This window comes from Salmo salar, chromosome 21, assembly GCF_965601325.2.
Source record: "Salmo salar chromosome 21, fSalSal1, whole genome shotgun sequence".
Taxonomy (NCBI): Eukaryota; Metazoa; Chordata; class Actinopteri; order Salmoniformes; family Salmonidae; genus Salmo; species Salmo salar.
Window position 1 is genome coordinate 30,294,714 of NC_138311.1, and position 72,089 is coordinate 30,366,802.

At 43.9% G+C, this 72,089-nt stretch overlaps 3 protein-coding genes across 3 annotated transcripts; 1 reads left to right on the forward strand and 2 right to left on the reverse strand.

The window, feature by feature from the left end:
- Nucleotides 1–2,698: 2,698 nt before the first annotated feature.
- On the reverse strand, nucleotides 2,699–9,667 carry LOC106582039 (immunoglobulin superfamily member 2-like). Its single transcript, XM_082967294.1, has 13 exons — nucleotides 9,651–9,667; nucleotides 9,118–9,151; nucleotides 8,859–8,901; nucleotides 7,745–8,110; nucleotides 7,159–7,569; nucleotides 6,827–6,884; nucleotides 6,501–6,622; nucleotides 4,686–5,075; nucleotides 4,034–4,269; nucleotides 3,411–3,759; nucleotides 3,100–3,260; nucleotides 2,869–2,985; nucleotides 2,699–2,746 (listed from the first exon to the last, which is right to left on the reverse strand). The coding sequence occupies exons 1-13, from the start codon at nucleotides 9,665–9,667 to the stop codon at nucleotides 2,699–2,701; spliced, it is 2,352 nt and encodes a 783-aa protein (XP_082823420.1).
- A 423-nt stretch (nucleotides 9,668–10,090) lies between these two features.
- On the forward strand, nucleotides 10,091–16,922 carry klhl6 (kelch-like family member 6). Its single transcript, NM_001139979.1, is given in 8 exon segments — nucleotides 10,091–10,519; nucleotides 10,625–10,790; nucleotides 11,794–12,045; nucleotides 12,168–12,365; nucleotides 12,466–12,703; nucleotides 14,015–14,217; nucleotides 15,969–16,182; nucleotides 16,296–16,922. Coding segments are annotated over 8 exon segments (1,839 nt in total). The 5' UTR covers nucleotides 10,091–10,250; the 3' UTR covers nucleotides 16,595–16,922.
- A 6,428-nt stretch (nucleotides 16,923–23,350) lies between these two features.
- Nucleotides 23,351–27,171, reverse strand: LOC106582048 (T-cell surface antigen CD2). The gene is made up of 5 exons (XM_014164740.3): nucleotides 27,070–27,171; nucleotides 24,561–24,839; nucleotides 24,194–24,439; nucleotides 23,951–24,103; nucleotides 23,351–23,815 (listed from the first exon to the last, which is right to left on the reverse strand). The coding sequence occupies exons 1-5, from the start codon at nucleotides 27,119–27,121 to the stop codon at nucleotides 23,586–23,588; spliced, it is 960 nt and encodes a 319-aa protein (XP_014020215.1). The 5' UTR covers nucleotides 27,122–27,171; the 3' UTR covers nucleotides 23,351–23,585.
- Between the last annotated feature and the right edge of the window lie 44,918 nt (nucleotides 27,172–72,089).

Sequence of the window (72,089 nt, forward strand, 5' to 3'; positions counted from 1 at the left end):
CCATCAAAACCACAACCATCATTATCATATTTCCCAGCATGCTCTACTGCAGATAGTTTTTTGGGGGATTGTTTTTAATATCTCTGTTTTGCATGTACCCTGATTGATTGATTCATATTATGCTGTACAAAGATAAAAAACATACGTTTTTCAAAACTAATCCAATCAGTTAGTTCAATTTACTGAAATGGTTGTTCCAGTCAAAATGGTTTAGGTTGTCTTCTTTATCAATATTCCTAACCCTCATTCTGAATGCAGGTTGCGGGTGAATAAAAATTCAAACTCATGGATGTCCTAACAGTGGTTGGATTCCAATAAGAATTTATTAATTAAGAATTGATTTATTTCCAATAAGAAGACATCACTTTGCAAGTCATTATAATGTGACTTCCAGGCTTGATGTGGCCAGTAAACCAGGAGGATCCTAACACCAATGTGTTAGAGTAAAAATTGGCCATCAAAGTAAGGCCTTATAATACATGTAATGTATTGTCATACACTGTTCCATTTTTATGATAACATTTGCCTACAGTAACAACTGAATTGGTGAAGCCAACAAGGCTAACAACAAATTCAACAATGATGTCTCTGTCACTAACAAATACAGTCATGGGTGGTAACTCTACAATTGACCCGAAAAGGCAAGGTACTCTGGGAAAAATGCAAATAAGGCTTTACACTAAGCAGTGTGTTAATTTAACTCTGAAAAGTGTGGACCCGTAATGTCAATTATATTTCTGTTATTTAGTGAAATTTGTTATTTAGTAAAATTATTTGACGTATGAATATGAATTTATTCCACTTTTGGTTATTAAAACGGAGTCACATAGTAAATTTGAATCATTATCATGTGCTCCCTTTTTACACTGCATTTCAGGGTACTGTGAACACAACTGTGTTGTCACAACTGAGATGGAGAGAGGTAACGAAACCCACCACCACGTTCGCAGTCGCACCCACACCGACTGACTGACAGACAGACGGCAGACGCATGCATGCTCAGTCACCAATAACCCCATGCTGAGGGTACTAGAATAGAAGAGGAGTTCAACCAAATTGTTTTTTATGACAAATAACAGTGAGCTACGAACAAGTTTATTCAAACTATATTTATTACAATTCAGATAAAACACCAGCAACTTTACAAATAGTACATGTCTGACAGCAATGGTATATAAATTACTTTTGGTCTGAAATGTTTGTGATATCATAAACACTTTCTCAGAGTTCTTTTAGAAGTGCTTCAAAAGTTTATTTAGCATTCCCAACTCAAACAAGTTAGGAAATAAAACCGATCCATTCTTGAGGCAAAATGTTGATGAGTACAGTACATGGCGGAATACCTTTCAACAATTCATAAATATAATATTTGTGAACAACTCGTTCATACAAAGTTAATGATCAGATTTATGATCAAAGGTTTCAGCGCATCTGCTAGTCAGCGAGTCTGGAGCTTTGAGTCATCAGAGAACACTAACTCAATATTTTACAGGAGAAGTAAAACTACATAAAAGAATTGCATCCAAAAGTCAATTTTTGTCACATCTGCTCCTGCAACACCCTCTACTGCTCATCCTGTGTCTCCTTGACCTGCAGCCGCTCCCCCAGTTCCCTCTCCCTCTCCCTCTCCCTCTTTCTCTCTCTCTCTCTCTCTCTCTCTCTCTCTCTCTCTCTCTCTCTCTCTCTCTCTCTCTGTGTGTGATTGTGTGAGCGGAGACAGGTGTGCTGGAGTCAGAGCAGACCCCCACCAGCTGCAACCTGTTCCATAATCAAGACCTCTACAAATACTCAGTCCTGCAACTTCCACACTGCCAGATCGTAATCTCTGCTCATTCCGCCCACTCTGAATCTGGTCCCTGGCTCCAGTGCCACGTCTCGTCATCCTACTACTCTGTCCTGGATTCCCCACTCTACTACTTCCTTGGATGCCCTCCGGACCTGTTTACCCTGTCCCAACCCCTCTCACTCCAGCCTCCGCACCTGGTGTCCTGCAACTCACCTGAGCTTCCCCTGGCCTGCAGTCCATCTTCCCCGTGTTTAAATAAAGACCTTGGTTACTTCATCCCAGTCCCCTCATCTGAGTCTGCTCTTGGGTTCCCCTGTTCCACTCCGCGTAAAAATGTCCATTACCCCCTAAAACCAGCTCTGGATGGTTCACATCAAAATCAAATGTTGTTTCTGCCTTGTTCTTCTTGAATCTATCAAAACTCATTAAGTTCTCTCAAAGGAGTGCCAATGTACATTTCAAGTTCTAATTCTGCGTAAAGGAAGTAAATGTAAATCCTTTTGTGTTAACAAGTAATAAGGTGCTTGGAATTAAAAATCAATCACATAAAAATGAAAAAAAGCTCTAATGTTGCTCAGCTCTCCCTTATCTCCTTTCCTATTCTCTCACTTATCCCCCCTTCCCCATCTTATCATCCCTCCCCATCTCACATCATCTCCTTTTCTCCCCTCATTTCTACTCCTCTCTTATGTACTCCTCCTATTTCCTTAGCTCTTCTCATTCTCTCTCTATCTCCCTCCTCACCTCTCCTCTGTTCTCATTCTTCCGGGCATGGCTTCAGTGGGTTTTCCTCCGCCCACAGAGAGTTGGCTTGTTTCTTGTTTCCAGCTGAACCCTGCCCCTTCAGCTTGATTGACAGCATCATGATGACAATTGCCAGGATACAGACAAGAGGGATGAAGATGAGTATAACTAATCCAGTGGGGCATCCTGGTTCAGACAGCAACTCAGACTAAAGTTCTAGAGAGGGAGAGAACAGAGGAAGGTAAGATAAAAACCAACACATTGTGATTCAGTTGTATTTGTATAGTCCGACATCATGGACTCATAAATTATGACGTCATACCTATTGGTCGTCGTACAGTGAGGTTGGTTCTGCCTGATTGGTCAGAGGCACTACATTCCCAGTTGCCGTCATGACTGTACTTGTACTGGTCCACATGGCACTGGTAAACTCCACTGTCATCCTGACGAGCTCCCTGTAGACCCAGCAGAAAGGTACCATGAGTGTTCCCGGAGAAGATCCCCTTCTGGTCCTAGAGCCCTTGGTTGTCATCTGGGTATTTCAGGGTGCAATCATGGCCTAGAATCACCAGGGGAACCCTGTGAGAGGAGCAGGAGCAGGAGCCACGCCCCATGTAGAGTGCGTAGAGAGAGGCAGGGTCACCTGAGGTCAAAGTGCAGGTCAGCTCCACCCGCTTCCCATCTCTGACCTCCATATCCAGATCTGTCTTGTTAACACTGAGGTCACTCACTGAGAGAGAGAAACATAGAGACAGAAAGAGAGAGACTCAAGTCAGAGAAACTGCAAATTAGCACAACAAGATACTCTATAGATCTGATATACATTGCATGTTCTTCTACCGATGCAGTGTTTTGTTGCCTTGTCATCAGGATAATTCACCCGTCTCTTGTAGGCGGAGTTCCATAGCTGCAGAAGAGGACAGGAGCTTGTACCATACGCCGTGAGGATCCTGTAGACACTCCTCCACCACACAGTAGTACCTCCCCCTGTCCCAGCTACGGGCTTGTCGAATGGTCAGTTCGAAGCTCCACCTCTCACGTCTTCTCATACTGATTCGCTGTTCTGTGCCTAATTCCGCCCCTAGTGTTATCACTGCATCGCGGTCTGAGCTGAGGACGGTCTGGTTCCCCACCCCCTTCTTCTGGGCCAACCAGGTGACAGTGAAGCGGGATGAGTTAGAAGTTGCCTTGACAACAGAGCATTCCATCTGTATGACTGCATTGATGCTCTGATCCAGAGAGGAGGGGCTAGAGGACAGGGTGAGTACACCCTCTGGAAGAGAGAGAGAGAGAGAGATAAAGAAAGTGTGATGGAGGCTGAGACCCTAACCCCAGGTTGACCTGTAACCTTTGACCTTACCTACCTGGAGTCTGGACCAACACAGCCAGCAGGTTGGAGTTCTGCGGCTTCCTGTGTCTCCCTTGCAGGAACGCTGAGATCACACACTGGTAGCGCCCTGCCTCCCTGCGGCTTGCTCAGATGATGCGGAGGATGTGATGCACCTCCTCCTTGCTGGTGGTCACCCTCAACTGGTAGTTACTCTGGTCGCCACGCCACATGATGTCACCGGTGTGCAATAGTGTCAGGATATTGTCCGGGGCCGACCCCCCCTCACGCTGCTGGCTCCACGTCACAGTGACCGGGAGGGAGGGCCCTCGAACCTGACACACCAGCTCCACCTCACACCCCTCTGTCACCTCAATACCGCGACTCTTCAGGTCCACCCTCAGCAAAGACTCTGCAAGCCGAGGACAATGATGAGATATCACTGATGACAACTGTCAGGTTTTTTAGTGCCAACTCTACTAGTGGCTGTGAGGGCAAGGAGATTCAATCGAATCCATCTGACATGTGAGAGATCAGTGGCCATAAAGTTATTGATTTCTACATAGATAATGTGGGAGCTGAAAGCTTACCTCATGCTACATGTCTCAGTTAATATTTACCAACACTGTCTCCAATAACTTGAAGAATAAATCTGTGCCGAGTTAAATTAAATATTCATGTAAATCAATGAGGCAAACAAATGTTTAGTTTTCACTTTTCTGTTATGTTTGACCACCAGGGTGACATTCTCTCTCTCTCTCTCTCTCTCTCTCTCTCTCTCTCTCTCTCTCTCTCTCTCTCTCTCTCTCTCTCTCTCAGTGCTCTTACCCATGGGCTGGACCTCCACGATGCAGTCTTGTGATTGGCTGCTGGTTTTCTTGGCATTACCATTGGTTTCCGTGGTCCACTCGGAGACAGTGCACTGATAGGCTCCTGCGTCAGAGGGCTTAACCTCACTCAGCTCTAGGGTGAATGTGTCTGCTGTGGGACGCAGGGTACGAACGTTTCTCTGCCCCAACTCTGCCCCCGGTTCCATCACACCCACCCGGCTTAGGCTGATGACATAACTGAAGGGGCCCGTTGTCTTGGAGGCTGATCTGTATTTCCAGGTGACGGAGAGCTGACCCATGACCCCCCTCACTCTACAGGCGAGTTGTAGATCGTCCCCTTCGTCAACGCTCACCTTCTGGTTCTCCATGGCAACGGGCAAACTGCTCTCTGAGAACAGAAAAAAAGAAGGTGCTGAGTGTGAGAAGTGTTTGTGTGGTACATGTGTAATAACAGAGGTCAGAGTCAGGTCAACGCACAAACTAAAGTTATTAAGGATATTGAGGTTATGTTGTTGTTTGATGTAGCAGCCATTTGGGAAGCTGATGAAACACCTACCGCATTACATTGGGTGCATTTAAAAAAAAATAAAACTAAAAAAAAATATTTAACCTTTATTTAACCAGGTAGGCAAGTTGAGAACAAGTTCTCATTTACAACTGCGACCTGGCCAAGATAAAGCAAAGCAGTGCGACAAACAATACACATGGGATAGAGTTACACATGGGATAAACAAACGTACAGTCAATATAAATAAAGGTGAAATAAATAAAAATCCTGCAGCCATCGCTTGCACTGTGGGAGGCTCTATTGTCAACCAATTATTAGAGTGTTTTTGATGGACCCACACAAACGTTACCAAAGACGTGACTGAAACGGGAACTAACTTTGCAGCAATTTTATGCACACAGTGGATATATACAAATGAATGGATATTTGATACCTGTACAGTACAGTTGTCAGTGTGTGATATGGAGGCTGTAAACCGGTTATTTCGACATTGTAGAGAAAAACCTTTCTAAACAAAGACAGCTACGTATGTTCACACTGCCATATTGATCTGAGCCTTGCAGTTGGAAAACCACTACAGTGGATGCATCTCCCCCGTCGACGTCTGTCTGTACTCATCTTCAGTAGCCTTACAACTCCAACACACCCTCTAATTCTGACTCAGGGCCTGAGGACTCATCTGTAGTTCTGATTTGAATTGGCTTCTTACTAGATTACTCACCTGTAGCTTTGATTCTGATTGGCTTCTTACTAGATTACTCACCTGTAGCTTTGATTCTGATTGGCTTCTTACTAGATTACTCACCTGTAGCTTTGATTCTGCTCAATGTCAGGTGTAATGGAAATTATATGATTAAAGGTTTGACAAAATTATTTCACTCAGAAACCCTATAACCTGTTGAAATGTATTCGAAATAAGGTGACCTTGGGAAAGGAACAGAAGATGCCTCCGTAAGTTAGGGAGAGAAACAATGGCCTGGGAACAGCTAGGCTGGCAAAAGATAAGGAGACAGGTGGTCTGGGTACAGTGGAAAAATACAGCCGCCTAAAGCTGGGTGGAGTTCTCTACTGGTGTAAGTTAGTGTGTGTGTGTGTGTGTGTGTGTGTGTTTTAATATAAAAGGCTTTGTACATTGTAAGGATTTCAGAGCTCTCATAAATAAACGTTTTGACCCTTGTGGGCTGGCTATCCGTCTGCTTCATTCAACCAGAATCTTACACACTCTGGGGGGGCAGACTGAGTAGTTTAATTGAAGTTCGGTTTAAGAACATTGATAACTTAATTCACATAACACAGGTCACTCACCTATAGCTGTGATGGTGATAGGCTCGGTGGTTGACTCCTGGCTGGATCCCTGTGTGAAGACCCCGTTCCTATCCCTCTCCTGTGACCAGGCCCTGCAGTGGTACACTCCCTGGTCCTGGGTTCTGACGGGCCACAGGGTGAGCAGGTGTGTCTTCTACCCGTCCGCACAACTCTCAGCTCGCCCCCGTACTCCGGCTCCACAGACAGGACGCCAGTTGGCCCGGTCTGGGCCAGTTCCTGGTTGACTTTGACCCAGGCCACGCCCTGCAAGGCCCTGGGCATCCACAATACACTGCACGGCCAGCTCCTCCCCCTCCTGGAACTACGTTTTGAGCATGGACATACGTACCACCATAGAGCCAGAACCCTGGTCGGGAGCCACCTCTGACAGAGAGAGACAGAATTTCACTCACAACTACTTCTTAGACAGAAAGGAAACTCATCACTCATAATCACCTCTGAGACAAAGGAAGCCCTAAAACAGAATTTAGTTACAGGAAATCAGACAAAAGCAGGACTGGGCATACGTGTATAAGTCCTCTTAACCCATAATTCCTCTTAGCCAAGCACAAACACAAAAACATTGCATGGATGTGTAAACATAATCGGGTCCAAGGCTAAGGCTGGGAAGCAAAAAACACACTGAGGTGTTTCTCACCTATGGCTTTGACCTCCAATGTGGTTGCCTGTGCGTCTTTATGGGAGATTGGATACCAGCTCCGGTCTGGGTCTTGGATCCACTCCTGGGCATGGCAGTAGATCCTCCCTGTGTCGGACAGCTCAATCCTGGCCATCTTCAGCCTGTATGTGGCCTCCTCCAGCTTGTCCAGACCAATGAGCCCTGCCTGGTACAGTCCCTCAAACCCCTGACCCAGACTCACCGTCAAATCACGGTCCAGAGAGATGATGGAGCGGGGCGAGGCCTCCCCGTCTCCATAGAGATACCAGGTGACGGACAGGTGGGTGTGCTGGAAGGTGTTGCTGGAAGCGAGGCATTGCAGGGTTAGGGCATCACCCTCTGATAGGCTGAAGGAGGCGGAGCCAGTGGAGGAGGTGGTCAGGGTGTCCTCTCACTATGGAAACAGGATTTGAGGGATGGATATCAACACTACAGTAGGCAGGGTTTAATGTGATTGTCAGATTAAGTTCAAGTAACCAGAGTTAGTTAAGTAACGGTTTGTGAATTATACAGATATGGCAGACACAGAAGGTATTGTCATTTAGGCAGTAAAAAATAACATTACCCTTCAATGTGGCTTTAGCATTGTATGTCCCGTTATATTCTAACTCTGAGTTTGGGGTGTGGCCCTCGTCCCCCTCCTCCAGACTCTTCACGTGGAAGAGGACCGAGGTCACTGACAGGCGCTCCAGAGTGATGCCACCGCCCGTGACGCGGACGCCGTACACTGCCATGGCATAGTTGTTGTTGTCGTCAGTGCTGATGATCTGGATTTCACGGGTGGGTCTGTTTGGCTTGTAGATGGAGAATCTGAAGTCCTGCCAGGCTTCCGGGTTAGAGAAACCACTCACGTTGCAGGACATGGAGAAAGGGTAGCCAATCACACGATACAGAGGGCCAGACTGCACCTCCACAAGCACCTTAGCCCCGCCTAGATGGAGAACATAAGAAAAAAGAGGAAGATGATATTCTCAGACAAACTTAAGTATTTCTGGCTTCAAATGTTTTTTATGGTTTCAGTCTGCACTGTCCTCCTATTGTCAATAAACGAAGAAACTGCATTCATATCGCCAAAGTTATGTCTGAACTGTAATAGTTTGAGAACAGACACAGCTCCAGCTCATAGACTAAAACCTGATGTAGAGGAGGTGTGAATGTGCTGCAAATCAAAATGTGTAATAACTGCTGCAACATTGCAATCTGACAGAAATCATCTTCCAGCGTCAGGGTTTGTGTTCAATTAATTGTTTTCATAGCGCCTGTTTAATGAAAGCTGAAACATCATGTGACTCATTCCCAGTAGACGTTGTCTGTTATGCCAAGGCTATTTCATAAGATTTCATCAGCAGACCAACCATGTAGAAAGCAGGTTTTAGAAACACTTATTTAAAACTGTGGCCATTTCAAGTCATCTGCCATCATCTGACAAAAGGACACTAAAATGCAACTCAACACTTTGCTAATAGTAAAAGAGAACTGACAATCTGCACAACCTTTTGTTGCTTTAATATGCAGATACTTTTTTTCACCCAGCAAATTGATACAGGGGACTGTATAAAATGTTACATATTACATTTCTATGTACTTTAATGTGCATAATGTTCTTCTTTATTTTGCAAACTAAAAGGTACCCCTGGGTAGGAGGGGAGGGGTGTGTGTAGACCTGATGGTACTCTTACCCCATTGGATGAGTCCACTCAAGAAGAACAGGAGACTGGTCCTCTACAGGTATTGCTTGATGCAACCCATCCTGCCCCAAATTGACCAACACGCCAGGCCAAACTACACACCAAGCACACGGCTGTATCAACTACACACCAGTATCAGTTATCTGAAGTCAGACACCTCCGCCTTACCTAATCTGTCTGTCAGTCTGTCTGTGTGTCTGTAATATGTGGGTTCTTCTAATATTGCTTTGTCTACTTCCTAAAGACAGACTGAGAGGAAGCGGAATATATGGTTAAAGGGACAACTGAAACGAACAGAACACACAGCCACTATGAGGACAGATACAATGGAAACACATGCATATTAAACGGGCATACTACTGTGAGTGTGTGTGTGTGTGTGTGTGCCTGTGTGTGTGTGTGTGTGTGTGTGTGTGTGTGTGTGTGTGTGTGTGTGTGTGTGTGTGTGTGTGGTGTGTGTGTGTGTGTGTGTGTGTGTCTGTGCCTGTGTGTGTGTGTGTATGCACCTGTGTTCTTTATGCCATCTGCCTCTGACTCTTAACACAAAGGCTCAGAATAACATTACAGAGAGAAGATGTCTATTTCAATCCATTACAGCCCCATTGTAAACCAATCTCAGTATTATTACTACACCTGTGTCTCAGCATGAAATGATCCAAAACTGTTATCACATGAACATTGATCTGACACTGCCATCTAGTGGAAAAAGGGAAAACACATTTAACTATTACTGCAGCTGCTACAATTCAGACTGCCTCAATGCTGAATGAGACAATAACTTACTTGTTCACAAGAGTCATGAAATGGAAGATAGGCCCTGCACAGATTATTACATCTATAATGAAACAATAAAACCACAGGGGGAATATGGCCAATATACCACAGCCAAGGGTACAACGCAAAGCAGAGTACGTGCATGTGTGTGTGTGTACATGTGTGTGTGTGCGTACATGTGTGTGTGTGCGTGCATGTGTGTGTGCGTGTATGTGTGTGTGTTTGTGTGTGCTAGGTAGAGTAAGAGAGTTTAGAGTTGTCCAACTGCCAGTTCTAGGGATTGACAGTTGAGGAAGGAATCTAGAACAGGAACGATGTTTCATCATGTACCACATAACATCCACCAATCACAAAGCACCAGCACCAGGAACGGGAAGTATTACAGAGGACCTGACAGGAAGAGCTGATAAACACACTCACACACACTTATGCACACACACTGTTAAGTTCTGTGCTGTGGTGAATGTGCGTTCAAGGGCTGGTGTGTATTGTCTCCATTCTCTGGGAAAAGTATGAAAAGTTGTGTGTTGAGTGTGTCCCGCAGTGTGTGTGTGTCTGCGGAGATAGGAGTTTGTGTTGTGTGTTGTTAATGGGGCTCTCATTGTGAGGATGAGTGACTCGTTGGAGAGGACCACCGACACCCCTCTGCCTGCGCCCTCAGAGAAAACCCCCAGAGAGGGCTCTGACCCTGGGGAAGAGGGTGAAGGGGGTGATGGAAGTGGGATGCGTTGGGAGGATGGAGGCCTGTCTGTGGAGCTCCAGAGGGGGATGGAGACGCTTCGTGTGAGTGGAGAGCTGACCGACGTGACTCTGCGAGTTCAGGAACAGGACTTCCCCTGCCACAGAGCTGTGCTCGCCGCCGCCAGCCACTACTATAGGTACATATACACACACTCTCTTCCATCACTGTAGAATGACCTCAGATGTTTCTTTCACAACTCTGTCAAGTTATAATGCTTAGAGTACATTATGTGTGTGTCCAGGGCGATGTTCTGCAGTGGTCTGAGAGAGAGTCATGAGAAGCAGGTGGAGATAAAAGGGGTGGACAGTGAGACAATGAAGACTCTACTGGACTACACCTATACCAGCCGAGCCACTATCACACACACCAACGTCCAGAGAACACTGGAGGCCGCCAGCCTGTTCCAGGTGAGTCTACTAATGCTACCGTAACGCTGTGTAAACTCTATATAAATGCTGTATAAACACTATTAAAAACTGGGTGGTTCGAGCCCTGAATGCTGATTGGCTGACAGCCGTGGTATATCATACCCGTATACCATGGGTATGACAAAACATTTATTTTTACTGCACTAATTACGTTGGTAACCAGTTTATAATAGCAATAAGGCACCTCGGGGGTTTGTGGTATATGGGCAATATTCCCCGGCTAAGGGCTGTATCCAGGCACTCCACATTGCGTCTAACTAAGAACAGCCCTTAGCTGTGGTATATTGGCCATATACCACACCCCCTCTGGCCTTATTGCTTAACTGAAACACCAGAGAAATGCAGTAGAAACAGAGAATCTTTCAGCCTTTTTCCTTCATCTTTGTCATTTTATCTCTCCTCCTCGTGTCTATCCTCTGTTTCTGTCAACTCATAACACAACCTTGGGGACTTTTAAATAGGTGAGTGTTGAATATGGAAATCCCCGTCTTCCTCCTTATGGAAATAGTGCATACAGTCACAAACTTCATCATATTTCCTACTTATTTGTCATCAGACAGAAGATGACTCTGAATCAGCTGACAGTTGAGACAGGGAAGTGAAAGTCATTCTTGTTGTTTACTCTCAGGATCTGTTTTCCACTCAGGCCTGAATTAGGCTCACAGCTGGATGACAGGGGGGGGTGTGTGGGGTGTGTGGGTGTAGGGGGGGGGGTGTGTGTGTGTGTGTGTGTGTGTGTGTGTGTGTGTGTGTGTGTGTGTGTGTGTGTGTGTGTGTGGTGTGTGTGTGTGTGTGTGTGCGTGTGTGCGTGTGTGCGTGTATGCATGACTGTATGCATGAGAGGGTCGACTGAAGTCAGATAAAAGTGAATTAGATTAAGTTAGATAAAACATATTGTCTGTCATCTTCATTTCATCTCTTGCCTCTCTCTGTCTCCGCTCTCTGTCTGTCTTCCCTCTCTGTCTCCATCTTCTCTCTCCAGTTTCCTCGTGTAGTGGAGGCCTGTGCAGGGTTCCTGGCTGACTCTCTCCAACCAGAGAGCTGTGTAGGTGTGCTGCGTCTGGCTGAGGCCCACTCATTGCCTGCACTGAGAGACAGGGTCCAGGACTACCTGGTTTCAGAGTTCTCCAGAGTGGTTCAGCATGAGGAGTACCTGGAGCTGCCAGCGGGGGCGCTGCAGAACGCTCTGAAGAGAGACGACCTGGGAGTGACACGGGAGGAGAGTGTGTTTGAGGTGTAGTATACATTTCATTACCTTAAAAAAGCCATCACTTTTTTGCCTTTCACAAGATTTTTCATTTACTTTATGAGGAATGCAAAAATCCATCCATCCATCCAATATTTACTCTACTATAGGCTCTGATGCACTGGGTGCGAGCGAAGGAGGAGGAGCGATGCCTCCTACTAGCTGGTCTTCTGTCACACGTGCGGCTGCCACTGCTGGAGCCGGCTTACTTCCTGGAAACGGTGGAGGCCGACCAGCTGATTCGCCGCTGTGACGAGGCCTTCACCCTGCTGCAGGAGGCCCGCACCTACCACCTGTCAGGCAACGAGGTGTGTGTATGATCATACTGGTATCATGTTTGTGTTTATAAATGTTAGTTTTGGGTTGGTGTGTATGTGATTTTTGACGCGTCTCTGAGTGTGTGTGTAGGTGGTCACGGAGCGTACCAAGCCCCGTTTACAGCACTACCTATCTGAGGTGTTCATGATCATCGGTGGCTGCACCAAAGAGGAGCGCTTCGTTGCCACGGTGACCTGCCTTGACCCTCTGCGCCGCAGCCGGCTGGAAGTCGCCAAGCTGCCAATCACAGAGATGGAGGAGGAGTCCCACAACAGGAAGTGGGTGGAGTTTGCTTGTGTCACCTTCCGGAATGAGGTGTTCATATCCGGTGAGTGGTGCTGCTAGTTTTGTTACATTCACATCTGAGCATTTGTCCCTGAGAGCATCTTTACTAAGATGGAGGGGCGAAATTGCTGGAGGCCATTGTGTGGGATGTTTGCACAATCAGCTGTGGTTTCCTGTGTGAGAGTGCTGTATTTATTGGCTTTCTGTTCATAGGAGAGGTTAGTACCATAGAGAATGATAGAGGACTCTTCTTTCTATCTGTCCCATTACGGCATCTTTGACCGTGTAGGAAGTGCCATTGAGGCCATCTCCGTTTTGAAGTTGTCAATTTTCTTCTACTACTTCTATGAGTTGGTAAACAAACTGTAAGGGTGCATACTGCCACCAGGAGTATGTTGTTTGAACAGGATTAAAGCCACTTTGGTGATTTACTGACACCAGCAGTTATGGAATGTTCGCTCACAAGTATAATTCATTGGCTGATCCCTCCTGATGACCTGAATGGAATTATGTGATTATTCCTTAACCCATGATTATTTCAAAATGGTGAAGTCCTCAATGGTGCTGCCCATGCTTAAACTGGCTTTTGGGATCTAGAGTCATCTATCATTCTCTATGGTTAGCACTCATTGGCTATGTTTCATTCCAAAAAGTTGACTCCCCCAATCTTGCATCCTATCTTCTCTCACTTTGTCCTTCTTGTGGATCTGAGGTAAAGGGGTAAATGTAAGCAATAGCTCCACTTAGTTTCTGATTCGTTACTTATTATATCCATCCAGTCCTATCAGATCTATGAAGGAGACAGAGCAAGCACAAAGCGGGATGCTAACTTTTTGAAATAAATCCAGAACAGCTGTGGCATTCCTCATTTACACACCATTGGGATTGTACACAACCCCATATCGAGACAATGCATGAATCATTTTAGAATACCAAGGTGCCTTCCTAAGGCAAGTGCCGCTCTATTTTGTTCCCTCAACTAAGTGAAATGTCACAGACACCTAGATTGTACTATAAGTCCTAACATTAGGGCCGTGCACAAACCTTCCACGCGGCAGTTGCTTAAACTGAAAAAAGGGCATATGTGTGAACATTTTAGTATATAGTGGTTAGCTAGAGTCTAGACTACCTGTGTTGCTGGTGCCGACTGAGGAAGGGATGGAGTTGGGTCGGAGCGAGGGTCATTGATGCAGCCGCTCCTCTCTGTCTTTCTGCCTCTTTCTGCTGCTTGTATCAACTGCCTAACAAGACTTTTCCCTGTCAAATTTCCCTCCCTTACTTCAACAAGCAATGGTTGTTCTTATAGGTCAACTGTTGTTTCTTTTTCACTCTCACTATCATCTTGTTGCTGCAGGAGGAAAAGAGACACAGCACGAGGCGTGGAAGTACAACGGTGCACTGGACAGGTGGATCCCCATTGAGCCCCTGGTGACTGGGCGCTGGAGACACAAGATGGCGGTTCACGGGGGGAAGGTGTATGCCCTGGGGGGGTTCGATGGGACTCAGAGACTCACCAGCGTGGAAGCCTATGACACATTTCACAACCGCTGGACACAGGTCCGTCTGTCCGTCTGTCTGTATGTATTATATGGTGTGATCACTCCAGTCATTCTGCATTGGAACTACTGTCTGATGAGACATGTTGTTACACAAGATATCTGACAAATAGAGTTTCATAAGACACATACAGTGGGGGAAAAAGATATTGATCCCCTGCTGATTTTGTACGTTTGCACACTGACAAAGAAATGATCAGTCTATAATTTTAATGGTAGGTTTATTTGAACAGTGAGAGACAGAATATCAACAAAAAAATCCAGAAAAACGCATGTCAAAAATGTTATAAATTGATTTGCATCTTAATGAGGGAAATAAGTATTTGACCGCTCTGCAAAACATGACTTAGTACTTGGTGGCAAAACCCTTGTTGGCAATCACAGAGGTCAGACATTTCTTGTAGTTGGCCACCAGGTTTGCACACATCTCAGGAGGGATTTTGTCCCACTCCTCTTTGCAGATCTTCTCCAAGTCATTAAGGTTTTGAGGCTGACGTGTGACAACTCGAACCTTCAGCTCCCTCCACAGATTTTCTATGGGATTAAGGTCTGGAGACTGGCTAGGCCACTCCAGGACCTTAATGTGCTTCTTCTTGAGCCACTCCTTTGTTGCCTTGGCCGTGTGTTTTGGGTCATTGTCATGCTGGAATACCCATCCACAACCCATTTTCAATACCCTGGCTGAGGGAAGGAGGTTCTCACCCAAGATTTGACGGTACATGGCCCCGTCCATCGTCCCTTTGATGCGGTGAAGTTGTCCTGTCCCCTTAGCTGAAAAACACCCCCACAGCATAATGTTTCCACCTCCATGTTTGATGGTGGGGATGGTGTTCTTGGGGTCATAGGCAGCATTGCTCCTCCTCCAAACACGGCAAGTTGAGTTGATGCCAAAGAGCTCCATTTTGGTCTCATCTGACTACAACACTTTCACCCAGTTGTCCTCTGAATCATTCAGATGTTCATTGGCAAACTTCAGACGGGCATGTATATGTGCTTTCTTGAGCAGGGGGACCTTGCGTGCGCTGCAGGATTTCAGTCCTTCACGGCGTAGTGTGTTACCAATTGTTTTCTTGGTGACTATGGTCCCAGCTGCCTTGAGATCATTGACAAGATCCTCCCGTGTAGTTCTGGGCTGATTCCTCACTGTTCTCATGCATGAGGTGAGATCTTGCATGGAGCCCCAGGCCGAGGGAGATTGACAGTTCTTTTGTGTTTCTTCCATTTGCGAATAATCGCACCAACTGTTGTCACCTTCTCACCACGCTGCTTGGCGATGGTCTTGTAGCCCATTCCAGCCTTGTGTGGGTCTACAATCTTGTCGCTGACATCCTTGCAGAGCTCTTTGGTCTTAGCCATGGTGGAGAGTTTGGAATCTGATTGATTGATTGCTTCTGTGGACAGGTGTCTTTTATACAGGTAACAAACTGAGATTAGGAGCACTCCCTTTAAGAGTGTGCTCCTAATCTCAGCTCGTTACCTGTATAAAAGACACCTGGGAGCCAGAAATCTTTCTGATTGAGAGGGGGTCAAATACTTATTTCCCTCATTAAAATGCAAATCAATTTATAACATTTTTGACATGCGTTTTTCTGGATTTTTTTGTTGTTTTTCTGACTCTCACTGTTCAAATAAACCTACCATTAACATTATAGACTGATCATTTCTTTGTCAGTGGGCAAACGTACAAAATCAGCAGGGGATCAAATACTTTTTTCCCTCACTGTACATAAACTGCTCTGATTCATGTTCCAGGCCCCGCCCCTCCTGTTGGGCGTCAGCTCATTCGCTGCGGCAAGCTTCAATAAGTGGATCTTTGCGATCGGGGGAGGGCCCAACGGGAAGCTGGCCACTGATAAGCTGCAGTGCTGGGAGCCAGGGACTGAGAGCTGGGGCCTGCGGTCGCCCATGCCCATCGAGGCCAAATGTACTAACGCTGTCACCTTCAGGGAACGCATCTATGTAGTTGGTCAGTGGATTAAACCTGTTCTACTCTCAGTTCACCTGTGCAATCATATTGAGTGTGTTTGTGTGTGTGTCCATTTGTGTGTATGTGTTGTAACAATCCTCCCCTCTCCCCAGGCGGTGCTATGCATGCTCTGTACTGCTACTCCCCCCAGTCAGACAGCTGGTCTATGGTGACCCGGCTGGGCGAGAGGGCGAGCTGCGCCCTCGCAGCCTGTAACAACAAACTATTCATCACTGGTGGCCGTGACGACAAGAACCAGGTTATCTCCACGGTGATGTGCTGGGACCCAGTCACAACCACAATGACAGAGGAATGTGTGTTACCGCTTGGTGTCTCTCACCACGGAAGCGTCACACTCCACAAGTCCTACACGCACATACACAGGATAGCACCTGCGACCGCGTCGGTGTGACAAAGAGCTGGGACTATGTGTGTGAGAATGAATGTGTGGAGAAAAACATAGGTGGATGAGGAGCATGGACTGTGTGTGTGAGAATGAATGTGTGGAGAAAAACATAGGTGGATGAGGAGCATGGACTGTGTGTGTGAGAATGAATGAGTGGAGAAAAACATAGGTGGATGAGGAGCATGGACTGTGTGTGTGTGTGTGTGTCAGCTTTTTTACTTATTGTAAGTTGTCTGTGAAATAACTAAATGTAATGCTGAGTTTAGTCTCATAAAATTTTTTGAAAGTGTAATGTCACATTCAAACCGGTACCACTAAATACATCTAAAAATGACATTTGCATGAGTTGACTTTCTATCCGTATTGTGGGAGTGTTCTGTCAGAACACAAAGGCATCTATTCATGTGCTGAATTCACTCCCAACCCACGGTTTTCACACCCACATTACCCAGTTATACCCTCTCTGTCTTTCACAGCAGATGTACAGTTTGTGGTTATTATGGTTTCATAACTACCTTGAATCTACGCACTCTTTCTCTTCTCTCACTAACACTTCTCTTTTCCTACTAGCACTGACTTTGCTGATATTACTTAATTGAGGAAAAATGTGACCGTGATATGTGGTTTTCTCACATAGCTATCTTAAAATGAATGTAGGGATCATAACATTTATTTACCTAATGTAAAATTATACTTGAATTTTCATGCCAATTTTCATACCCGGGAGAAAAGTCATTATTCTCGGGATGGAACATTTGTAAAATCCAAGGAAAATATTCAACCCTAATATGAACCATGATGGGCAGGCATAAGTGACACTGGACTAGGACAGACACCACAGTCTTTAAGGTGTCTATAGCTAGTTTTCCATCCAATTGGCAATAGATTTTTATGCAAATATTCTCAAATCTGCATATAAACAAAATATGAGCATTTCAGGGTTTCCTTTATGAACATTTGGCGCCGGACAATGTGACAACGAAGATTTTAATTTACCAGACATTTGAGAAATTTACTGGACATCCATATGCATTCAGATCCGACTTCGCGCAGGCAGCACCATCTATAAATTAGGGATATTGGCCAAATGAGCCACATTTAGAACCTAAATGTCCTTAAAAACAGCCTATAAGAAATTACAAAAACACTGTGTCTTGTGTTTAGATGTGTAGCATATGCAAAACTTTACAGACTATTTTTGTTATTGTTTTTTATAATACTTTCCTAAAACAATTATTGTCTACCTCAGGTTCCGCTGTGGAGATTTGAGCACTAAATGCTTCAGGGCATTGCATGAATATACTGCAGACCTATAGACTTAGGTGTCCACTGTATGATATTAATATAAAAAATATAGCCTATATAAAGGAAGAGAAGATTAGGACTATCCCCAGAGCGATAGAGAGATAGGAAGAGAAGCTTAGGCCTATCCCCAGAGCAATAGAGAGATAGGAAGAGAAGCTTAGGACTATCCCCAGAGCGATAGAGATAGGAAGAGAAGCTTAGGCCTATCCCCAGAGCAATAGAGAGATAGGAAGAGAAGCTTAGGCCTATCCCCAGAGCAATAGAGAGATAGGAAGAGAAGCAGATGGCTACTGCATCTGCTATACAAATATAGACTTACAGAAGGAGGCTAATTCATACATTTTTTATCAGAATATTTTGTATAAAGATAAGCATTATATTGTCAGATTATAGGAGTAACTCTGGTAGGCCTGAAACATTCTTCCTCACCTCAAGTTCAACTGTAGGAGTCAGTTGAAGTGCCAGTGCTCACTGCCTTCACATCATAGGCTTGCAGTAGCTAAAGCTTAATAATAGCTACACCACACAAACGTTTCTAAACTTTATTAGGGTAATATCAAAAGTAAGTCAAGCCATTGTTGATAGGGAATATAGGAGCAGGCAGGCTATTATATTGCGGCAAACACAGCATGACACAACAATGGCTCAACAGAATGAAATAAAACAATTGCAAACTGGTTTAAACCATCACAAAAGTTTTGAACAGGCTATATTACAGCAATTACCAACAAAGGCAAATTCCTACCATACCCAACAAAAGACAGAAATAGTCTAATGTTATTTATTTTACAACAGACCTAATTATAACCTATCTTAAACTAATTATGGAGCACAAAATTAAAAAGACAGATTGAATTTAATTTAGCCAGCGAAAAAAAAGTTAAAAAATTTCTAATGATAAAACAAATGATTATAAGTATATTTAAGTTCCAAAATCACATCCTACCTGAATAGGGAGTTGCACAGTAGTCTGCATCTGGCCATGCCAACTTTCTTCTCATCTTCCACTACAATATTTGATATTAAATTCCCCTTGTTGGCTTTTCACTATAGGCATACCCGTTTCCTCTAACTTTTGTTTTATTTCAATGAAAAAAAGCCTTGATCTTCACAATCAACAGTGGCCTAGGCCAAGGCTCCTCTCTCGCTCTCTCTCTCCTCAGCAGCAGGCTCATGTGTGCGAAATGTGTGAGAGAATGGCATTGAACCTGAAATTCGGGGTGTAGCCTATGATAGACAGCCTCTCCTGGAAGATTTAGCCCACTACAATTTCATATATTGGCTTTCATTTTTTATAGGCCAAATGCCGCAATTACCGGCTAAGGGAAACCCTGTTGCATTTTCCCATCAGTTGTTTCCTTCAAATTGACTTGTTAAAGATAAAAATATGTGGGTAAATACGTAGTGCACATAAAAATAACTGTTGAGGTTAAATTCCCATTTACTGAATAACAGATACAAGTTAAATGGGTTTCCATAGCATTTTCAACTCTAGGCCTACTGATGGTTTTGTCTCAAATGTTTTTGCATACAGTAGGTATAGTAAATGTGCCCACTCTGGTATTGGCATGTGGCTCTAGCCAACGGCTTGAAGATACATTGCAGGCATAGCCTACTACATGATGAGATTATTATGGACAAAAGTGCAAGATTCTTTTTTTTGTCAAATGGCAGCCAAGCATCGATCGTCATATCACCAGAATAAGACCCTCCACATTTATTGAAAGGAGCCCCCATCACTGTGCACTTTCACCACCCTGTGAAGTTCATCATAACTTATTTCATCTGTAGTCTAATAAACTGCATGCTAATGTGGTGACATTTTTCATCTGACATATTGGGTACTTTACTCACATAAAAAGGTTGGATTGAAAACGGGTTAATGTCAAGACTTTTTGAGGATGCTGGAGGAATATCTCAGATGAACTTGTGCATGCCTACAGGATATTTTTGAAATAGCCTCTTCAGAATAAAACATTGTGACTGGTTATGTTATGCCACATATAAAAGGTACTACATTTAAAAAGTGAAATGATAAATATTTAGGTTATATTGAAGTGTTAGGTTCTAGGTGCGTGAGGAATAGCCACTCAGATTGGAGAGGAGGATGAGCGTGTGTTAAGATTTCCTGAATAACTGGGCCTGCCGTGAGCATTCTGCATGTGGACACATTATTATAGGACGACTTGGGAGAATGATGGTGTGAAACATACAGCACATTCAGTATCAGAAGTAAAAATACAACCAGACTGGTCTGCTATTGTGTCTTTAGACCTTATACTATAAACTGTCCAGAGTAGACCCAACTGATCCAAATCGAATGAAACATTCAAATCACAGGGTTTTTGAGCCATTATTCAAATGGAATTTTCACTGCAGCCTAGAGTAGAATTTTGTACTCACTTGAAAAAGATAATGCAATTATTCATTGCATTGTGGTGTTGCAGGCTACTATAATCTAGGTAGGGTAATTGTCCCTAACCAATATCAATAAAGGAGATTTTCGAGCTGTGTGTTTCATATCTTCACTGTTCTTTCATGCACAATGATGCTCCTGGCATCCGCTGCCTATCAGCTATACCTATTTGTGCTTGTCGATTCTTACTGAAAATTGATGCAGCTTTGAATGCTTTTATGTGTGGTATGATTGCCAGTTAGCCTATTGCAGATCAGGACAAACGATCCACCTACCACTATTGTCACTATGAAGGGTTGACAGAGTGCAGAATTGACGTTAGACTGGTAGACTATGGTGATCTGAGGTATAGTAAAAGTGATAAAAACCGTAATGCTTATTAACAAACTATAGTTTTGGCAAGTCGGTTAAGACATCTACTTTGTGCATGACACAAGTCATTTTTCCAACAATTGTTTACAGACAGATTATTTCACTTATAATTCACTGTATCACAATTCCAGTGGGTCAGAAGTTTACATACACTAAGTCGACTGTGCCTTTAAACAGCTTAGAAAATTACAGAAAATCATTTAGAAGCTTCTGATAGGCTAATTGACATACTTCTTGTCAATTGGAGGTGTACCTGTGGATGTATTTCAATGACTACCTTCAAACTCAGTGCCTCTTTGCTTGACATCATGGGAAAATCAAAAGAAATCAGCCAAGACCTCAGAAAAAAAAATTGTAGACCTCCACAGGTCTGGTTCATCCTTGGGAGCAATTTCCAAATGCCTGAAGGTACGACGTTCATCTGTACAAACAATAGTACGCAAGTATAAACACCATGGGACCACGCAGCCGTCATACCGCCTCAGGAAGGAGACACGTTCTGTCTCTTAGAGATGAACGTACTTTGGTGCAAAAAGTGCAAATCAATCCCAGAACAACAGCAAAGGACCTTGTGAAGATGCTGGAGGAAACAGGTACACATTTTGCAACGTTACAATCTAATTCTAAAATTATTTAAATCATTTTTTTGGAGCTCTGTCAGAGTGACCCGGCCACACTGAACAATCAGGGGAGAAGGGCCTTGGTCAGGGAGGTGACCAAGAACCGGATGGTCACTCTTGCAGAGCAACACAATTCCTCTGTGGAGATGGGAGAACCTTCCAGAAGAACAACTGCACTCCACAGCACTCCGCCAATCAGGCCTTTATGGTAGAGTGGCCAGACGGAAGCCACTCCTCAGTAAAAGGCACATGACAGCCCACTTGGAGTTTTCCAAAAGGCACCTAAAGGACTCTCAGACCATTAGAAACAAGAGTCTCTGTTCTGATGAAACCAAGATTGAACTCTTTGGCCTGAATGCCAAGCGTCACGTCTAAAGGAAACCTGGCACCATCTCAACAGTGAAGCATGGTGGTGGCAGTTCCCAATCAGAGGCAGCTGTTTATCGTTGTTTCTGATTGGGGATCATATTTAGGCAGCTATTTCCCCACTGTGTTTTGTGGGATCTTGTTTTTGTGTAGTTACCTGTGAGCACTGCATTTGCTTCACGTTTCATTTGCTGTTTATTGTTTTGTGCGTTTCACTAATAAAGATGTGGAACCCAGATCACGCTGCACGTTGGTCCGAGTATGCTTCCAGTTTGTACGACGAGCGTGACAGAAGATCCCACCACAACAGGACCAAGCAGCGTGCCCAGGAGGAGATGGCATCCTGGACTTACGAGGAGATCGAGGAGAAAATATCCTGGACTTGGGAGGAAATCTTGGCAGGACACGAAAGCCTGCCGTGGAAGCAGACGCAAGGAGAGAAGGGAGGACAGCGACGACGCCGGGGTTCGCGGCCATAAAGACAACCCAAAAGACAGCCCAAATTTTATTTTGGGGGCGGGGGCACACAGGGTGGTCGGCGGAGCCGAGGAATGAGCCAGAGACCGTCAGGGAGTCGAAGGAGGAACTTGATGAAAGATTCTGGAGAGAGGTGGTGGCGATGAGAGTGCTGCAGCGTGGGCGTGCTGAGCGTGACACCAGTCCGGTGTCATCTGCACCGGTTTCACGCATCTGGCCTCCAGTGCGCCTCCCCAGTCCGGTACGTCCTGTGTCTCCTCCACGCACTCGCCCTGAAATGTGTGTCACTGACATTCTATACTGGGTGGTGTTGAAAACGCAAACCATGATATTGAAGTGCCCGAAGTCGGTATGTTTTGTTTATTGGTTGTGTGATGCATTGACACAGAAACCTGTTGGTGGAAAATGTGTTGCATATCTTTTATATAATTATAAATATATCAAAATGTTGAAAATCTGAATTCCCCCAACTGATCATTGTCTGCAGCCGGCTCTGATCGTAGTGTAATGAGACAGGCAGGGAGAGTGAACCCTCAACCTTCTGGCCAGTAGCCCTGCGTGGCATCGACTGTCCCCCCAGTAAATTTCGATCTGTCCCTAACTGTACTGTAAGTCGCTCTGGATAAGAATGTCTGCTTTCTGACTAAAATGTGAAAGTGTCTCTCTCTCACACGCTCTCTCAGACACTTGCACACACATACTCATTTCTCTCTTTGCACTGCTCACTCCCACTCTTGTCCAAAGATGAGTGGCAGTAGTGTAACAGCAGAGCATGCTGTTTATTTGACTTGCAGCTGTGGTATAGATCTCTATATACATTCAGGGGAATCAGTCTGTTGAGTTCAGTGGAGGGACAGGATGTGGTATGAGTCTGAGGCTGAGCTATGGCCCCAGTTTACTGAACATTGAGAAACAACAGAAAGACCCCAGGAACACAAACCACACACACAATACTCGAGACTTACACATCTAGTATTCTATTACAAACAGCAAACACCAGATGAATTAACACTGAGTTTAATTTCTGAAGTATCAAAGTTAATACCTTTAATCTTTAAAAACAAACACCTAAAAGTACAGCTCACTGATTATGATGCTCTAGATGTTTTAAAACATGCAGTGATAGCTCGTTCTAATGCAATTCTAATAAAGTCAGGTTGGAGGAAGAGGAAGAAGAAGAGAGAGATCTGACACATACACATAAGGTGTGAAGCATTGCTCTTTATTTGTAGCTGCTGCAATCAAAGTGTGAACCATTGTGTGACTACAGGGGTTGTTATGGTTAACAAGAATGCAAGCATGCAGGCACGCAGGCAGGCAGGCACACACACACACACACACACACACACACACACACACACACACACACACACACACACACACACACACACACACACACACACACACACACACACACACACACACACACACACACACACACCTAGCTCCTGTGGTTCCTGGGCCCTGTCCGCCTGGGAATTGGTATGGGCGGAGCATCATCTGGTTCAGGCTGTGGAGACCTGGGTAGAGGCAGGGGTCTGGAGTTTTGGGTGGCCTGCGACGGAGTTCTGTTTTTCGGCCGGGTTCGGCTCTGGGACTTGTGTGGGTGATGGTGGAGGGATGCTTGACGCGTGGGCTGGGTGAGGGGCGCAAGTCTCATCTCCTCCTCCTCTACATGGGGAACATCAGGGATTAGGATTCATCGGTAAGGGAGTTAGATGTTGGTAACTACATGTAATGTGAGTGGCCTTCTGTTTTATCATCATGTACATAACTGCTGTGTTTTTATTCATGTGTGTTCAGTACCTTTTATGCGACTCGCGCGCCGCCTGCGGCTCTGGCAGACACACACCAAGGTGATGACGATGAGGATGAGAAGCAGACCACCTCCACCAGCCAGAATCGCCACCATCAGCCATAGCTTCATCCCAAACAAGAGCACTGTAGAGGAAGAATCCTCTGCAGAAGAATCATCATCAGCATCATCATCATCATCATCATCATCATCATCGTCAGAAATGTTTATTTCATTTAGTCTCTCCTACGCACCTGTACATTCAGGGTTAACATCATCACTCTTCTCTTCACTCGCTTTGTTACTCACTGTACACACGTAGCGGTCGACAGGTTTGAGCATTGCCTTGGTTATTGTCAGAGTTTTGTCAGTGGATCCTGGCAGTGTTTGTCTGTTATGGCTCCACACCACATTAACATCCACAGAGTTCGCCACATCACACCTCAGACTGACAGATGCATCAGTACAGGTGTGTGTCAGACGTGGCTTAAACACAGGCACTGAGAACACAAAACACACACTGTAATGAGGCCATATTTTCCCTAACACTGGCTGTGTGTGTACGTGCATGCTACGTGTGTGCATGCATATGTATGCTTTCTGTTTGTGTAGCCTACTTACAGAGCACACACAGGCGAGTTGTTTTGTCTAACACGAGTTTTCCCATGTTGTCGTAGATGGTGACCTGGTAAGACCCTGTGTTATTCAGCTGTAGGTTAGTTAGTAACAGAGAACCATTCGGTGTGGTCTGGGGTTTCGGCTCAGTATTCTTCCTGGTGTCGTAAACTATCTTAGAGTCATGGGTCCACCGTAAATGAAATGACTGTCCAAGCAACTCCAGGCCATGGTCAATCACCTTGTTCTTCCCAACAGCAGCGTACATAGTACACTCCTCAGCACCTAAACATACAGTGAAATGGACATTTTACCATCAGATACAGCTGGTGATGACTTTTACACTGTTAGAAAAAAAGATGCTAAGTAGAACCATACAGGGTTCTTCGGTTTGTCCCCATAGGGGAACCCTTTTTGGTGCTGAGTAGAATCCTTTGCAGAGGGTTCTATCTAGAACCCTCTATGTAGGATTCTTCAAAGAACCTTCTGTATATGGTTCTACCTTGAACACATTTAATCATCTAAAGGTTCTTTTTAGAACCGTCTATGAAGGGTTCTACCGAGAACCCTTTTATCTTTGGAGGGTTCATCCTAGAACCCTCTATGAACAGTTCCACCGGCCTTATTACCATTTAAAATTACATTACATATATGAGGCCTTTCTTTGAGGGCCTAGCTATACCCTATTACAGGGGTGTTAGGAATCTCCTGGTTTACAGACCACATCAGGCCTGCAAATCACACTATGCTGGCTTGCAAAGTGATGTGTAGTTCCTATTGGGATCCAGCCAGAGTTAGGATATCCAAGTGGAATTGTTAATCACCCACAACCTGCATTCAGAATGACTGACAGTCTCAATTCAATCTTCCCTCACCTATCTCAATCATTTAAACGTGAACAACCATCTCAGTAACGGGTGCAATAAATCTAATTACTATGTTGCATAAAATGAATCCACCAATCTATACAAAAACACAGATATTACAGTAAAACAAACAATTCTGAAAGTCTCCCTGCAATAGAGCATGCTGGGAAATATTATAATATTTCAAAGGACCCTTGTGACCAAAATAGCTTTTTCCACCTGAGGAACATTGCCAAAGTGTGGCCATTTCCCTCTCAGGCTGATACAGAGAGACTCATCCATGCTTTTGTTACAAGAAGGCTTGACTACTGTAATGCACTCCTGTCTGGTCTACCCAAGAAAGCCATTGGTCAACTGCAAAACATACAGAATGCTGCAGCATGGGTACTGACCAAGAACAGACAGAGAGCACACATTACATTGGTTTTACGGTCTCTGCAATGGCTGCCTGTGAGTTTTAGAAATCATTTTAAGAGTATTCTATTGGTTTTTAAATCAATCCACGATTGTGCACCCCAATACATGTCAGACATGATTTTAAGTTATGTACCCAGTAGGTCCCTCAGGTCCTCTGCCACTGACCTTTTAACTATCCAATAACCTATGACCAAGAGACATGGAGAGGCAGCCTTTAGTTATTATGCCCCCAGCCTCTGGAATAGCCTGCCGGAGAACATGAGGAGGGCCGAAAAACATATTGTTAGATTTGCCTTTCCTTAGGGTGCTTTTGAGAAATGTTGTGTTTATTGTCATTATTAAAAGAAAATATTTGTTGTGTAGTAAATATTTCCGTTTTTATTGTTATTGTTTTTATTAGTTGTTTTTCCTCTAAAGCGCATTCCATGTCTGAAATGTGCTGTATAAATAAAGCTTTATTTTATTTTACTTGTCTTTCAAAAAGGATTCTTCTGATTAAAACAGTTCTTGGTAAAACCCTATCCCTCCGCAAAGAACCCTTTTGGAACAATTTTTTTTCTAAGAGTAGTGTCAGAAAACCTGTGAGCAGAAAAAGGGGAAGCTCCATTTGAATTACTAATGAGAAATTAATTACAACTTATACACAGAAAATACTGTAAGTCTACATACTAAAGAAGAGGTTAGTTAGCACAACCCAGAATATCTGATATGGCAAATTCAAGTTAAAAGGATTGAGAAGGGTGTCGGTAAGAATCATCTTACGAAGCACCATCCTTTCTATCGTCTTTCTAGGTCAAGCATAGAAGCAGAGATCAACAACAAAAACTGTAGTTATAATGGAAATATCACAATGACATCAAATAAGGGAAATGGTTATTATTTCATATTTTCTTTTTCATTTGATGTGGTCCTGAGAATTAGGCTAAACTGAATACAGTCAAATCAATTCTTACACACTTAGGTTGTGGTTTTCTCTCCAAGGGATAATGGATCACTGATTAAAAATAAGACCATATCCGTGTCTTGTTTTCTTTTTACACTTTTTGAAAAGATTTAGAAGTCAAATGAATGATTTCTTTGATTTCTAGTTTTACCCAAGGCATCACCCTAACCAAGCCAGACTAATAGCCTTAAATCCAAGCCAAAACGGGGGACAGAGTGACTTAAACTTGACCATGAACACAACAATATAGCAAAAGGAAAATATAGTCTGATTCTAATTCTTAACTCACCTGCAAACCCCAGAGAGAGGAGGATGAGAGATATCAGCGTCACCACTGACATTCTCAAGGAGTGATTGCACCTGCTCCAGACTGTGTCTGGGTGTCTGTGTGTCTGTGAGCACTCTGTTCAGCATATTTCTGAGCGAGAGGGCATCCTGTCTGTCTCTCTGTGTGTGTGTGTGTGTGTGTGTGTGTGTGTGTGTGTGTGTGTGTGTGTGTGTGTGTGTGTGTGTGTGTGTGTGTGTGTGTGTGTGTGTGTGTGTGTGTGTGTGTGTGTGTGTGTGTGTGTTAATGGGATTTATATGATTAAGGTTTTGACTAAATGATTCCACCCTGAAAATGTATAACTGAGTGATTATAAGACGAATTCTATAAATGTGTGTGCATAGGACAAGCTAAGACTTTACTATTTAGCAATGTAAGTGAGACATTCAAGGAAAAGAGTAACTGTTAACCTGTTAGGGCTAGGGGGCAGTATTGACACGGCTGGATAAAAAACGTACCCGATTTAATCTGGTTACCACTCCTACCCAGTAACTAGAATATGCATATACTTATTACATATGGATAGAAAACACCCTAACGTTTCTAAAACTGTTTGAATGGTGTCTGTGAGTATAACAGAACTCAAATGGCAGGTCAAAACCTGAGAGATTCCTTTACAGGAAGTGGCCTGTCTGACCATTTCTGGAACTTCTTTGCCATCTCTATCTTTTACTAAGGATCTCTGCTCTAACGTGACACTTCCTACGTCGTCCATAGGCGCTCAGAGCCCGGGAAAAACCTGAATGTCGTCATCCCAGCCCCAGGCTGAAACACATTATCGCCTTTCTCAAGTGGCCGATCAAGGGACTCTGGGCTTAGGCGCGTGACCTGACCGCCCCCGTCTTTGTGATTTTTTCCTCTGTTTGCCGAAAAGGAGATTCCCGGTCGGAATATTATCGCTTTTCTACGAGAAAAATGGCATAAAAATTTATTTTAAACAGCGGTTGACATGCTTCGAAGTACGGTAATGGAATATTTAGAATTTTTTTGTCACGAATTGCGCAATGCGCGAGACCCTTCTTTACCATTTGGGATAGTGTCTGGAACGCACTAACAAAACGCCGCTATTCGGATATAACGATGGATTATTTTGGACCAAACCAACATTTGTTATTGAAGTAGCAGTCCTGGGAGTGCATTCTGACGAAGACAACAAAAGGTAATCAAACTTTTATAATAGTAAATATGATTATGGTGAGTGCTAAACTTGCCGGGTGTCTAAATAGCTAGCCCGTGATGCCTGGGCTATGTACTTAGAATATTGCAAAATGTGCTTTCACCAAAAAGCTATTTTAAAATCGGACATATCGAGTGCATAGAGGAGGTCTGTATCTATAATTCTTAAAATAATTGTTATGCTTTTTGTGAACGTTTATCGTGAGTAATTTAGTAAAATGTTAGCGAATTCCCCGGAAGTTTGCGGGGGGTATGCTAGTTCTGAACGTCACATGCTAATGTAAAAAGCTGGTTTTTGATATAAATATGAACTTGATTGAACAAAACATGCATGTATTGTATAACATAATGTCCTAGGGTTGTCATCTGATGAAGATCATCAAAGGTTAGTGTTGCATTTAGCTGTCTTCTGGGTTTTTGTGACATTATATGCTAGCTTGAAAAATGGGTGTCTGATTATTTCTGGCTTGGTACTCTGCTGACATAATCTAATGTTTTGCTTTCGTTGTAAAGCCTTTTTGAAATCGGACAGTGTGGTTAGATTAACGAGAGTCTTGTCTTTAAATAGCTGTAAAATAGTCATATGTTTGAGAAATTGAAGTAATAGGATTTTTAAGGTTTTGAAAATCGCGCCACAGGCTTCAAGTGGCTGTTACGTAGGTGGGACGAATTCGTCCCGCCTAGCCCATAGAGGTTAACAGACAACAGACAACTTGTGACCACTGTGAAACTAATAACAGGGAAGAGGTCTCCCCACCCAGGGAGGGAAGAAACCATTGGGCTTGCAGTAGATTATGTAACATGGGGAAGGATATGATAAGCAATGTATGTGATGGAGAAGACTTGTAAATAAGCATTGACAGTGTTAAAGAAGAGGAGGGGCATTTGTAAGGGGTATGATATATGGTATGACCAAAGGTTAGGTATAAAAGGCTGTGCACATTGTATGATATTCAGAGCTCTCGTGAATAAACTTGGTTGACTATTGTAAGCTGGGCCTCCGTCTGTGTCATTTAACCAGAATCTTACAAAGTCTGGAGTGCAGACTGAGTAGTTTAATTGAAGTTCAGTTTATGAACATTGGGAACAGAATTCTCATAACAATTTGGTCCTTCGAGCCGGATTCCAAGATCTGTCCCTGTCTTCCTAAGGTAACACGCCGAAAACCATGCACGGGCGGTTCTTTGACCCGTAAATTAAAGACCTGTCCCCTGACATTGGGGTTCCATAGCAGGCTGGCATATATCTAAGGTCGACAGAGACGGTGACGGAATCCAAACAACATTGCTTTTCCCAGCCTACAAGACGAAGGTCAGTAAATCTTTATTCACGAATTTGGGGGAATAATTTAAGATATCTTGGATTTGATGTTCTAAATACTTGGAATTTATCAATAATAGGAGCTTAGTTATTCTAAACAGATTCACTAAGGTGTTTTTACTTTGTATTAACAAAATCGATAAGGGAGCAGGTCCGCGAAGACCTGAGGAACATGTGCACTACCATAAATAAAACTAGCTTAATAATTGAGGTCAGTGAGATAGGACGGTGATTTTGTGCAAATAGGATAACTTAAATGGTTAATTAACGAGTGGTAAATTAACCATAGATCCGAGTCAAGAGACATACCTAAATAAAGTCCTAAATTGAGGAGAGGATATAAAATAGGTTTTGTGAGATAGGACGGTAATTCTATGCGAACAAGATAACTCAAATGGTCAATTAACAAGAGTGAATTAACCATAGATCCGATTCAAAAGACAACACTGAAATCAAGTCCAAAAGGGAGGAGAGTCGAGAGAATTAAATTAAACAGAACAAGGTAAACTAAGTGTAGATCCAAATTAACAGATTTAAATTAAACAAGACGAGGTAAATTAATTATAGATCCAAATTAACAGATTGGAATTAAACAAAACAAGGTAAGATAATCATAGATCCAAATTAGTAGTCATAATAGAACAAAACCAGGTTAAAATGGGAAGTAAAGGGTCTAAGGGGTGTGGAGAACTCACAGGCGATGAGAGCTATATGGAGCTAAAAGATAAACGGAATGTAGATTATGGCCCAAAATGGAGGAAGAAATATGGGTTTGAGGGTCACCTGGACGTAAATAACCTGGAGTCTATGATTAAACTGATGCATAAAGAAAAAGGAAGTCCTATTGCCAGGACCGGCCGGGTGAGTGGGTGAGGTTCGTGACATGGGCCGAAATGGCGCAGAACTCTCTCCGCCACTCCTCTACTAACCTATCGCCTTTTCAGTGTGTGTTGGGTTACCAGCCGGTCCTGGTGCCCTGGCATCAGAGCCAGACTGAGGCTCCTGCGGTGGAGGACTGGGTCCAGCGCTCAAAGGAGACCTGGAACGCCGTTCAAGAATCCCTTGAACGGGCCAGGGGACATCAAAAGGAGAGTGCTGACCGCCGCTGCAGTGAGGCCCCCGTGTTCACCCCGGGGGACAGAGTCTGGCTCTCAACCCGGAACCTGACCCTCCGCCTGCCCTGCCGGAAGTTGGGTCCGCGGTTTCTGGGGCCATTTAAAGTCCTGAGGAGAATAAACGAGGTGTGTTACAGGTTACAGCTTCCTTCTTATTATCGTATTAACCCCTCGTTTCATGTGTCTCTCCTCAGGCCGGTGGTAGCTGGTCCACTACAGGACGCTGAGGTGCGGGAGGTCCCTCCGCCCCCCCCCTGGACATGGGGGGCCCCGGCGTACACATTCCGGTCCATCTTGGACTCCAGGCGCCGGGTAGGGGGCTTGCAGTACCTCGTGGACTGGGAGGGGTACGGTCCGGAGGAGAGGTGCTGGGTACCGGTGGAGGACATCTTGGACCCATCACTGTTGCGGGAGTTCCACAGCCTCCATCCGGATCGCCCTGCACCTCTCCCTCCGGGTCGACAGAAGGTGGCGCCTCTCCTCGTTCGGGCAGCGCTCGGTGGTCATCGTCACCGGCCTACTAGCTGCCACCGATCCTCTTTTCATTTTCTTTTGGTGAGGTCTGTTTATGTGTTCACCTGTATTGTGTTAGGTCATTAGTGGGGGGGTTATTTAGTCTGTCTGTTTAGGTCTGGGGATTGTGCGGGATTGTTTTTGTCTACATTGGTTGGGTTGGGGTTTAGGTTTTCCCTCTGCCATTTGTTTATTAAGGCATACGAGTTTTCCTGGGCTGCACCCCTACTCTGTTTACAGGCTCTTACTTTTTGTTGTATTTCACCCTGCCTTGCATTTTGTTGGCAGTCTTGGACTGATACCTATTAAAACGTGTTTTCACGGACCTTGGTCTCCTGCACCTGACTTCACCCTTCCTGCTTATTTGAAGGGGGTCTGGTGTTTCTCTTTGCTTATTTGAGCTGTTCTTACCATAATATGGACTTCTGTCTTCTGTATGCCACCCCTACCTTGTCATAACAAAACTGATTTGCTCAAACACATTAAGAAGGAAAGAAATTCCATAAATTAACCTAAGAAGGCACACCTGTTAATTTGAATGCATTCCAGGTGATTAACTCATGAAGCTGGTTGAGAGAATGCGAAGAGTGTGCAAAGCTGTCATCAAGGCAAAGGAATATTACATATTTAACCACTGTAAAAAAAAGTATTATTGGATGAATTGAAATTGACTCAAAACAAAATATACGTAATAAAAAAGAATGCAAGTTGTTTCAATGATTTGCAACACCATCATAGTGTTAAGGAGCTTTAGAGGGAGGAAATGTCTCCAAAAGAGAAGGTATCTAAATATGCACAAAACACAACTAGAAACACCAAACTAGTGTTTTCAACCTTTTCCAGTAGTGCTCCCAGACCCTGGCAAGGTGTTTCACAACAACTGATTAAATGGTGTTACAACACACTATGGAATGTTTCAATAATCCAGCAAATTTAAGGTTTTGTCTCTTTTACATAGGTGGCAGCTCAGTTGCCACTAGTTTTGGTGTTACACTACAAAGCATATATCACACTGCTTTGAGTGTACAGCAGATAGTATGGTATAGGCATAGGCCTACATTTAATAGGAAACATTTAATTTGTTTATTTTACTACAGTTTAAAGAATGTGTACTCTCTCCAAGTAGCGTGGACAGGGACAAGTTAATGACTTATCAAGGTATTAGGCCTACACTACAATCCCTGTGGCCAGTGACTGTTGACTTGAAAGCAGTGTGGGCTATTGAAGAGAACAGTATGGTGGGAAATTAATAATTGTAATTATTGGAATGTCTGACACTGTTGTCACCTGAACTGTCCTCAGATCAGCGGTCTCAAATTGGAAACACTAGCCTAGTTAGTACTGTAGATAATAGTCACATAAGTTAGTGTGTTTTCAAAGTGAGTGTTTTCACCTGATCCTCTTGTTTTTGTGCCCAGTGAAGGGGACAGGTTATCCGCAGTATGGTGGCCTGGGTGGAGAGATCAAGCTGACCCCCAAGATCTCAGAACAGCTGGATGAAATCCTGTGGAAACACAATGGAAACAAGGTGGGGAAGTTAAAGAAACCTTAAAGACTTGGAGAAGATCTGCAAAGAGGAGTGGGACAAAATCCCTCCTGAGGTGTGCAAACCTGGTGGCCAACTACAAGAGACATCTGACCTCTGTGATTGCCAACAAGGGTTTTGTTACCAAGTACTAAGTCATGTTTTGCAGAGGGGTCTAATGCTTATTTCCCTCATTAAAATGCATATCAAATTATAACATTTTTGACATGCGTTTCTCTGGATTTTTTTGTTGTTATTCTGTCTCTCACTGTTCAAATAAAACCTACCATTAAAATTATAGACTGATCATTTATTTGTCAGTGGGCAAACGTACAAAATCAGCAGGGGATCAAATACTTTTTTCCCTCACTGTATAAGCAGAAAATGAAAGCTCAGAAAATGAAATGTCAATGATGACATTTCTCTAAAACAGGTTATCAGCTACATGTGCACCACCAACAGCTAACAGCTTACTACCCAACATACACTTTGTTTTACTTTCTTAGCTACAGTATACATACTGTATCTCCCTGGCATGTTACATCATTTATGCAGCAGCATACAATACATTTTTGGACTCATCTTGTTTTGCTGTGCTCACTTGAACAGGAAGGTAGGCGGGCCTTCGTTGGAAACTTTTGTTATCAAACTTTGTCACCCAGTCCACCTGGTCATGCTGCTGCTCCAGTTTCAACTGTTCTTCCTGCAGCTGTTCACCAAACGTGCTACCTGTCCCAGACCTGTTGTTTTCAACTCTCGAGAGAGCGCGCAGGAGTGGTAGAGATACTATGAATGATCGGCTATGAAAAACCAACTGACATTTACTCCTGAGGTGCTGACCTGTTGCACCCTCTACAACCACTGTGATAATTATTAATTGACCCTGCTGGTCATCTATGAACATAAGAACATCTTGGCCATGTTCTGTTATAATCTCCACCCGGTACAGCAAGAAATGGACTGCCCACCCCTCATAGCCTGGTTCTTCTCTAGGTTTCTTCCTAGGTTCTGGCCTTTCTAGGGAGTTTTTCCTAGCCACCGTGCTTCTACACCTGTATTGCTTGCTGTTTGTGGTTTTAGGCTGGGTTTCTGTACAGCACTTTGTGACATCAGCTGATGAAAGAAGGGCTTTATAAATACATTTGATTGATTGATTGATCATAGTCTGGCATTCTTTGGATTTAACAAGGAACTCAGAAAAAAAATCAAGGTCGATTCATGACGTCAGTGATCTTCAGGTAGGAGTTCTGGAAAGAGGTCCGAGTTGCTGATATGGAATTCCGAGTAGGATGACCGTTCAAAGCGTATTTTCATGGTCAGAGCTTGTTTTTTTCCGAGATCCCATTTGTCTTGAACTCACTGAAGTCTGAGATTTCCCAATTCCGAGTTTCCAGTTGTTTTGAACACGGTAGAAGTCATGCTGGATTGACAACATGGCCAATGTTGAATGTTTGCAATTTTAAGCTTGGAAAAGAGACCCTTAAACCCAGGCATTTTATCTATAATTTCTCTTCATAATTTTTCTTCATATGACAAGGATTGAAAAGGATTTGCCAGTAGATTGTCAACTTGATTCATGATGATGACTGCTAGCTTGCTAGCTAAGATTTTCAGAGTATGATGTTGACATGATCAGTCCAATCAAAGCTACAATAGACATAACGATATCATTTTATCTGTGGCCAATGACCTTGAGCCTTCTTGGATGGGCACTTCTACTGTAACTCTATGGCAGCACCCAAGGGGCTTGAATTTTTTACCTCTCCCCGTATATTTTGCGGTGACCTAGTGTCCCCAGAAGTGAAAGAACACTGAACCAATCACGGGACAACTAGAGAACATTACCAACCCCTATGCTTCGTATTTTCTGCTGACTGCACCACCTCCACAGAAAGCACTGAGCTAGACTGAAACGCCTGCATTTTGGTGCTGCCTTACTCAAGAAAGCAAAAAAGAGACCATTTGTATGCAGCCTTATTAACAAAAGAAATACATGTTTTACATTGTTTGCAAACTGATATGTGACACGCATTAATGTCAATATAACATGCAAAACAGGCAACAACAGGTGGAGCTCAAAACAGGTGAGTCTCTACATTATATGTACAGTGCATTCTGAAAGTTTTCAGACCCCTTGACTTTTCGACATTGTTACATTACAGCCTTATTCGAAAATGGATTAAATCTTTTTTTCCCCTCATTATTCTACACACAATACCCCATAATGACAAAGCAAAAACAGGTTTTTACAAATGTTTGCAAATTTATTTTAAAAAATACAGAAAAATACATTTACAAAAGTATTCACTCTTTACTGAGTACTTTGTTAAAGCACCTTGGCAGCGATTACAGCCTTGAGTATTTTTGGTTACGATGCTACAAGCTTGGCACACCTGTATTCAGGGAGTTTCTCCCATTCTTCTGTGCAGATCCTTTCAAGTTTTATCAGGTTGGATGGGGAGCGTCGCTGCACAGATATTTTCAGGTCTCTCCAGAAAAGTATGATCGGGTTCAAGTCCGGGCTCTGGCTGGGCCACTCAAGGACATTCAGAGACTTGTCCCGAAGCCACTCCTGCGTTGTCTTGGCTGTGTGCTTAGGGTCGTTGTCCTGTTGGAAGATGAACCTTTGCCCCAGTCTGAATCCTGAGCGCTTTGGAGCAGGTTTTCATCAATGATCTCTCTATACTTTGCTCCGTTCATCTTTTCCTCAATCCCAACTAGTCTCCCAGTCCCAGCCGCTGAAAAACATCCCCACAGCATGATCCTGCCACAATCATGCTTCACCATAGGGATGGAGACAGGTTTCCTCCAGACGTGACTCTTGGCATTCAGGCCAAAGCCGTTTTTTCATCAGACCAGAGAATCTTGTTTCTCATGGTCAGGATATTATATGTCTTTTACTGAAGAGTAACTTCCGTCTGGCCACTAACATAAAGGCCTGATTGGTGGAGTCCTGCAGAGATGGTTGTCCTTCTGGAAGGTTCTCCCATCTCCACAGAGGAACTCTGGAGCTCTGTCAGAGTGACCATCCGGTTCTTGGTCACCTCCCTGACCAAAGCCCTTCTCCCCCGATTGCTCAATTCAGCTGGGCGGCCAGCTCTAGGAAGAGTCTTGGTGGTTCCAAAACTTCTTCCATTTAAGAATGATGGAGGCCACTCTGTTCTTGGGGACCTTCAATGCTGCAGAAATGTTTTGGTACCCTGCCCCAGATCTGTGCCTCGACACAATCCTGTCCCTCTACGGACAGTTCCTTCGACCTCATGGCTTGGTTTTTACTCTAACATGCACTGTCAACTGTGGGACCTTATGTAAACAGGTGTGTGCCTTTCCAAATCATGTCCAATCAATTGAATTTATCACAAGTGGATTCCAATCTAGTTGTAAAACCATCAAGGATTATACCTGGAAACAGGATGCACCTGAGCTCAATTTCAAGTCTCATAGGATTTTTTTTGTCATTATGGGTTATTGTTTGTAGATCGCTGAGTATTTTTATTTATTTAATACATGTTATAATTAGGCTGTAACGTAACAATATGTGGAAAAATTCAACCTTCACTGGCCTTTTCCATAGGTCCCAGTTTCTCCTAACTGACTCATTATATAAAATGCATCCATTTCTTTTCAAATAATACAAAACATACTCATTCAAATGACAGCATACAGACTCACACAAACATCAAAGACATCACACCTGCCCAAACCCACCTGCTCATACCCCCATCTCCAGTGACTGCATCACTCCGCCACATGACCTCAAGCTGCACCATTTTGTTTTTCAACATTTAGATAATTAAGCATTTAAACATTCCATTGTGTTCATGATGGAGGATTGGTTGATTTCCAGTTTTTAAATATACGTTTTTTTTAAGATGATTGACGAGAAAAGTATTGTCCAACCCATAACGTACCTCACTGCACCTTTATATGCCAATACTTCTGACAGCTAACTTCTTTTTTTTACCCCCTTTTCTCCCCAATTTCGTGATATTACGATCTTGTCTCATCACTGCAACTCTCTTATTAACACCCACTCGCTTAACCCAGAAACCAGCCACACCATTGTGTCGGAGGAAAAACCATTCAACTGACAATCGAAATAAGCCTGCAGGCACCTGGCCCGCCACAAAGAGTCGCTAGAGCGCGTTGAGCCAAGTAAAGCCCCCCCGGCCAAACCCTCCCCTAATGACACTGGGCCAATTGTGCGCCTCCCTATGGGACTCCCGGTCAGGCTGTAGTGAGGGCACAACCAACTTTCTAGCTCTGCCCGTAACCTTTGGACTTCATAGCATTCCCAGAAGGCATGGATTATTGAGTCATTGTTAGTTTTACACTTAAGACATGACTTTGCCTTTGTGCTGTAGAATTAATGAATTTTATCTCTTGTATAATAAATTATATACATTTGTTCATAGGGTTAAGCGTACATTTTCTTTAACTGTAATTGCGTTAGTTATGTTCCAACATTTCCTCCATCTTGTGTCAATATCACTTCTTTTTAAGTCTTGGTTCCAGAAGTTAATCTTTTTTTCTAAGAGATTGTCATTGGATGGGCTCTCTGCAAGTTTTGTATATCTTACCTATCATATGAATATCCTTTTCTGACTCAAATAGGATTCCCTCAAGATTGTCCAAAAGATTTTAAATCAAAATGTATGATATTAAACTTTTAATATTATACATTTGTATTTGTGTGTATTTCAAAATACTGTATCTACATTGGTCAGTCATGGAAATAAATGTATTTCCTATTAAGAAGTCATTTACGGTTACTATGCCTTTCGTTTTCCATGTGGACCAATTTATTAGTGAATTTTGAAGATCTATCCAAGGACTGTTCCATTGTGTTTTTAGGGAGTGATATTGGTTCTTGTAGAATACATTTTGTTTTCTTCGGTGTTGTTATAGTGTGCTTAACAATGAAGTTGTTAATGCGCTTATCTTTATCTTTATCTTTATCCTTTGAAAATAGGCAGGTGAAAAGATTTTGGGGATGACCATGCGCATCTTCAATATGTTCCTCTTTAGTGCATTTTACTATATGTCACAAGTAAAAGCCTTGGGTGGCAAGTTGATACAATTCCAAGTCTGGAAGGTTAAAACCAGCCTCAGATTTAGGAAGATGTAAAACATTCGTTTTAATTCTATGAGTTTTATTTGCTCATATAAAGTCTGCTATGACCTGTAAAATGCATCTCAATAACTAAGTATTTGATCTTTCTAATTTGAATTATTCTTTATGCCCCATCCGGGAACACGTTTTTAACTCAGCTTCTTTTAGGCGTATAGATTATTCTAATGACCATGATTAATGTAGCTGTGTATAGCCTACCACAGTGTTTCGTTTCCCCTCACTTGGTATGCAACGAGATTAGGGTCAAAAGTCGACACCTACACCATGTATACAAAAGTATGTGGACACTCCTTCAGATCAGTGGATTTCGCTATCTCAGCCACACCCGTTGCTGACAGGTGTATAAAAATCGAGCACACAGCCATGCAAACTCCATAGACAAACATTGGCAGTAGTCATAGGATGCCACCTTTCCAACAAGTCAGTTTGTCAAATTTCTGCCCTTCTAGAGCTGCCCCGGTCAACTGTAAGTGCTGTTATTGTGAAGTGGAAATGTCTAGGAGCAACAACGGCTCAGCCATGAATTGGTAGGCCGCACAAGCTCACAGAACAAGACCACCGAGTGCTGAAGCGTGTAGCACGTAAAAATCGTGGCTGAATGGAAGCAAGTCCCGCATGTTCCAACATCTAGTGGAAAGCTTTCCCTGAAGAGCGGAGGCTGTTGTAGCAGCAAAGCGGGGACCAACTCCATACTAATGCCCATGATTTTAGAATGAGACATTCGACGAGCAGGTGTCCACATACTTTTGATCATGTAGTGTATGTGTCCAGAGCCCTTAGCAAATTTAAGCCTCTGCCTGTGTCCACCTGCTCAATTACCGGTTAATATGCTTAATCTATTTTTTCCATGAGCTTCCAGATGCAATAACCTAGAGTAGGCTGTATGGATCTTTATGTTCGAACATGTTCTATTAAGATTCATTCAGACCACCGGGAATAGCTCTCTTGGGAAGAGAAAACGTTCACTTTCAACAAGTGGTTAAGGCTACTGTTTGGAGGCAATGGCTGCTCAGTATTTCTTTACAATCATATTCGGGAGTCTTTTTCTTGGTAAGCGTGCTAGTGATGTGAGGGTAGACTCATAACCCGCAGTCCGCATGGTTATATCTGCGGGTGGCGGGTTTAGGGTCATGAAATATTGTGTGATGGATGGACAAATGGGTGGTGGGCGGATTGAATAAAGAGGAAACAATAGCTTAAAAAATCCATAAATGTATAATTGACATCTATAGACTACATTGAGGTTTTTCTTTCATTATTTTGGGCTATCTGGCACTAGTGTGTAAACCAACGTTTTAGGGCTTAACTGTACACGCGCCAAATAGCCTGTCCAATTGCCAAATGCTTTCAGGAACAGGTAAAAAAAGTTAATGTCGATCCACCAATTACCCAAAGGGCAATGTTGCTTTAATTCAATGTGAGAAAAGCAGCGAAATGGAGAGTTGAAAATAAAGAGAAGGGAGGGACAGAAAAGTAATGTTTGGGAAAGATTTGGTGAAGTGGTAAGTGATGATGATAGCAGTGCCAGCCAGCTATGTTATGTGTGATGATTGTGAGGCCCTATACAAATTTGACAGTCACAAAACAGGGACTTCAAATATGCATATGGCATGTCAATGGAACTGTAGCCTACTGTAGGCTATGTATCAATCAGCTGGGTTAAATGTCAACTGAAATCTGGACACTGACTGTAGGTCTATAATCTCTGACATAGACATAGCCTAATATTAACTCCTGCAGAATTAAGCATTTACTGCAGTAAAATGACACACCAAATGTAGGCTACATCTTTTCTTGGGAACAGGAGTGGAGAAATATCATTTATTTATTTCAGCATCTTAAAAGAATGTGAATGCGCAGTTAGATACTGTCTGTAGAGGTGCTATCTTTATCAGCATCATAAAAGCTGATAGTATTTCAACCACATTAACTAGCCTATGCGTCCAAGCCCGAAATGAAATCTTATCAGAAACGTGGTGGATCGTTTTCACAGCATTCTATTTCCTTACAACCAGTCAAACTAATGTAATTTGGACATTTTGCACAGAAGATATTTCCTGTTATTTGTTGTTTTGTGATTGTATTTTCTTCCTTGTCCCTAAATGTCTTTGCGCCATGACAAGAAGCAGAGATGACAAAGAGAACTTTACCTTACCGATGTCAACTAGATTGAAGCATCTATCGATTTATGACATTGTTCTGGTGAGCAAGGGTTTATTTAGTCTTCTAGGGCAACTTAAAAAGACAGAAGAGAAGCTGTATCTAATTATAGAGAAGCTGACGAATAAATAGCCTATCAAAATGTCAGAAATTATAGCAGAAACACAATCAAGCTAATAAAATCCTGCACCCTCTGTCAAAAAAAATGGTTCTGCCTTATCTGGCAAGCATACAGCGCATTTTCTATATTGGGTGCAGGCCTGAGATGTTCAGTTAATCACATATAGTCGGGTGCTTGCGGATGAGTTATTAGCAATTGCAGGCAGCAGCGGGTGAACAAAAAGCTGAACAACGGACATTTAAAGTGTGCATTTTATTCATATCCCTTAGGCCTTATTCATTGGTAGTAGTAACAAAGTGTGTCATTTTGGGCTCCCGGGTGGCACAGCGGTCTAAGGCACAGCATCTCAATGCAAAAGGCATCACTGCAGTACCTAGTTCAAATCCAGGCTGCATCACATCTGGCTGTGATTAGGAGTCCCATAGGGTGGCGCACAATTGGTTCGGCTGGGGTAGGCCGTAAATAAGAATTTGTTCTTAAACTGGCTTGCCTAGTTAAATAAATTAAAAATAAATTCAGCATCACACAGGTTTCACTAGGATTAAGCATTTGGTCATTGTAAACTCAGCAACAAAAAAAAAATCAACTGCCTTTATTGTCAGCATGTGTAAATATTTGTATGAACATAACAAAATTCAACAACTGAGACAAACTGAACAAGTTCCACAGACATGTGACTAACAGAAATTGAATAATGTGTCCCGGAACAAAGGGGGGGGGGGGGTCAAGATCAAAAGTAACAGTCAGTATCTGGTGTAGCCACCAGCTGCATTAAGTACTGCAGTGCATCTCCTCCTCATGGACTGCACCAGATTTGCCAGTTCTTGTTGTGAGATGTTACCCCACTCTTCCACCAAGGCACCTGCAAGTTTCTGGAGATTTCTGGGGGGAATGGCCTTAGCCCTCACCCTCCGATCCAACAGGTCCCAGACGTGCTCAGTGGGGTTGAGATCCGGGCTCTTCGCTGGCCATGGCAGAACACTGACATTCCTGTCTTGCAGGAAATCACGCACAGAACGAGCAGTATGGGTGGTGGCATTGTCATGCTGGAGGGTCATGTCAGGATGAGCCTGCAGGAAGGGTACCACATGAGGGAGGAAGATGTCTTCCCTGTAACACAAAGCTTTAAGATTGCCTGCAATGACAACAAGCTCAGTCCGATGATGCTGTGACACACCGCCCCAGACCATGACGGACCCTCCACCTCCAAATCAATCCCGCTCCAGTGTAATGCTCATTCCTTCGACAATAAACGTGAATCCGACCATCACCCTTGGTGAGACAAAACCACGACTCGTCAGTGAAGAGCATTTTTTGCCAGTCCTGTCTTGCCAAGCGACGGTGGATTTGTGCCCATAGGCAACGTTGTTGCCGGTGATGTCTGGTGAGGACCTGCCTTACAACAGGCCTGCAAGCCTCTCTCAGCCTATTGCGGACAGCCTGAGCACTGATGGAGGGATTGTGCGTTCCTGGAGTAACTTGGGCAGTTGTTGTTGCCATCTTGTACCTGTCCCGCAGGTGTGATGTTCAGATGTACCAATCCTGTGCAGGTGTTGTTACACGTGGTCTGCCACTGCGAGGACCATCAGCTGTCCGTCCTGTCTCCCTTCTCCCTGTAGTGCTGTCTTAGGCGTCTCACAGTATGGACATTGCAATTTATTGCTCTGGCCACATATGCAGTGCTCATGCCTCCTTGCAGCATGCCTAAGGCACGTTCACGCAGATGAGCAGGGACCGTGGGCATCTTTCTTTTGGTGTTTTTAAGAGTCAGTAGAAAGGCCTCTTTAGTGTCCTAAGTTTTCATAACTGTGACCTTAATTGCCTACCGTCTGTAAGCTGTTAGTGTCGTAACGACCATTCCACAGGTGCGTGTTCATTAATTGTTTATAGTTTATTTGAAGAAGCATGGGAAACAGTGTTTAAACCCTTTACAATGAAGATCTGTGAAGTTATTTTGATTTTTACGAATTATCTTTGAAAGACAGGGTCCTGAAAAAGGGGCGTTTCTTTTTGTGCTGAGTTTATGTCATTCAGCAATGTTGAACATCTGTAAAGGGCTTAATACTGTTGTATTCCAGACACTAGGGGATACTCAGGTGAAGCCCAAGGGAAATGTTTTATTTATTTTTATTTCACCTTTATTTAACCAGGTAGGCAAGTTGAGAACAAGTTCTCATTTACAACTGCGACCTGGCCAAGATAAAGCAAAGCAGTTCGACACATACAGCAACAGAGTTACACATGGAGTAAAACAAACATACAGTCAATAATACAATAGAAAAATAAGTCTATATACAATGTGAGCAAATGTGGTGAGATAAGGGAGGTAAAGGCAATAAATAGGCCATGGTGGCAAAGTAAATACAATATAGCAAGGTAAACACTGGAATGGTAGATTTGCAGTAGATGAATGTGCAAAGTAGAAGTACTGGGGTGCAAAGGAGCAAAATAAATAAATAAATACAGTAGGGGAAGAGGTAGTTGTTTGGGCTATTTATAGATGGGCTATGTACAGGTGCAGTGATCTGTGAGCTGATCTGTGAGCTGCTCTGACAAGCTAGTGAGTGAGATAAGTGTTTCCAGTTTCAGAGATTTTTGTAGTTCGTTCCAGTCATTGGCAGCAGAGAACTGGAAGGAGAGGCAGCCAAAGGAGGAATTGGCTTTGGGGGTGACCAGTGAGATATACCTGCTGGAGCGCGTGCTACGGGTGGGTGCTGCTATGGTGACCAGCGAGCTGAGATAAGGGGGGACTTTACCTAGCAGGGTCTTGTAGATGACCTGGAGCCAGTGGGTTTGGCGACGAGTATGAAGCGAGGGCCAGCCAATGAGAGCGTACAGGTTGCAGTGGTGGGTAGTATATGGTGCTTTGGTGACAAAACGGATGGCACTGTGATAGACTGCATCCAATTTATTGAGTAGGGTATTGGAGGCTATTTTGTAAATGACATTGCCGATGTTGAGGATCGGTAGGATGGTCAGTTTACCGAGGGTATGTTAGGCAGCTTGAGTGAAGGATGCTTTGTGTCACGTCCTGACCAGTAAAGGGGTTATTTGTTATTATAGTTTGGTCAGGACGTGGCAGGGGGTATTTGTTTTATGTGGTTCTGGGTGTGTTGTTTATGTAGAGGGTGTTTGATTTATGTATTCCGGGGTTTTGGTCTACGTTAGATGTTTGTATATTTCTATGTCTGTTCTAGGGTGTTTAGATCTATGTTTAGGTATTGGGATTGGGGCCTTCAATTGGAGGCAGCTGTTTATCGTTGTCTCTGATTGAAGGTCCTATAATTAGGAGTATGTTTGTTATGGGATTTGTGGGAGGTTGTTCTTTGCACTGCTGTGTTTTGCCTGCAAGACTGTTAGTTCCTTCGTTCATAGTTTTTTTTTTTTGTGTTCATAATAAAAGGTGAAAATGAGCACTCAACCCGCTGCGCCTTGGTCCACTTACTACAACGTCCGTGACAGACACTACCTCCTCAAACAGACCAAGCAGCGGGGAAAGGAGCAGCAGGTGGACTATTGGGAGTTTTGGACATGGGAGGAAATTCTGGACGGGGCTGGACCATGGCACCAGGCTGGTGAATACTGTCGCCCACCGGAGGAGATAGAGGCAGCCAAGGCGGAGCGGCGCCGTTATGAGGCTATATATGCGCCGATTAGGAAGCACGAGAGGCACCCCCAATCATTTTTTGGGGGGGGGCACACGGGTAGTTTCGCTAGGGCAGGCAGTAGACCTGAGCCAAGTATCCGTGCTTATTATGGGGAACAGAGAATCAGAAGAGCACCGTACTATGCGGAAGTGCGCACGATCTCGCCTATGCGCACGAACAGTCCGGGGAAAATGATTCCAGCCCCTCGCAAGTGCCATGCTCGAGTGAGCACTCAGGCCGTAGGGGTTGCATGCTCCAGTCCTCCAGTGATGCTTCACGGCCCAGTGTATCCTGTTCCCGCTCCTCGCACTAGCCTTGGGGTGCGTGTCTCCAGTCTGATACCTCCAGTACCAGCCCCACGCACCAGGCTTCTAGTGCGTCAGCCCAGTCCAACTCGTCCTGTTCCTGCTCCTCGCACTAGCCTTGGGGTGCGTGTCTCCAGTCTGGTACCTCCAATACCAGCCCCACGCATCAGGCTTTCAGTGAGCAGTCCCCGTCCAGAGCTTCCGACGACAGTACCCCATCCAGAGCTTCCGACGACAGTACCCCGTCCAGAGCTTCCGGAAACAGTGCCCCGTCCAGAGTGTCCGATGACAGTGCCCCGTCCAGAGTGTCCGGCGACAGTGCCCCGTCTAGAGATGGCCCACAGTTCGGAACCGAGTGAGACGGCCCACAGTCCGGAACCGAGTGAGACGGCCCACAGTCCGGAACCGAGTGAGACGGTCCTACAGTCCGGAACCGAGTGAGACGGTCCTACAGTCCGGAACCGAGTGAGACGGTCCTACAGTCCGGAACCGAGTGAGACGGTCCTACGGTCCGGAACTGAGTGAGACGGCCTATAGTCCGGTATCGGCGCAGCCAGAGTCGACCTACAGTCTGGAGCTCCCAGAGTCGACCTACAGTCTGGAGCCCCCAGAGTCGACCTACAGTCTGGAGCCCCCAGAGTCGACCTACAGTCTGGAGCCCCCAGAGTCGCACTACAGTCTGGAGCCCCCAGAGTCGACCTACAGTCTGGAGCCCCCAGAGTCGACCTACAGTCTGGAGCCCCCAGAGTCGCACTACAGTCTGGAGCCCCCAGAGTCGCACTACAGTCTGGAGCCCCCAGAGTCGACCTACAGTCTGGAGCCCCCAGAGTCGACCTACAGTCTGGAGCCCCCAGAGTCGACCTACAGTCTGGAGCCCCCAGAGTCGACCTACAGTCTGGAGCCCCCAGAGTCGACCTACAGTCTGGAGCCCCCAGAGTCGCACTACAGTCTGGAGCCCCCAGAGTCGCACTACAGTCTGGAGCCCCCAGAGTCGCACTACAGTCTGGAGCTCCCAGAGTCGCACTACAGTCTGGAGCTCCCAGAGTCGCACTACAGTCAGGAGCTCCCAGAGTCGCACTACAGTCTGGAGCTCTCAGAGTCGCACTACAGTCTGGAGCTCCCAGAGTCGCACTACAGTCTGGAGCTCCCAGAGTCGCACTACAGTCCGGAGCTTCCAGATTCGCTCTTCTGCCCGAGGCCTACAGCGAAGCGCTTCAGCCCGAGGTCTACAACGAGGCGCTTCAGCCATAGGTATTCTGCGGGGGTGGACAGGTTAGGTGGTGGACTAAGGCCAGAACCTGAGCCACCTCCACAGTAGGAGGGTTGGGGAGGGGGGGGGTGTAGCACAGGAACCGTCGGTGACGGCAGCCACCCTCCCTTCCCTCCCTTTAGTTTAAGGGGTTTATTTTTGTAGATATTTTTTGTTGTTAGGTGCATCCGGGGTCTGCACCTTTGGGGGTGGGGGTACTGTCACGTCCTGACCAGTAAAGGGGTTATTTGTTATTATAGTTTGGTCAGGACGTGGCAGGGGGTATTTGTTTTATGTGGTTCGGGGTGTGTTGTTTATGTAGAGGGGTGTTTGATTTATGCATTCCGGGGTTTTGGTCTATGTTAGATGTTTGAATATTTCTATGTCTGTTCTAGGGTGTTTAGATCTATGTTTAGGTATTGAGATTGGGGCCTTCAATTGGAGGCAGCTGTTTATCGTTGCCTCTGATTGAAGGTCCTATAATTAGGAGTATGTTTGTTATGGGATTTGTGGGAGGTTGTTCTTTGCACTGTTGTGTTTTGCATGCAAGACTGTTAGACCATTTGAGAAACCAAGGCTGTTGAGTCTGCCGATGAGGATGGGGTGATTGACAGAGTCGAAAGCCTTGGCCAGGTCCATGAATACGGCAGCACAGTATTGTTTCTTATCGATTGCGGTTAAGATATCGTTTAGGACCTTGAGCATGGCTGAGGTGCACCCATGACCAGCTCTGAAACCAGATTGCATAGCGGAGAAGGTATGGTGGGATTCGAAATGGTCGGTAATCTGTTTGTTAACTTGTCTTTCAAAGACCTTAGAAAGGCAGGGTAGGATAGATATAGGTCTGTAGCAGTTTGGGTCAAGAGTGTCCCCCCCTTTAAAGAGGGGGATGACCGCAGCTGCTTTCCAATCTTTGGGAATCTCAGATGACACGAAAGAGAGGTTGAACAGGCTAGTAATAGGGCTTGCAACAATTTCGGCAGATAATTTTAGAAAGAAAGGGTCCAGATTGTCTAGCCCGGCTGATTTGTAGGGGTCCAGATTTTGCAGCTTTTTCAGAACATCAGATGACTGGATTTGGGAGAAGGAGAAATGGGGAAGGCTTCGGGGAGTTGCTGTGGAGGGTGCAGTGCTGTTGACCGGTGTAAGGGTAGCCAGGTGGAAAGCATGGCCAGCCGTAGAAAAATGCTTATTGAAATTCTCAATTATAGTGGATTTATCGGTGGTGACAGAGTTTCCTATCCTCAGTGCAGTGGGCAGCTGGGAGGAGGTGCTTTTATTCTCCATGGACTGTACAGTGTCCCAGAACGTTTTTGAATTTGTGTTGCAGGAAGCAAATTTCTGCTTGAAAAAGCTAGCCTTGGCTTTTCTAACTGCCTGTGTATATTGGTTTCTGACTTCCCTGAAAAGTTGCATATCACGGGGGCTGTTCGATCATAATGCAGAACGCCACAGGATGTTTTTGTGTTGGTTAAGGGCAGTCAGGTCTGGAGAGAACCAAGGGCTATATCTGTTCCTGATTGTAAATGTCTTGAATGGGGCATGCTTATTTAAGATGGTGAGGAAGGCATTTCAAAAAAATAACCAGGCATCCTCTACTGACGGGATGAGGTCAATATCCTTCCAGGATACCCGGGCCAGGTCGATAAGAAAGCCCTGCTCACTGAAGTGTTTCAGAGAGCGTTTGACAGTAATGAGTGGAGGTTGTTTGACCGCTGACCCATTACGGATGCAGGCAATGAGGCAGTGATCGCTGAGATTTTGGTTGAAAACAGCAGAGGTGTATTTAGAGGGCAAGTTGGTTAGGATGATATCTATGAGGGTACCGTGTTTACGGCTTTGGGGTTATACCTGGTAGGTTCATTGATAATTTGTGTGAGATTGAGGGCATCAAGCTTAGATTGTAGGATGGCCGGGGTGTTAAGCATGTCCCAGTTAAGGTCACCTAATAAAACAAACTTAGGGAGGAGGCTTCTAATGTTAACATGCATGAAACCAAGGCTATTACGGTTACAGAAGTCATCAAAAGAGAGCGCCTGAGGAATAGGAGTGGAGCTAGGCACTGCAGGGCCTGGATTCACCTCTACATTGCCAGAGGAACAGAGGAGGAGTAGGATAAGGGTACGGCTAAAAGCTATGAGAATTGGTTGTCTAGGACGTCCGGAACAGAGAGTAAAAGGAGCAGGTTTCTGAGGGCGATAAAATAGCTTCAAGGTATAATGTACAGACAAAGGTATGGTAGGATGCGAATACAGTAGAGGTAAACCTCGGCATTGAGTGATGATGAGAGAGATATTGTCTCTAGAAACATCATTGAAACCAGGTGATGTCATCGCATATGTGGGTGGTGGAACTGAAAGGTTGGATAAGGTATAATGAGCAGGGCTAGAGGCTCTACAGTGAAATAAGCCAATAAACACTAACCAGAACAGCAATGGACAAGGCATATTGACATTAAGGAGAGGCATGCTTAGCCGAGTGATCATAAGGGTCCAGTGACTAGTGAGGTTGGTTGGGGTCGCGACGATTCAGACAGCTAGCCGGGCCATGTGTAGCAAGCTGGCAGAATATGGAGGTCTGTTTTTAGCCACCTTGTGCGTTTCCGTCGGTAGATTAGTGGGGTTCCGTGTGGTAGAGGGGACCAATCCAATTGGCAAAATAGTTATAGTTACACAAGAAAATTGTCCGATAGACCTATTCAGATATCAGCCGAAATGCTCAAGACAGCTAATGATTAGCGGGCCGCAGTTAGCAGATGGGCGTTCAGGTTACGTCGCGACGGAGGGGCCAGTTGAATAACTCCCTCGGGCAGATAACATCGGTAATCCAGTCGTGAAGGCCCGGTGGGGCTCTGCATCGGCAGTAAAACGGGTCCGGATAGGTGATTGTAGCCCAGGAGTGGCTGATGGAACTCTTCAGCTAGCTAGCTCCGGAATAGTTGGTGTTTGCTCCGGGACCGACGTTAGCCAATAGTCACTTGGATAGCAGCTAGCTAGCTGCAGGATCCAGGTGTAAATGTCCAGAGCTTGCGGTAGAAATCCGGGGATATGGAGAGAAAATAGGTCCAGTATTCTCTGGTCTGAGTCGCGTTATACAAAACTGGCGATAGCTTTTCGAGCTAAAGGATAGCTGATGACCGCTAGCCGTGGTTAGCTGAATACTAACGTTAGCCAGTGTTTTGAAGTAGAGCTCAAAAAAATTAAGGGAACACTAAAATAACACATCCTAGATCTGAATGAATGAAATAATCTTATTAAATACTTTTTTCTTTACATAGTTGAATGTGCTGACAACAAAATCACACAAAAAGAATCATTGGAAATCCAATTTATCAACCCATGGAGGTCTGGATTTGGAGTCACACTCAAAATTAAAGTGGAAAACCACACTACAGGCTGATCCAACTTTGATGTAATGTCCTTAAAACAAGTCAAAATGAGGCTCAGTAGTGTGTGTGGCCTCCACGTGCCTGTATGACCTCCCTACAACGCCTGGGCATGCTCCTGTTGAGGTGGCGGATGGTCTCCTGAGGGATCTCCTCCCAGACCTGGACTAAAGCATCCGCCAACTCCTGGACAGTCTGTGGTGCAACGTGGCGTTGGTGGATGGAGCGAGACATGATGTCCCAGATGTGCTCAATTGGATTCAGGTCTGGGGAACGGGCTGGCCAGTCCATAGCATCAATGCCTTCCTCTTGCAGGAACTGCTGACACACTCCAGCCACATGAGGTCTAGCATTGTCTTGCATTAGGAGGAACCCAGGGACAACCGCACCAGCATATGGTCTCACAAGGGGTCTGAGGATCTCATCTCGGTACCTAATGGCAGTCAGGCTACCTCTGGCGAGCACATGGAGGGCTGTGCGGCCCGCCAAAGAAATGCCACCCCACACCATGACTGACCCACCGCCAAACCGGTCATGCTGGAGGATGTTGCAGCAGCAGAACGTTCTCCATGGCGTCTCCAGACTCTGTCACGTCTGTCACGTGCTCAGTGTGAACCTGCTTTCATCTGTGAAGAGCACAGGGCGCCAGTGGCGAATTTGCCAAACTTAGTGTTCTCTGGCAAATGCCAAACGTCCTGCACGGTGTTGGGCTGTAAGCACAACCCCCACCTGTGGACGTTGGGCACTCATACCACCCTCATGGAGTCTGTTTCTGACCGTTTGAGCAGACACATGCACATTTGTGGCCTGCTGGAGGTCATTTTGCAGGGCTCTGAGCAGTGTATATAAAAAAGATTTGCGAAGAAAAGATGTAAATATATACACTGCTCAAAAAAATAAAGGGAACACTTAAACAACACAATGTAACTCCAAGTCAATCACACTTCTGTGAAATCAAACTGTCCACTTAGGAAGCAACACTGATTGACAATACATTTCACATGCTGTTGTGCAAATGGAATAGACAACAGGTGGAAATTATAGGCAATTAGCAAGACACCCCCAATAAAGGAGTGGTTCTACAGGTGGTGACCACAGACCACTTGTCAGTTCCTATGCTTCCTGGCTGATGTTTTGGTCACTTTTGAATGCTGGTGGTGCTTTCACTCTAGTGGTAGCATGAGACGGAGTCTACAACCCACACAAGTGGCTCAGGTAGTGCAGCTCATCCAGGATGGCACATCAATGCGAGCTGTGGCAAGAAGGTTTGCTGTGTCTGTCAGCGTAGTGTCCAGAGCATGGAGGCGCTACCAGGAGACAGGCCAGTACATCAGGAGACGTGGAGGAGGCCGTAGGAGGGCAACAACCCAGCAGCAGGACCGCTACCTCCGCCTTTGTGCAAGGAGGAGCAGGAGGAGCACTGCCAGAGCCCTGCAAAATGACCTCCAGCAGGCCACAAATGTGCATGTGTCTGCTCAAACGGTCAGAAACAGACTCCATGAGGGTGGTATGAGGGCCCGACGTCCACAGGTGGGGGTTGTGCTTACAGCCCAACACCGTGCAGGACGTTTGGCATTTGCCAGAGAACACTAAGATTGGCAAATTCGCCACTGGCGCCCTGTGCCCTTCACAGATGAAAGCAGGTTCACACTGAGCACGTGACAGACGTGACAGAGTCTGGAGACGCCGGGGAGAACGTTCTGCTGCCTGCAACATCCTCCAGCATGACCGGTTTGGCGGTGGGTCAGTCATGGTGTGGGGTGGCATTTCTTTGGCGGGCCGCACAGCCCTCCATGTGCTCGCCAGAGGTAGCCTGACTGCCATTAGGTACCGAGATGAGATCCTCAGACCCCTTGTGAGACCATATGCTGGTGCGGTTGTCCCTGGGTTCCTCCTAATGCAAGACAATGCTAGACCTCATGTGGCTGGAGTGTGTCAGTAGTTCCTGCAAGAGGAAGGCATTGATGCTATGGACTGGCCAGCCCGTTCCCCAGACCTGAATCCAATTAAGCACATCTGGGACATCATGTCTCGCTCCATCCACCAACGCCACGTTGCACCACAGACTGTCCAGGAGTTGGCGGATGCTTTAGTCCAGGTCTGGGAGGAGATCCCTCAGGAGACCATCCGCCACCTCATCAGGAGCATGCCCAGGTGTTGTAGGGAGGTCATACAGGCACGTGGAGGCCACACACACAACTGAGCCTCATTTTGACTTGTTTTAAGGACATTACATCAAAGTTGGATCAGCCTGTAGTGTGGTTTTCCACTTTAATTTTGAGTGTGACTCCAAATCCAGACCTCCATGGGTTGATAAATTGGATTTCCATTGATTATTTTTGTGTTATTTTGTTGTCAGCACATTCAACTATGTAAAGAAAAAAGTATTTAATAAGATTATTTCATTCATTCAGATCTAGGATGTGTTATTTTAGTGTTCCCTTTATTTTTTGAGCAGTATATATACACGGGACACGACAAGATGAGGACAAAGGACGTCTGACTACTACGCCATCTTGGAAAAGAACAACAAAGAAAAGTTTGAGTTGACTGTGTTACAATAAGAAAACAAACCAAAAAATGCTGTAAACGACTGTTACCTCATGTGGACATGATTAAAAGTCAAGTAAACAGTACCTTTCATGATAAGCTCATAGAAAGGGTAACACATTTGGAGGCACTGCTGAGATTTATTTTCATGTGAGCACCAGCCCATATTTCTCAAGAACGAACAACGAGTAAGAGACATTGGGAGAGTAGCTAGCTAGAGGGCCAACCAGCAAACAGATTTGAACTATCTTGCCATTGCTTAGTGGTCGGGAGTCGAATCCAAAAGAATTGATTCCTTAACTCCTTGCTTGTCGACTCCTGGTGTCGACTCCCATTTCTGGGTGTCAAGCTCCGATTGACTCATGGACTCCGAAGATTGTGTTTTTGCAATGGAGGAAAGTAGTTGCCATCACTACTTCCAAGAATACAAACTCTCACAACTTTTACAGCAAAGAAAGAGCAAGCTCGCGAGGAGAGAGAGAGGGGAGAAGCACAGCCATGCATAGGTAGGCATGTCGGCCACCAGGCAAACAGTTAGAACCTTGCGTCGGTAATCAAAAGCTGTATAGGCTCTCTCTCAATTTCTTGGCTTGCAAGGTCTCGGCAAGTTCACTATAGTTGCTATCAATGAGTAGGCTGAGCTATTCTACACGCAACAGACCGAAGACCAATCACACACTAGCATTTTTTAGAGCAAAGGGAAAGAGCAGGCGAGCCAGGGAAGGAGAGAGGATCGGTGCAGGCAGGCAGACAGACAGTCAGAACTTTGTGCATAGACTATGTTTTGGTAATCAGTATCTTGCAATGTCTTGTCTTGCAATGCCTTGTAAATTCACCAAAAGTAAAGTATATTTAAGCTATCAAAGAGTACGGCTAAGCTTTTCCTTAGAGTGCCAGTAAATTTAAGTTAAACATTGCCAAATGCATCAGTTTATTAGGCCTAAATGTGCAATAAAAAGTATGTGCCTATAGCTTAGTTAATTAAAAACAAAAAAAGAATGTTTTAAGTGAAAAGTAGGCATTGGTCTAAAGCCAAAAAAGAAAGGAAATTCATCAGCACCACAATGCCCTTTCCACCCATGCTCTACCAAGGTTTTCCAGCACACAGCTTTAACCTACTATGGTAGCTATGTTGGTATTTTACTTCAAAAAGGTTGCTTAGGATTCGAACCTTCTCAAACAGCCAAATTCGTACTCTTCAGAGGAATAATGGACAGTGTCCTGCTTTTACAATTATTTATACCGGTATATATACACAGTACCAGTCAAAAGTTTGGACACATCTACTCATTCAAGGGTTTTTATTTATTTTTACTATTTTCTACATGTCACGTCCTGACCATAGAAAGCTGTTATTTTCTATGGTAGAGTAGGTCAGGGCGTGACAGGGGGGGTTTTCTAGTTTAGTTTTTCTATGTTGATATGTTCTAGTTTTGTATTTCTATGTTGGGTTTTGTTTGGGATGATCTCCAATTAGAGGCAGCTGGTCATCGTCGTCTCTAATTGGAGATCATACTTAAGTAGGTGTTTTTCCCACCTGGGTTTGTGGGAGATTGTTTCTGAGTTAGTGTATGTTTCACCTCTGCGTCACGGTTTGTTGTTTTTAAAAAAAATGTATTTTATGTGTATGTATTGCATAGTTTCACAGTGAAAATAAAATGTGGAACAACACACACGCTGCACTTTGGTCTGCTCCTTCCTACGACAGCCGTGACACTACATTGTAGAATAATAGTGAAGACATCAAAACTATGAAAGAACACAAGGAATCATGTAGTAACCAACAAATTGTTAAACAAATCAAAACATATTTAATATTTGAGATTCTTCAAAGTAGCCACCCTTTGCCCTGATGACAGCTTTGCACACTTTTGGCATTCTCTCAACCAGCTTCATGAGACAGTCACCTGGAATGCATTTCAATTAACAGGTGTGCCTTGTTATAAGTTCATTTGTAGAATTGATTTCCTTTTTAATGTGTTTGAGCCAATCAGTTGTGTTGTGACAAGGTGTGGTATACAGAAGATAGCCCTATTTGGTAAAAAGACCAAGTCCATATTATGGCAAGAACAGCTCAAATCAAGTTTATTTGTCATGTGCGCCGAATACAAAAGGTGTAGACCTTACAGTGAAATGCTTACTGACAAGCTCTAACCAACAGTGCAAAAAAAGGTATTAGGTGAACAATAGGTAAGTAAAGAAATAAAAACAGTAAAAAGACATTGAAAAATAACAGTAGCGAGGCTATATACAGTGTCGAGGCTAAAACAGTAGTGAGGCTACATACAGGCACCGGTTAGTCGGGCTGATTGAGGTAGTATGTACAGTCGTGGCCAAAAGTTTTGAGAATAACACAAATATTAATTTTCACAAAGTCTGCTGCCTCAGTTTGTATGATGGCAATTTGCATATACTCCAGAATGTTATGAAGAGTGATCAGATGAATTTCAATTAATTGCGAAGTCCCTCTTTGCCATGCAAATTAACTGAATCCCAAGAAAACATTTCCACTGCATTTCAGCCCTGCCACAAAAGGACCAGCTGACATCATGTCAGTGTTTCTCTCGTTAACACAGGTGTGAGTACTGACGAGGTCAAGGCTGGAGATCACTCTGTCTGTGATTGAGTTTGAATAACAGACTGGAAGCCTCAAAAGGAGGGTGGTGCTTGGAATCATTGTTCTTCCTCTGTCAACCATGGGTACCTGCAAGGTAACATGTGCCGTCATCATTGCTTTGCACAAAAAGGGCTTCACAGGCAAGGATATTGCTGCCAGTAAGATTGTACCTAAATCAACCATTTATCGGATCATCAAGAACTTCAAGGAGAGCGGTTCAATTGTTGTGAAGAAGGCTTCAGGGCACCCAAGAAAGTCCAGCAAGCGCCAGGACCGTCTCCTAAAGTTGATTCAGCTGTGGGATCGGGGCACCACCAGTACAGACAGTGAGGCGAAGACTTATGGAGGATGGCCTGGTGTCAAGAAGGGCAGAAAAGCCGCCACTTCTCTCCAGGAAAAACATCAGGGATAGACTGATATTCTGCAAAAGGTACAGGGATTGGACTGCTGAGGACTGGGGTAAAGTAATTTTCTCTGATGAACCCCCTTTCCGATTGTGTGGGGCATCCGGAAAAAAGCTTGTCCGGAGAAAACAAGGTGAGCGCTACCATCAGTCCTGTGTCATGCCAACAGTAAAGCATCCTGAGACCATTCATGTGTGCGGTTGCTTCTCAGCCAAGGGAGTGGGCTCACTCACAATTTTGCCTAAGAACACATCCATGAATAAAGAATGGTACCAATACATCCTCCGAGAGCAACTTCTCCCAACCATCCAGGAACAGTTTGGTGATGAACAATGCCTTTTCCAGCATGATGGAGCACCTTGTCATAAGGCAAAACTAAGTGGCTCGGGGAACAAAACATCGATATTTTCAGTCCATGGCCAGGAAACTCCCCAGACCTTAATTCCATTGAGAACTTGTGGTCAATCCTCAAGAGGCGGGTGGACAAACAAAAACTCACAAATTCTGACAAACTCCAAGCATTGATTATGTAAGAATGGGCTGCCATCAGTCAGGATGTGGCCCAGAAGTTAATTGACAACATGCCAGGGCGGATTGCAGAGGTCTTGAAAAAGAAGGGTCAACACTGCAAATATTGACTCTTTGCATCAACTTCATGTAATTGTCAATAAATGCCTTTGACACTTATGAAATGCTTGTATTATACTTCAGTATTCCATAGTAACATCTGAAAAAAATATCTAAAGACACTGAAACAGCAAACTTTGTGAAAATGTATATTTGTGTCATTCTCAAAACTTTTGGCCACGCCTGTACATGTATATATGGTTAAAGTGACTATGCATATCTGATAAACAGAGAGTAGCAGAGGGGTAAAAGAGGGGTTGGCCGGTGGTGTGTGGCAGGACACAATGCAGATAGCCCGGTTAGCCAATTGGTCAGGCCAATTTAGGTAGTATGTACATGAATGTATAGTTAAAGTAACTATGCATATATGATCAACAGAGAGTAGCAGCAGCATAAAAGAGGGGTTGGGGGGGCACACAATGCAAATAGTCCGGGTAGCCATTTGATTACCTGTTCAGGAGTCTTATGACTTAGGGATAAAAACTGTTGAGAAACCTTTTTGTCCTAGACTTGGCGCTCCGGTACCGCATGCCATGCGGTAGTAGAGAGAACAGACTATGACTGGGGTGGCTGGGGTCTTTGACAATTTTTAGGGCCTTCCTCTGACACCGCCTGGTTTAGAGGTCCTGGATGGCAAGCAGCTTAGCCCCAGTGATGTACTAGGCCGTACGCACAACCCTCTATAGTGCCTTACGGTCAGAGGCCGAGCAATTGCCGTACCAGACAGTGATGCAACCTGTCAGGATGCTCTTGATGTTGCAGCTGTAGAACCTTTTGAGGATTTGAGGTCCCATGCCAAATCTTTTTAGTTTCCTGAGGGGGAATAGGCTTTGTCGTGCCCTCTTCACGACTGTCTTGGTGTGTTTGGACCATTCTAGTTTGTTGTTGATGTGGACACCAAGGAACTTGAAGCTCTCAACCTGCTCCACTACAGCCCCATCGATGAGAATGGGGGCATGCTCAGTCCTCCTTTTCCTGTAGTCCACAATCATCTCCTTTGTCTTGGTTACATTGAGGGATAGGTTGTTATTCTGGCACGACCTGGCCAGGTCTATAGGCTGTGTCGTTGTTGTTGATGATCAGGCCTACCACTGTTGTGTTGTCTGCAAACTTAATGATGGTGTTGGAGTCGTGCCTGGCCATGCAGTCATGGGTGAACAGGGAGTACAGGACGGGACTGAGCACGCACCCCTGGGGGCTCCAGTGTTGAGGATCAGCATGGCAGATGTGCTGCTACCTAGAGAAACGACAGCCCATCATTACTTTAAGACATGAAGGTCCATTTCACTGACAGCCAGCCAGTGAAATGGAAACCATAAAGGGTTCGGCATAAAACGATGATGATGGAATTACCTTCTCCTACCCTGGGAGACAGAAGCTCAAGGGGCCACCCCTCTGCCCTAGTGTCCAGCGATGCCTCTCTGCCGTGGAGAGGTGTGTGGCCCCTACCTCCATGGGTTCAGGCTCTGCCTCAGGACATCCAAAATAGGAGGGAGAGGAGAGAGGGAGGCGCTAGCGCTCCCGAAGAAGGTTGTCCAGACGTAAGGCCATCGTGATGAGCGCGTTCAAGGAAATGTTGTCGTCCCGGCACGCCAACTCCATCTGGACCTCCTCGCATAGTCGTCTGTGGAATAGGGTGCAGAGCGTTGGTTCATTCCATCCGCTGGAGGCTGCCATGAACTGGAAGGTGAGGGCGTACTCAGCAGCAGTCAGGGCAACCTGCTGGAGTTGACATAGGCTGGTAATCCACCTCCCGCTCTGCCCTCCGGTGGATGGTCAAAAACCGCCCTGAATAGCACCATAAAGCTCTCCTAGGAACCCAGCTCTTCCTCTCCTTTCTCCCAGACAGCTGTAGCCCACTCAAACGCCGGCCGGGCAGCAGGGAAATTACCTTATCAACCTTGGACCTCTCGGTGGTGAGGGCTCCTGTCTGATGAGCGAAATAGAGGGAGCACTGGAGTAGGAAGCCACAGCATTTGGACAGGGTCCCGCCATACTTGTCCAGGAAGGACAATTGTGTATCTCCTCCCTGGGTGGACTGCTGGGTAGGCTCTCTGAGACAGCTTTGAATGGCTCTCTGAGATGGCTCGTGGTAGAAGGCCCTCTTCTAGTTGAAGGTGTAACCTCTTGGGTCTGGTCGAGGCGGTGGAGGACGCAGAGGACCTCTTCTATAGCTGCACCCAGTTGCGCCAGCTGATCGTGGAGTTGTAAGTGTATGTATACCTGTTCACCAACCGTGTGAGAGAGGACTTTTTATACCTGCTGCTTCCATAATTACTGAGGCAGTATTCTGTGACGTAAACGCAGTGAGACAGCAAGCAGGTGCAGAAAGAGAGTTTAATAATAAGACAAGGCAGATGAACAAAACAGGAGTAGCGTACTGAATGTGAAAACAAACCAATACTGCCTGATGACCGAGTCTACTGAGGGCTAAATAAAGGGAAGGTAATCAAGGTGATGATGAAGTCCAGGTGTGCGTAATGATGCTGAGCAGGTGTGCGTAATGATGGGAAGCAGGTGTGCGTAATAATGGCTGCCAGGACCGGTGGTCAGTAAACCGGCAATGTCAAGCGCTGGAGAGGAGGAGCAGGAGTAGGCGTGACATATTAACTGTAATTGGAAGTTTCCTGTAAAAATTACAATAACATACTGTATTTCTTTACAGCATAGCCTACTGTAGAATCAAGTTAGCCAACCTGATATTGGGCAGCAGGTAGCCTAGTGGTTAGCGCGTTGGACTAATAACTGAAAGGTTGCAAGATCAAGTCCCCGAGCTAACAAGGTAAAAATCTGTGTTCTGCCCCTGAACAAAGCAGTTAACCCACTGTTTCCTAGGCTGTCATTGAAAATAAGAATTTGTTCTTAACTGACTTGCCTAGTTAAATAAAGGTAAAATAAATAAATACAATCGGGTGATACACATGAAGCTCAGACTATTTTGGTAAATATCTTCTTGAAGCGGCTGAGAAGTGGAAGAAAATTTCAGCGGCTGCTTGGCGGGTACCTTGATTTATTTATAATCTTTCTTGCTAGCCAATGTTGAATTACTGCATGTTTTCTTAGCTGACCTAGCTAGCTGGCTAACATTTTCTAGCTAGCTAAATTGACACAAGCCATTACGGTCAAGTTGACACAAGCCATTAAGGTCTGCTCTAAATTGCTCATAAATATCTTCCTGTGTAACCTAGAAAAACATCACACAGAGAAAAATTTTGTGATGTTATTGTGATGTTAGCCATAGACAATACACTGGGCGCAGATTTGTGACCGTTATGTTTTCACCATTACTACAGAGAAAATGGCTTCTTTCTAGCTGTTCAAAAGATGGCAGCATTTTACACATAAACCACGCCGTGGGCCGTACTCGCGAGCCGCTAAAACCGATGCAAATGACTAGTTCACCGTGTTGTATCGAGGTGCCTGCCGACCTGAGGCTACATCTGCCTTACAGTGTCACCGGTGGTAGCTAGTAATGTGGCCCATTTTTTTTTCACCCCAGGATTATATTTCAAGTAGGATAGCAGCCTACACAAGAAATACCTAATACTGGTAGCCATCTATACTGAACAAAAATATAAATGCAACATGTAAAGGGTTGGTCCTATATTTCATGAGCTGAAATAAAAGATTCCATAAATGTTCCATAAGCACAGAAATGTTGTGCATACATTTGTTTAAATCCTTGGTAGTGAGCATTTCTCCTTTGCCAGTATAATCCCTCCACCTGACAGGTGTGGCATATCAAGAAGCTGATTAAACAGCATGATCATCACACTGGTGCACCTTCTGCTGGGGACAATAAAAGCGCCTAGTCACTCTAAAATGTGCAACGTTGTTTTAGAGGAATTTGTCAGTACGTCCAACTGGCCTCACAACCGCAGATCACATGTAACCACGCCAGCCCAGAACCTCTACATCCGGCTTCTTCACCTTCAGGATCGTCTGAGACCAGCCACCCTGACTGAGGAGTATTTATGTCCGTAATAAAGCCCTTTTGTGGGGAAAAACACATTCTGATTGGCTGGGCCTGACTCCCCAGTGGGTGGGCCTATGTCCTCCCAGGCCCACCCATTGCTGCACCACTGCCTAGTCATATGAAATCCATAGATTAGGGCCTAATGAATTTATTTCAGTTGACAGATTTTTTTAAATGAATTGCAACACAGTCAAATCTTTTAAATTGTTGCATGTTGTTGCGTTTATATTTTTGTTCAGTGTAAATGTTCCCCGTGATATAGTCTAATAAATGGGGAGCACATGAACAGCAACAACACTGGGACACACTGTCCTCCTCAGCTGACATAAGCTGTGACTCTGTAATCTTTTTGCAGGCCAGGAGTGTCCGTATAGCCTCTCCCCACTAACCATTTGTTTAAAGAACTCAGCCATACACTCCTTGTCAGTAACAACCACATCATCAACATTAAAGGACATGGGCAGCTGTGCGGAGGGTTATTCTCCAGGTCTTTCACAGTTTTCCATAACTTCTTGGGGTTAGACCCACAGAGAGAGAACTACTCCTTAAAGCAACTCATTTTAGCCTTCTGGATAGCCTGAGTGCACTTATTTCTCATTAGCCTAAACAACAGCCAGTCAGCCTGAGTATTTGTGCTCCAAGCCTTTCGCCAAATGGCGTTCGAGGTGGAGTAACTCTGATACTGTAGGCATACTTGTGTTACTTTTCCGAGTCAATTCAGGTAACATTCAATGTCTTGTGTTTGTGTCTCTGGATCCTTTTCCCTTAATGTTTTTTTTTCATGTCAGCCAGACACATAATTTCATTTATTTAAATCTATAGTTTGGTAAAATAAGGAGTCTGTTGCTTCTGTCCTTGTTTTGTTTTCACTTCTTGATACCTGGTAAATAATGAACAGCCATGGATAACCACAAGGAGAATAAGGTGAAGAAACAGTCCATGTCAGCCAAGACCACATTTTTAAAGAAACACCATTTTTTTCAATCTCTTGAGTAAAATAAGTAGTTTGTTCTGTTGACAAGATAATCCAGAAAATAGCGATAAACAGTGCCACACTCAGGCAGAAAATGGAATGTTCTATTCTCAGCCTGGCCCATCTTTTCAAAGAAGACACAATTTAATCTCTATTCAAGCAATCTCTATTGAGCTCCAACTATTTAGCAAAAAAAACAATGTTTTTATATATTTTCTGTTGCCTGTTTTGCACGTCATTTTGGCATTAATATGTGTCACACATCAGTTTGAGTTAATAAAGCCACATACAAACCATGGTCTCTTTTTTGCTTGAGTAAAGCAGCTCCAAAATGCAGGTGTTTCAGCCAATCCAGTGCTTTCTGTGGTGGTGGGGCAGCCAGCGGAAAATATGGAGTGTAGGGGTTGGTAACGTTCTCTAGTTGCGCCGTGATTGAATCTGTGATCTGTCACTCATGGAGACACTACTTCACCGCAAAATCTATGGGGAGAGCTCGAAAAATTCAAGCCCCTTCGGTGCTGCCATAGAGTTGCATTAGAAGTGCCCATCCAAGAAGGCTCAAGGTCATTGGCCACAGAAAAAATTACGTCAAATCACGTTATATCTACTTTCAAAATCTTAGCTAACAAGCTAGCAGTCATCATTATGAATCAAGTCGACAATCTACTGGCAAATCCTTTTCAATTATTGTCATATGAAGAGAAATTATGAAGAGAAATTATAGATTAAAAGTATCGGTGCTCATTGGCCATTGGACATAAACATTACACAACAAGCTGGAAATCGCAAATTCAACAATGAGCGGTTTGGAAGGAATCAGTGGCTAACTGCAAGCGTTGCAAAGCAATCACTAGCCTGCTATTCAGTGGAGTGAGTGTTTGCTCCAAATCTGGGTTTAAGGGTCTCTTTTCCAAGCCTAAAAGAATAAATATTCAACATTGGCCATGCTGTCAATCCAGCATGATTTCTGCCTCGTTAAAAACTACTGGAAACTCGGAACTGGAAAATCTCTGACGTCAGTGAGTTCAAGACAACTGGGAAATCGGGAAAAAACGCACTCGGACCTCTTTCTAGAGCTCCAACCTGAAGATCACTGACGTCATGAGTCAACCTTGTTTTTTTCAGAGTTTGCAGGTGTCTTGAAAGCTCATAACTACTTTTCTGACTTGGTGGTGCACATGTAGCCTATAGCCTGTTTTAGAGAAATGTCATCATCGAATATTGCAATGGCTCTCATTGTCTGCTTATATGCCCCATTTACTTATCATACGGTTCTGACTTGGTGTAGAGAGAGAACGGCCAATGTTCTGAATGCTGTCGCCGTACATTTCAAAAGTGCTGAACAGATAGTTATATTGACTACGTTGATCCTAGCTCGCTCTTTATTGTCTTAATCGTTGTCCCCTTATGCCATAGTTTGTACATCTCAATTGTCAGTAGAAAACACATTTGTTTAAGTAAGTCAGCCATATCAGCTCTGGCAGTAAATGACGCTGAATTAACTGTTTCGCTGCCAGATAAGGCTCAACTGATAGCCAGGTGTAGCAGTGGTAAGGCGTTGGGACTGCTGTTGGGACTCTGCTGTCGGGAAAGCTTTATGTAGGCCATAACAGTTTGTGGGCACCATTTGTCACTGTTATAGTGCAATTAATGTATTGTTTAGTGTTGTGTAGTGGTTTTGTGGCATGCATTTAAAAAAATGTATTGTAGTTTGCCCCACCAAGATTTACATGCTAAAATTGCCACTGCCTATTCAAGAATGAGGTCTGTTATTTAGTATTTAGACATGTTATTTAGACATTTGTTGGGGCTGAGGGTTACAGAATGGATTGTCATAGAAATTCTTGCACAGGGACACTCAAAGTCAATATTAAATATTAATCATTATTTATTATTAGCGCGCTGGAGGGGTTCCAACCAACTCAATGCACCAAGTACACATGTCAATCAGGAGCTCTGTCTGGGCAGTCCCAGCAGTTGTCTTATATTCGGCTATACACAGACAAGTTATATTTGCATAATGAATTAATCATGACCGTTTCATTCATGTGTCAGACCAATATCTCGCACGGCTTCTTCTCTCTAAGCTGAGACCTTGAAACTGAGATATCTTTTGTTTGTTCTCAAAACAACGTCTGGGCGTACTGCCAAATTGCAGCTACTGATAGTGAGGATTTGTACAGTCAGCCACTTACATGAACACAGAAATTGGTTTATAGAACAGCACACAAATAGAACACAGAAATTAGTTATAAGAAAAGCACAAACAGTACCATTTCCATTACAGGATGTACCTCTTGGGGCTAGGTGGGACGCTAGCGTGCCACCTGTGGTGCACTCCATCAACAGCAGGTGCATTTCAAGAGCGGCAAATTTGAATCCAAATAAATGTCAAAATTCAAATTTTTCAAAAATACAACTATGTTACACCATTTGAAAGATAAACATCTCCTTAATCTAACCACGTTTTACGATTTCAAAAAGGTTTTACGGCGAAAGCATAAATTTAGAGTATGTTAGGACAGTACATTTACAAGAGTTGTGTGTAATGTTTTGTCAAGTCAAAGACAGGGTCACCAAAACCATAAAACCAGCTAAAATGATACACTAACCTTTTACAATCTCCATCAGATGACACTCCTAGGACATTATGTTAGACAATGCATGCATTTTTAGTTCTATCAAGTTCATATTTATATACAAAAACAGCGTTTTACTATGGCATTGATGTTGAGGAAATCGTTTCCCTCCAATAACCGGCAGTCAAGTCAGCGTCAGAAATTAAATAATTAAAATTAGAAAACATTGTTAAAATATTATATTGTCATTTAAAGAATTATAGATTTACATCTTTTGAACGCAATCAACTTGCCAGATTTAAAAATAACCTTACTGGGAAATCACACTTTGCAATAATCTGAGCACTGTGCCCAGAAAAATACGCGTTGCGATACAGACTAGACGTCATGTTGGGGAGATCTAAAATCGAAAATACTATGTAAATAATCCATTACCTTTGATTCTCTTCATCAGATGTCACTTCCAGGTATCACAGGTCCATAACGAATGTAGTTTTGTTCAAAAAAGCTCATCATTTATGTCCAAAAATCTCCGTCTCGTTAGCACATGATGTAAGCCAGCCGGACTTCTCGTCATGAACGAGGGGAAAAAATATATTTCCGTTCGTTCAAACATGTCAAACGTTGTATAGCATAAATCATTAGGGCCTTTTTTAACCAGAACATGAATAATATTCAAGGTGGACGAATGCATAGCCTTTTATAACGTATTGGAACGAGGGTACCCAACATGAAGTAGCGCGCCAGGTGTCTAATGGGACATCACCGTTCCATGGCTCTTGTTCGGTCAGATCTCCCTCCAGAAGACTCAAAACACTTTGTAAAGGCTGGTGACATCTAGTGGAAGCAATAGGAAGTGCCAAAATATTCCTAAACCCCTGTATTTTTCAATGGGATAGCTTTAAAGTCAATACAACACATCAGGTATCCACTTCCTGTCAGAAAATGTCTCAGGGTTTTGCCTGCCAAATGAGTTCTGTTATACTCACAGACACCATTCAAACAGTTTTGGAAACTTTAGAGTGTTTTCTATCCATATATAATAAGTATATGCATATTCTAGTTACTGGGTAGGATTAGTAACCAGATTAAATCGGGTACATTTTTTTTATCCAGACGTGCAAATGCTGCCCCCTAGACCCAACAGGTTAAAGAAATTGCATCAGTGCAAGAACTGGTAAACAGGTGACAAACGTGAGATAGCTAAGGAAACTACTGGGGTTTCTAGGGTACTACAGGGGTTATGTACTACAGAACTTCTCACAACATGCAAAATGTTTATGAGCTCTGTAAATGTTGTATGGAGTTGCAGGACTGATGGTGGGTTGACTTGTCTGGTTTGGCTAGCTAGCTAGCTGGCTAGCTAATGTTTGCATTTGAAAGATGCATCTCAGCACCAGCTGCTTCTTGATTAGTGAGACCTGACTGCATTATGGAAATGGAAAAGAGCTTGTAGTGAGGATGACTACTGCTCTGGACTGATGGGTGGTGAGCTTTTTTGCACTGTAGCAGCAGCAGAGACATCACCCAAGTGGGTACTACACGTTTGTTGTGGAGGAGTACGAAGTCCAGGCTACAGAGAGGCTAAGCTGAGGATGATATCAGGGCCAGCAAGCCAACTCCATCACCATCACCTGGCATCACAGGCTACAGAGAGGCCCAGGATAACATCAGAGCCAGCAAGCCAACTGCATCACTATCATCCGGCATCAACTGCATCATCTTTATCTGGCATTACCTGTTATCCAGGGGCGAAAATCTGATATCAACTTTGGGGGGGACAATTACATGAAATTTTCTCAAGAGCAATTCCTGAGGGGGACACCAAAAGTAGTGCTGTAACACATAGCCTACATTGTAATATGGTAAATGTATATTGAGGAACCAAAGAAATAAGGTGTTTGCCATGCTCCTAACTACCGGTACCCAAAACTACACAACTACACACAACAGCAATACCATTGCCTTTAACAAATCTTAGTTCAGTCACCAGTTTAAGTTGAGAGTGGGGGTATCCATGGCATTTTCCAATTATGTTCCTATTTTACAAGTAAAAAAAATGGAGAACCTTTCATAATGTTGCCAAACAAAGACTCAACAAACTTACCTGAGACTCCCTGTTTCTGCCAGTCTGTCCCTGCATATCTGTCCCCAACTCTGCTGTCTGTGTGCCATCTGTTGCCTGCTCTGCCTAATGACATCACTGTGAAACATTTCCATTAGAATTTCATTTCTTTCTTATGAACATTTTATCAACTAGTCTTTGAGATATTAGGCTACTAGGGTTCTTACTTTGCGTTTTGGTGTACTGAAAAATACTCTGATGTCCGTCTTTTATTTTTCTGCCATTTTTCTACCTGGCTGGCTGGCTACACACACAGTGTGTAGGTTATTTACAGTAGGAGATGGGCTTCTATCATCTTATCTTTTATCATTCTATTTGGGCTTCGATCTAAAAGGTAGCTAGCAAATGTGAAACGGATTAAAATGACAAGAGTTGACAGCTGTATGAGTTCACCATTTACACAACATATGCTGCAACCTTTTGTAATTTTAATAGTTTGTTTCATATTGGCTGGCTTCCAACAATAGCTGAATTTGCAAAGCTAGCGAGCACCAATTCAGTTTCAGTGGTGTTTGCTATAATCTTTGCTACCCGGGTTAAATAAATAAAAGTTCCCTTGCGACAATTTTGCTTTTGCAGCGAGACCATTAAATATATTTAAGACAATGGTAGAAGAGAGTGTAGTTCTGTTCAGTTTGGACTTCAGTTTATCGCTAACCTTATCACAGGGACTTTGAAGCACTAACTTACATCATCTGCATGCGGATCTCGGAATAAATTGACGATAGCAAAGATTCCATCTTTGACGAGGCCACATAAATGGAATAGGTACTAGCTAGCTTAATAGTTAATATTTGCACGCTAGCTCTGCATATTCAGCTAGTGTGAGTGTGCGATTGACTGGATTAACCTCACGTCAGTTACGTTCATTGAGTGCCTTTCAGACAGTGGCTACAACCCCTCTGTTACCTTGCCAGTGGATCAAACCATTGTGAGGAAAAGGGTGGGGGGGTCGCAATCTTTTGAAACTTAAAAACGCGCTATTAAGTGTCTACAATCAGCACAATTGCTTTCATTGCGTATTATTAATATTATTTAAATTACATAGTTATGTTTCAGTGATATATTGGGGGGACAAATCATATTTTTCCCAGGATGGGGGGGTCGTGTCCCCCCTGTCCCCCCCGGGATTTCCGCCCCTGCTGTCATCACCATCATCAAACCATAATCTAACACGGGTTAGGAGCCTGAGATCACTGATCTACTGCTCTATGGCTATGACAATGTCGTCTTGTCCTTTGTTTTTTAATGTGTTATATGTGTAACCAAAGTATGCCTAGTAGGCTGGGTCTACTGTGTAAGAGTTCCACATTTCTTAAAACTTTTTTGTGATTTGAAATGATCAAATAAATCTAAGATTTAAGATAACTAAGATAACTATTCAGTTGGGACAGGCTCCGCCCCACCAGATGGGTGGATGCTCACCAGAGAGCATTAAAACACTTGGGGAGTGTATTGACTAAACCACTTGTGCTTGCTTACCCAGATTTCCAGGACTCTATTATCTTGCACCTTGACGCCTCCAAAGAGGGATTGGGAGGTGTGTTATACCAACGACAAAGTGGCCAACTGAGAATCATTGGATATGTCTCCTCACCCTGACACAAGTAGAGAGAAACTATCACCTTCACTCGGGGAAACTGGAATTTTTGGCCCTCAAATGGACAGTGACTGAGCGGTTCCTCTTTCATGCACCCTCTGTGACAGTGTACAGTGATAATAACCCCTTGACATACTAACTACAGCGAGACTGAATGCCACCAGTCATCGGTGGGTGGCGGAGCTGTCTAACTTCAGTCTCACACTGAAGTATCATCCTGGAAAGGTAAACACTGATGCAGACTTTCTGTCACGTTCTCACCTGAGACAGTAAAATGTATGATGTTGGAGATGACTTATGGTAGAGCAATTAACATTAAACTATCTGCCAACAGCTTTGGTGGACATTCCTGCAGTCAGTATGCCAATTGAACGTTCAATCAAAACTTGAGACATCTGTGGTATTTTGTTGTGTGACAAAACTGCACATTTTAGAGTGGCCTTTTATTGTCCCTAGCACAAGGTGCACCTGTGTAATAATCATGCTGTTTAATAAGCTTCTTGATTTGCCACACCTGTCAGGTGGATGGATTATCTTGGCAAAGGAGAAATGCTCACAAACAGGGATGTAAACAAATGTGAGCACAACATAGGAGAGAAATAAGCTTTTTGTGCATATGGAACATTTCTGGGATCTTTTATTTCAGGTCATGAAACATGGGACCAACACTTTACATGTTGCGATATATATTGTTGTTCAGTGTAGTAGGAACTGCACCAACTAGTGGTCAGAACCTGGTAATATCAGGATGTAGGATGGGACAGAAACCTAACAACTTCAATGACAAAATTCTCTGAACAGGGAGAAGAAAAACATCACCAACCAAATGCACAAATACATTACATAGGATGAAGAAACATTTCTTCGAACTGCAGCTCCATACTACATGTTAGACATAGAGAACTGATACCATACTCTCGTTCTTGGGGTGCGATTGGCGTGAGGTGTGGGGGGTCCATGGGAGTGTGGGGGGTCCATGGGAGTGTGAGGGGTCCATTGGTGGCTTTTCACAATCTCTTTGGATTCCTAATTTCTTCCTCATCCAAATCGGATGTTAGGTACTATATTTATTTAATATGATATTCATCTTTTAAATTATAATGTCAAATTTGGGTGCAATCAATTAGCTTAATTTCTCAGAGATCAAATGATATTTCAACAAAATAATGTTGCAGTAAAGGTTATCTTATCTGTTTCTAACTACAGAAATTATTTCAAAACAATCTGAGATGGTGGGTGTCATGGCTTGCTGAAATAACATGGAGCGACCCCATTGGCTCATGATCAGTGTAACTGAATAATGTGCAATACTAACATAAAAAATATAGATTTGTATGAAATAAACTGCAAAGGCCTTGTCATGCATAATCTATTATTGCATAATTTATTACAGTACAGCGATATGAAATGAAATGCATCTCTCAGGAGTGATCTGAAATGGACTGTAACGCCCTCTTTGTACCAGTAGGGGTAAGTGTTCTATAGCATTTTCATTTACGACTCCACTGTTATTTATGACGCCACATTGTTATTTCATTGTAGATATGGTGCTGTGATAGTTGTTGTGAATACATACAACAAAAATGTTTGTCTGTTTATGTTTGATCCTTTTTGAGTGTCATCGCATAAAGCCAATTCCTTTGGTCAGCGAATGAGAGAAACTGGTGAACTACAAAAATCAACACCCTTAAAGGTAGGAAACACTTTGCTTCCAGACCAATGCCAAATGTGACCAGACCATTTAAAGAGGACTTATTCTAGAACTCATCAGACACAGTCAGATAAACAATATCTGATCAATGATTATGCATAAATCCCAGCTACAACACATGGTTAATTGTTTTCACTTTATATCCAAAGCATGCCTGTCTGTTTGTTTCATACCAATACTGACAGACCAAGTGAAGAATTTCTTAACACAGTAAATGTCTCATAACCCAAACAATACACAAATACGCAATTCAGCCTTTAAAACAGACTGCGGCTCAGTAACTAATGAAAAGAATACTAAAAGAGCACAAAAAAGAACAAGAGAACAGGTTCATCTCAAACAGAATGGCCAGCTGGTCTAGATTTCCAAAGGGAATAGGTATCTTTATCGGTCAGACCTGATAAGTTTAACCCCAGAGTCAGAGAGGGGCCTCTGGTCTGCTACCAGCTGACCCCTGGGTCCAGAGCACTAGATGAGAATGAACACTATCGGGTTTCTGTGGTTTCACAACAAATACCGGGGGAATTTTAATATATTGAATTATTCTGGAGAAGCGGAGCTGGGCTGGAGGTGGAGTAGGGGTGGCTGCTACTGCAGATGGGGGTCATGATACAGTTATTCAGGGATCTTGTTGCTGTCTTGCTGACAGCAGGGGAGCTCTGGTCCTGTGTTTCATACTCCTGACTGGGATTGCTGTCTATCTCCCCATGCCTCCCTTTCTACTTCCAAACCCTTACTTTATCGCTCATTGTTTCAGGGGAGATTCCTGACTGTTACCACCGGCATTAACAGTCATTCATTCCCTCAAAGGCGACCCCTACGGGAGGAAGGACGGAGTCATCCATGAGGTTACAACACGCTGACATTCTCTAGTCGAAAAAGTAACATTTTCTAAAAATCTAATTCAAGACATAACAGCAGGGCTGCCCACAAAAGCCCTATGTCTCCCTTTTCTACATGAGTCCCCATTTTCTCCTCCACATCATGTGTTTGAGTCTCGTTGGAACCTAATGTTCTCCCAGACAGGGGCAATATTTGAGTTTCCCCTTTTATAGTTTGGTTCCAGTTTGGCTCCGCTACTACTGGAGAGAGAGAGTGAGAGTGAGAGAGTGAGAGAGTGTGAGTGAGAGAGAGAGAGAGAGAGAGAGAGAGAGAGAGAGAGAGAGAGAGAGAGAGAGAGAGAGAGAGAGACTAAGAGAAAGAGAGTGATTGGGACACCTTCCAAAACAGTCCTTTATAACAGGTTGATTAGCATGCTGTCTTGTTTAAATTGCCTCCTGGAGGGCTCATGTGGAATCAAACAATATCCTCCGGCTTTAGACTCCATACCCCCATAGCTTCTCATTTATTTTAATGCAGCAGGGTTAGATAGAGAGGCCTGACTGGCACCACTCTACTCGAGAGGCTGGCTGGCTGGCTGAGCCCAAGGAGGCCAGATTAGGGTGGCTTATGATGAATCAATTAATATCAGTTCAATAAAAGTGGCTGTATGAATGCCTCTTTTTGTGCAACGGTTTACGGTGATAGAGCAAACTCTGTGCCCATGGTCATTATGTGAATGAATCATTTAGAGTGGCCGAGACGCCATAATGAAATAATGGATAAGACTCCTTTCCCATTATTGTCCCGGACCTCAATTAAGGCCTGATTTGTCTCCAGATCCAGTTTTTATGGGAATACCAGGAGTTAATAAGAGGGAATTGTTCAGCGAAGTTGTTATCACTTTGTATTGGCTGTGTCTGTCTTCCAGGATGCTGTGGAGGTTTATTACTGTATTTGGACCAGGCCCAATCCATATGCTCCATTCCGCTGCTAACATTTGGTCATCTTGCAACATTTAAGAGGGCCCAAGGCACACACACTTAAGTACCCAGGGCAGTTACAAACATTGCGTTCTTCTTTCCTGTCCACGAGGAGAGGAGAGTCTCAGACAGTGTTAGTGTTATCAAACTTCTTCACTTTCCTTTTACATTTGGGCCACTTCCTTAGGATGCAATAATACCTTCCTTGAAAACCATTTTGCTTCTTTGACAAAGACTTTCTTTAAAGACTGCTTTTTCTGAACCTTTAACACTGCCACACATGGAAGGAGACAAACTAAATCAAATTCTAGAATCATTCTCAACACTTTCCTTTCAGTGACAAGTTTCTACGTACCTCTCAGGTCTCTCCTTCTAGAGATGTAGGATCTTAATTTGATCACCCTGTTGTTGCACAGCAGGAAATGCAAAATCGGTCGAGGTTTAAAAAGACTTCAAAAGTTAGTAATTTCCAATTTCAGACCTGATTTGCCATAACTAAAAATGCATCAACCCCAACAAAAATGTTAATTAATTCACACAATAATTCACATTTCTTGTTGCTGCAAGATTATTTTCCTGCTGTGATAAACTGATCAAATTAAGATTTTACACACCTGTACTTTGCTAAACAGGTCCTTGTTGGGGCCGATTTCTCCTGCTGCCATGATTCTTTCATGACTCCTCTAATAGGAAACTTAACTTGAGGATGTTACATAAGTCTGTTCGAATTCAACAACTAAACACAACTCTGTTGTCATTTTCATATTTGGAGACATATTTTGGAGAACACAATGTAAAAAGTGTCTATCAGACCTCCAGGTTGAACAATTGTGGCGGCGATGCGGTGGCATCCTAGGCTGATAAAGCCCCTTTGCGTGAGCCTCATCCACATGGCAGATCCCTTACCATCCAGAGACCAGGTCTAACCATTGTAGCCCGTCTCAAAACATCCCTTTGTGGCTTTGGCTGGACTTTGATGTCATGGAGACTCATTTGTGTCGGTACTATTTTCTCTGTTAGACAAACTGGAAATATTTCTGCAAGAGGAGATGTTTACTGTAAACCCAATTTGAAAAGTAAATAATCCCGTTTTTTGGGGGGGGATTGACTTTGAGACCAGCAAAAGTCTCAAAGTCTTTGCGTGTTTTCATGTTGGTTTCATACAAGCATTCATTTAAATGAATTCTTTCCATGTGTGCCCTCTCTTTTTAATGAACTGCTGTACCAATAGGGACCTTGAGTGGTTCATAATTTGTCCAGTCCATTCAAACGGACAGAGCAGACAGACTACGGAACCATGTAAAAGCACCACAGTCCTTAATAGCTAAGATGCATAACGGCTTTTGGCAACCGGTTTGAAACTCTTTTATGAGTTTGAATTCAATTAAGGTCCATATGAATTTATGTGATTTTAGTTTATCCTTGAGGGAAATCAGTGTCATTTAGAGCAAATGAAAACCTGCTCTGTACAGACGTCCTTCTGACTGAGAGACAATGGAGTTTTACTGAAAACATGTCTCTCATTTAAATATTCCCATGCTATCACAAGCCTTCCACAAACTCATCATCTGGTTTCACACTATTCTGTTGAAGACCATGAGGACCATCTGATTCTATTAGTCATAGATAAACTCTGTTCAAGTTGTTCAATTCCCTGGTGCCCAGTTATAAAAAGAGTTAAATTGTCACAGAGAGCTCATGTTTTCCATTTGATCGCATTTTTAGACAACGGGCTAACCATTTGTAATGAACTTTTCAGAGGAAAATATGCACTTTCCTTTTCAACAATTGATATGTATCCTCTCAACGCCCCATAGAGACAATATACTATGAAACAACAGAGGAAATGGTTCTGTTTTTGTTTTGTGTTGTCATGCGTGTGTATTCGTGTAAATAGATTTCGAGTTCAGAGCTTTGTGGGTCCTTTATTTGAACAAGCTGCCTGTCAATGTGCCATGCTGAAATATCTCTGCTTGTGCACTCGCAGACCTGACACGATTCTCATGTGACGAAATGGAAAACACTCTCGCTGCGTGCTGCCTCCTTCATAAGCCAATCCAAACAAAGTAGACTTTCTTCATCTCTGAGTTGGTAGATGGCGAGACCACCAAGGGAAACAGCTCACTTGTCTATGACATCAGTTAACATTATCATTGATCTGTCACTCTCTCTCTCCTCTCTCTCCTCTCTCTCCTCTCTCTCCTCTCTCTCCTCTCCCTCCCTCCCTCCCTCCCTTCCTCCCTCCCTCCCTCCCTCCCTCCCTCCCTCCCTCCCTCACTCACTCACTCACTCACTCACTCACTCACTCACTCACTCACTCACTCACTCACTCACTCACTCACTCACTCACTCACTCACTCACTCACTCAC

Bases quoted from the DNA above. Each gene is read 5' to 3' on its own strand.
- LOC106582039 (XM_082967294.1), bottom strand. The intron at 6,885-7,158 runs GTGAGAAACACC...TCTCTCTGTCAG, and splicing joins ATTGGAGGTCAAAGCCATAG to AGGTGGCTCCCGACCAGGGT. The intron at 3,760-4,033 runs GTGCATCACATC...TCTCTGGATCAG, and splicing joins TGACCACCAGCAAGGAGGAG to AGCATCAATGCAGTCATACA.
- LOC106582048 (XM_014164740.3), bottom strand. From the start codon at position 27,121: ATGTCAGTGGTGACGCTGATATCTCTCATCCTCCTCTCTCTGGGGTTT. The intron at 24,840-27,069 runs GTGAGTTAAGAA...CTGTATGTTTAG, and splicing joins CCTCTCTCTGGGGTTTGCAG to GTGCTGAGGAGTGTACTATG. The intron at 24,104-24,193 runs GTGCGTAGGAGA...ATTCTTCTGCAG, and splicing joins TGTTAACCCTGAATGTACAG to AGGATTCTTCCTCTACAGTG.